Below are 72,089 nucleotides of genomic sequence, written 5' to 3' on the forward strand. Positions count from 1 at the left end.
AAACAAGCAAGCACCGGATGGTAGTTCTAAAATCGTTGAGGGCTAGTGAATGAACGTTAAGTGGCTTTAAAATACACAAGGTAGGTGAAATGCAATAAATTTAAAAGGCATAAAAAGGAGTAGGCGGCCGCCGTAGACGAGTGGATTTGTGCGTGGCTAACATTCGTTTACTACTGGTTCGAAAATCTGTGTAAAACAGCAACTACCTCAGCAGGCAGTGGAAATACTCCAAATGCATTAGTGTGTATGAAAATCTTTAAAAAAAAACTATACATATACAGGTCGTAGGCAGCATACAATTTTTGGTTCCTTCATTTGTGGAACAACGTCCAGGCGCACACCACAAATTGCAGTAGAAGCTCGGCCAAACCACGTATGTAGTTTTGTATAATAAAGAGTTGAACTAATTCATCAAGATAAACGTAGTGCCTGTATAAAGATTTACCGTTCTGAGTTGGTCATTCGAGCTAGAAACATACATACATACATATGTAATACCGTTAAAAGTGTACCGGGTGTTGGTAAATAGAAGACAGCACTTTTATTATGCATTCAAATTTATTGTACCTACTTCAAAGTAGACTCCTTGGAAAATAATAAACCTTTACTCTGCCTCAAGAAACCCCGCGTAATGCGTATCAATCGAGTCAATCTCGGCGCGTCGAGAAATTAATAACACGGTGCGACACTCAGGAATACGTGGGAGGTGACTTAATTTTTCTTGAAAAATATTACTAAAGGGGGATTTTTTAAGAGCTATAGGAAAGTTTTTCAAAAAAACACATGTACAATTCAGAAAAATGCATACAATTTTTATTTAAATGTCCATATAATTTAATGTTTGAATATTATTTCATGCAAATGTTGACCGCGACTGCGTTTCAAATGGTCCATCCCCTTAGTCCAGTTTTGGCAAACTCTTTTCAATGCTTCGGCCGGTATCTCACATACAAATGATTTTCTTCCAATGCGTTAATTGAAGCAGGCTTGTCTGAATGGGCATGTACTTTAACATAGCCCCACAAAAAATAATCTAAAGGCGTTATATTGCACGAGCTGGGTGGCCAATTGACAGGTCCCGAACGTGAAATAAAATGTTCACCGAACTCGCCTCTCAACAAGTCCATTGTTACGCGTGCTGTGTGGCATGTGGCACCGTTTTGCTGAAACCACATGTCATGCAAGTCAAGCTCTTGCATTTTGGGTAAAAAAAGTTGGATATCATTTCACGGTAGCGCTCAACATTCACAGTTACGTTACGATTCGCAGCATCTTTGAAGAAGTACAGTCCAATCATACCTCCAGCCCATAAACCGCACCAGACTGTTACTTTTCTGGTAGCTCTTGCAATTCTTCTGGCTGATCTTCACTCCAAAATCGACAATTCTGCTTATTTACGTACCCATTGATCCAAAAATGCGCTTCGTCGCTGAACACAATTTTTCGATAAAAAAGTGGATCTTAAACTTTCTTAACAGAACACGCATTTTTATAATAAAATTCAATGATTTGCAAGCGTTGTTTGTTTGTAAAACGATTCATGGTTAAATTATAGACCAAACTGAAGACGTTTGACAGTGAAACAAAACACGAAACGTGCGTCAGCTGTTTAAACCGACTGTTTAAAAAGATAATAGCTAAAAAATCACCCTTTATTTTGTGGCGAAACTAAATTCTAAATTTGAGAGGCGCGAAATTCTCGAATATTGCCTGTATTGTGAACTCAAAAACTTACTTATACTTATATACCTATGAAATGAGACTTTCAGCTATTAGTCCATAGATGTCGCTAGGATTATTTTAAGACCTTACCAAATGTCTTGTTTTTTTCGTCTGTCATCTGCCAACAATATTGAGTTCATTGTTTGTTACGTTTCATACAACAATGCATTTCTGTCGCTCTTAAAAATGTCGAATTTCGCGCCTTCACGCTACGATTTGCGGACATCGTGAAACCACTTGTGAAAGGCTGCTCTCGCAGATCAAAAGGAAGTTTTTTTTGCATCGAATCATTACGGGTGATGAAAAATGGGTGTATTTCTCCAATCCCAAGCGATCGTATGGTCCCAACGATTGTATGGTCCACCCGGCCACAAGCCAAAAACAACGGCCAAACCAAATCGCTTCGTCCGCAAGGCAATGTTGTTTGTTTTCTGGGATCAGCGTGGTACAATTTGGTACGAGCTGTTAAAACCAGGTGAAACAGTTGACGGTGCACGCTACCAACAACCGATTTGAACAGCGCTATACACCGAAAACGCCCAGAATATGCCAATCGGCGTCACAAAGTAATTTTTCTTGATGACAATGCACCGCCACATCGAAAAAGAGCAACCCGGGAATTGGTGGAGACGTTCGTACCAGCGGTTTCCAGGTGCATGCGGCTTACTCACCAGACTTGGCGCCCTCCGACTATCGTTTGTTTACATTGAAAAAAGTCTCATTTCATAGGTATATCCCGCAAACATCCACTGTAACAATTCCAGTTCTTTGGCGCTTTAGTGACATTAAGTCCATCATCTCCTTATTTGCGGAGAGACCTAAAGCAATCGAGTTTGGCTCCCTCGTTCATTGAAATTACAATTATAATTCGAGTTCGCTGCTTTAGCCTATTGCTTTCGTTCGATGAAAACAGATCTGGCAGTTTGTCAGCAAACGAATTCAAAAAAATCTTAAAATATAGGGTACCTCAGCTGGGCTTTCACAATAGATCTCTTTTGGTCGCAGTGCGCAGTGGTCCAATAATAATAATAATCATCAGCAAATACAGGGTGGGCCAAATAAGACCTACTAATATTAAACACAAATAACTTTTGCAATAATCATTTAATTTGGTTAATGTTTTTATACATTGAATATATTTTATGGAAATTATGTATGAAGTATTACATCACTCAAATGTCTACTATTTTTCTCGATACAAAGACGGTCTCTTTTTAACGCGTTTTCTATTACATCTCATAATGTTTCTGGTTGAAGTCTCAGTATTTCGTCTCGAATATTTTGCTTCAGCTGTCTCATAGTCTCTGGTTTATTAAGATACTCTTTGTCGTATAAATATCCCCATAAAAAGAAGTCGGGCGAAGTCAAATCTGGCGAACGAGGTGGCCAAGGGAAATCTGAATTTTTGGAAATCAGACGTTCGCCAAAAATTTCACGCAGCAGGTCCATAGTTTGTCTAGCAGTATGCGCAGTTGCTCCATCTTGTTGAAACCACAAATTAGGATACTGCTCCGCCATTGGCCGCAAAAAGTTTTCAATCAATGTTCTGTAAGAAGCTCCTGAAATCGATTCCGGCGTTTCATCCTCATTTTCGAAGAAATATGGACCGATAACTCTAGTGGCCATAACACCGCACCAAACAGTACATTTAGATGGGTGCAAGTGATGTTGGTGTGTTGCCCTTGGATTTTCAGAGCCCCACAATCTACAGTTTTGTTTGTTGACATAACCATTTAAATGGAAATGCGCTTCATCCGACATATGCCGATATTTACGCTGCGTTAAAACAATTGATCGTTGACTAGAATAGAAAAACTCGATAATTTTAAGCGTTGTGCTGTACTGTAGAGTTCCATAATAAATTTCCAACAATTCAATTATAACCTACAAAAAGAGAAAAATATGAACGAGACTGATTTAATAAAACACAAACGGTTAATTATTGTTCAATTTTTATTTTATCTCCTTCAAAGTAATCACCATTGGAGGCGATACACATATGCCAACGTTTTTTCCAATCATCATAGCATTTCTGGAAGGCCGATTTCGGTATGGATTTCAGTTCCTTCCTCGAATTCTCTTTTATGACTTCAATTGTCTCAAAATGTTTTCCACGGAGCGGCAACTTGAGCTTGGGAAACAGGAAAAAGTCACATGGAGCCATATCAGGCGAATACTGTGCTTGCGGAACGATATTAACATTATTTTTGTTCAAATAATCGCGAACAAGACGTGATGTGTGAGCTGGTGCATTATCGTGATGCAAGAACCATGACGTGTTGTCCCACAATTCCTTCCTTTTAAGACGAATGTTAACCGCGTTAACCGATTTTGCAATTTGTGCGACTTTCAAGCACAATTTCCTTTACTTTTCCGATGTTTTCGTCGTTTACTGATGTTGCTGAACGGCGTTCATGAGGCAAGTTTTCAACCGATGTACGGCCCTCTTTGAACGATTTGTACCACTGGAAAACACGTGCACGCGATAGAGCAGAGTCCCCATAGGTTGTCTGCAACATTTTTAAGGCGTCTGAAGCCGAAATTTTGTTGGAATAACAAAATTTCAAACAAATTCTTTGTTCAACTCGAATTTCCATCGTTAAATTCGAAAAACACACTCGAGCTTGACTTGTTTACAGTAGCACAGAAAACAAACTATGTGACATATCACGCTGAAATTTGGCATGTAAGCTTATAACAGTCCTACCAAAAAACAAAAAATTTATTTTTGCCATATGTCATCCGCGGACCGCTTTATTGATAAAGCCTCGTTCATATTTGAGCAGAAGGTATGTCAAAAAGTTATTTTTGCATTACATTAGTAGGCCTTATATGGCCCACCCTATATAAGCTATAAAAATTAACTGAAACTTGACCAGAAGCAACGAAAACGGGGACGAAAGTAAGCAGCAAACAAACCGAATTTTTACCGTCGGCAAATTGCCGAAAATTTTGCGAAAAATATATATCTAAAATGTGAACGCTGAACTAACGTAATCGCAAATCTTGTTTGATTTTTCTATAAAAGTCGCGAAAAAATCAAAAATGTGCGAGTACTATTTGATAAGATTTGATAACAAAGGCGAGGTGTTTGGTTTAATTTGGTTATTACAGGATTTTTTTTTTTTTTGTGGGTAAGGTAGAGTTCAATGTGCCTTCGCACTTGCAGCGACCGTCGTCTACTGTAACGAGTGGTGTGGCCACTAAAAAAAATATCTTCTTCTCTTCTGGGAAGACTCCCTTCCCAGTACTATTTTCTGCTCTCCTGTTCATCCTTGATTGACGTTACCCATGTCCCACAGCCATGCATTTATAGCTCAGTAAGAGTAGTCTGGGTTCTGATAGTTTCAGGTTGGCATAGAAAGCTCTGTTGGCTGCAACAAGTCGATCTTGGATGCAACTCCGACCACTGTAGTAATTTTTTAGTTGTACTCCCAGGTACTTGAGGCTCTCTACTCCTTCAAAAACGTACTAATAGTTATCGTTTTAGGCTTTCGCAATCTAATGATATGCAGCAAAAAAGTGCCGGAGGTGACTCGGCAAGTTAAGGTCCTATAAAATGCATGACTCAGTAGTATGCAATTTAATCAAGAAGTACTTAAGTACTTAAGTATTATGATGGTCTTGTTTGTATTGTTGACCGATTTATTACATAAAATAAGATTTGGGGTTCTATTTTAATTGCATTGCTATTAGTAAGAGGCGATTTGTTGCTGCGACGTAAAATATCAATTATACCCCCTTCATGGATTCATAGTGGTTCTCTGAGCCCAACGTCCTCAATAAATGTTAGTATTAATCCTATTTTATAGAGTTTTATTTCCTGCTCTGCTAAAATATGTTTACACAGGTGTTTGTGCCGCTTACGCATCAGTGTAGGCCAAGATCCCAGCACATTTTTGCCGGTTTCATTTTTCTCTCTATAGAACCTGAAAGCCTCACTGGAACATATTCCCAGGTTAGTAAGATGAAGATTCAATCTACAATGACAAATCGCTTTTGGTCAAAGCTACCAATCATTGATTTTGCTTGCGATGAATCCGGTACATTGCCCCAGTATGAACTTCTTTGTGTTTCCCCTACTTCCTGTATAAGAGCGGAGAAGTTACCCTTTTCTAGGCCACAAAATAGCTCTGAGCGTATGATGGGGAGGTTACCTATTATATACACAAAGTTCATAAAACTGCTTTCGGAAATGTCACCGTGATTTCTATCAGCAATAAATTATAATTTACCGACCAATGTAACAAAAGACATGCAGAGATAACAATCGCCAGAGAAGCAATCAATTGCTGGCCAAGAGTTCAGTAAAGTACCCATTAGGAAGTGAATATCCACCGATAGGCAAACGGCCAATATAATACGCGTTTTGGGGTTGCTCGAAATCACTGGGGAAGTGCTAATACTGATTTTTATACTGTGGGATGATGGAGCTGATGAACGATGGGTCAAATGTAAGCGGGTTCTGCACATATTAGTCTAGAGGTTACAATTTTCTTTAGTTTCTGATGATTTTTTTTTAAGTAAAACTTACAAGCACAGAAGTAAGCTCTTTTTGATTCGTAAATATATTTCAGAAACTGGTGTGCCACTGTCAGGGTTGGGCATAGTGCACTGAATAATTAATGCAATAAGCAGATAAACCGAAGATTTAGTGACAATAAAGCTCTAATTTTAACTTCTTTTCTTCTTCTTGATTGGCGCGATAACTTAAGCAATTTTGGCAGAGTTTAACAAAGACGTTAACCGTCGTTAGTTGGAAACACCCAGTGAAGCCAGGTCTTTATCCACTTGATTTTCCAACACAGAGAAGGCCTTTCTCTTCCTTTGTTACCACCAACTGGTATCGCATCGAATACTTTCAGAGCCGGAACGTTTGTATCCATCGGACGACATGACCCAGTTGTTGTTGTTGTTTTAACAGCAATAGAAATCCCCTAGAGGGAGAGCGGTGTTGGATGAGTAGGTTTTAAAGGGCATGTGAAAAGGTGGTTAGTGTCGCGCGGGGTATCTTCACATGCCGGACATATGTTTGGTATGTCGGGGTCAATTCTGGATAAGTAAGATTTTAACCTGCTACAGTATCCAGAACGTAATTGTGCCAGTTTTACGCGTGTCTCACGGGGAAGCTGGAGCTCTTCATCTGCAATAGATGGTGGTTGGACTCCGATTACGGCATTCTGTGAACGGGAGCTTAAGAAGGTGGTGACGGTCTCCCGGTGAATGTCGTTTATTTACTGTCTAAGCCCTGTCTGGTCCAATAGGTTTCTATCAGTTTTGTCCTGGATCTCGTCGGCATATTTTAAAAGTGTCTCCTGACGTGCCTAGGAGGTGGCTCTGGTTCAAGCAGGTGTCTGCAAGGGTGAAACCTACGACATGGCCCAGTCGACGTAGCCGCTGGATCTTTATTCCCTGCGCTATGTCTATATCGTCGTAAAGTTCATACAGCTCATTGTTCCATCGTCTGCGATACTCGCCGTCGCCTAAGTGCAAAGGTCTAAAAATCTTCCGAATCAAAATCTTTCTCTCAAACACTCCAAGGGACCCCTCAACGGATATTGTCAACGTCCAATACAATAGGAGCGGCATTACGAAAGCCTTGCAGAGTGTTCGTCGAGAGAGGACTTTACTATTCAATTGTCTGCTTAGTCTAAAGTAGCACTTGTTGGCAAGAGAGATTCTGCGTTGGATTTCAAGGCTGACATTGTTATCGGTGTTGATTCTGGTTCCTAAATAAACAAAGTCTTTTACAACCTCAAAATTATAACTGTCAACAGTGACGTGGGTGCCGATACGCGAGTGCGCCGACTGTTTGTTTGAAGACAGGAGGTACTTCGTTTTGTCCTCGTGCACCAACGGACCCATTCGGTTTGCTTCTTTATCCTGTTACGAAAAGGCAGAACTAATAGCGCGGTTGCTAAGGCCGATGATGTCAATATTATTGGCCTACGCCAGCAATTGTACGTTATTATAGAAATTTGTGCCTGAGCGCACGGTCTTTTCCAGCATCTGGTTAAAGAAGTCACGCGACTAGGAGTCACCTGGTCTGAAGACTCGTTTAGCGCTGCTGGTATGAACATGATTTTAGATTTCATTTTGCATAGCCATATTAGTTTTGCGGGGATACCATATTCAGACAGCGCGGCATATACGTAACTCCTTTGCAGCGTAAAATCGAGAAAATGAAGGTGTGTGTCGATTCTCCATTCATGGGTCTTTTCCGAGATTTGGCGTATTGTGAATATTTTGCGATTGTTGATTTTTCTTTTCTTATTCTTCTGCACCTTATCATAACTGCCATTAAATTAGTCTTGGTGCAATTTAGTGGTAGTGCAAAATGCCCATCCCTGGCCACCGTTCAGCAGTCACAAAACGCCAAGCCCATTTATAGCGGAAACTCGTTCTGCGTACGTTTGAATTATAAAATTTCGTATCAGTCTACGAAAATGAAATATTATTAATTCTCTAACTGATATACATATCACACAAGATTTAGTCATAATTAAAAAAAATTGGATTTGGTACATAGTTTGATAGCTCATTAAATTTAAGTGTAATGAAGTGCTTAGGTATTCGCGTTGAAGTTTGATGATTCTTTTCTTTCACGGCACTGCGTATTTTTTGCATAAAAAAACTGTAGATTTGCAAAGATAATGCGCTGCACCGTCCGGAAAATAATTATAAAAATTAACGGGACTGTCTAGCAACTTCAGACCTGCTTTTTAGTATATAATACTAAAATTTAATGGGCTCCAAAACTATCGCCCCGATTTTTTTTTTCAACTTTGATTAAACATTTTAAAATTGTGATGACAATTTGTCAAATTTTTCTAATTTTTGTATAAAATTAAAAATTTGGACTTACATATATGGACTACCAGAAAAAGTCAATTAATTTAATTATAAATTATAAATAAACCGTAAAAAGTGGTGCAAATGTTAAGAAGGTGCTAAATTTTTTCGAGGGCTGTAGGTGCGGCCAGCAAACCATTAAATACGCCACCAATCATAAATGTCTTATTAATAGGAATGAATAATGCAGCCATAACAAAATTAAAAGTTAAATATTCAATTACAAATACATATGCAGGCAAGTGCTGGCACCTGCGTGGAGTAGGGAGGTATTATCGCTTCTCAATGGCTTGGCCCCGCCTAATGGCAAAATGCATTAAACTTAATCCCCATAATTTGTATATAAATCAGTATCATAAATTTCGAATGAATCACAGAGCAATGTAACGTATGCGAACCGATAAAAATGCTGATGAAAGAGGAACGATAAGAGGTTTTTGTTGAAAAAAAAGAAAACAAAAATAGTTGACCTGATTGAGGGCAAATGAAATGAGTGAAATTATTTAGTAACTGTGTAGCTGCTTCCTCATATCAGAAAGTAAACATTTGAACAGGCATTAAAAAACCTAAAAAGGATAGAAAACTTTAACAGTGAGTAAAACCTTAAGTTATACATACACAATACATAGGCGTCTTCGATTCACCACTTCTCTACTCGCTATTTTAGGGCTCTGCTGGCTTGTGAAAAAATTTGTATGTGAAAGCAATAATAAATTTATCGAGCAAGATTCGTCACTGGCGAGTATGGTCATATCTGATACTCTCTTTTCTGATATTATGCAAGCCTTATTACACTGGGTTCCTGGCCATCGCGACATTGAGGGTAACTGTAGAGCCGTTGAACTAGCGAGACTCGGCACCAAATTGACCGATGAGTATATAGACAACGACATAGGAATACCCTTACAAACACGTAAGCTACTCATCCTTGAAGAAATCGTAAGGAAAGCAAACGAAAGATGGCGTGATGAAGCCAGCTGCAAAATCGCCTGTCAACTGTGGCCGACTCTAAATGCTAAACGCACAGAGTCTCTGCTAATCCAAAATTAACAAAGTCTTATCACACTGATTTCAGTCATAACGGGGCACTGCCTTATAGGTAGACACGCCCAAAGGATGGGTGTGCAAACACATGACTTCTGTAGAAGTTGTTTAGATAAGCCCGAGGAAAAGACAATCTCGCAACTACAGGGTTGCCAATATTCGACGGACCCATCTGGCAACCCTGTATCTTTTGACAGAGATGTCAGATCGCTTCATGATATACCGCGTTGGAAGCATCAGTCCAAGCAAATTTTTACCATGGAATAGTACACGCCACGCAAGCGCTCCCAAATTGCTGAAATTTACATTCAACAGAAGAAGTCAATTGTGAAAACTCAACGTGCGTATAAAAAATTAAATAATGTGAAAAGTGCGCCTTCTAAGAACACCATTAAACGTTTGTACGAAAGGTTTTCGACTGGTGATGCTCTTTCTAATCCACAGAGGCCAAATCAAAACCGACCAAGGCGATCGGATGAGAATATTGCTCTTACACGGGTCAGTGTTGAGACGTCGCCAAGGACATCCCAAAATCGCCGTTCTCAGCAGTTGGGCATTGCTCGGACCACTTTACAACGAATTATCCGCATTGATTTGCATTTATTCCCGTATACGATTCAATTGACGCAAAGATTGGAATGGGCCCAAAGAGTCATCGAAATCCGTCGGGCCCGTCGAATATGGGCAACCCTGTACTGTGCCACTGATCTGCTCTACGCATTTTTACTATTCTAGGTAAACTAAAATGCTTGAAAAGCACATACTAGTTTTAGAAGAGATAGGAACAAGTTCCCCACGCGGCATCAGAAAGGGCTATGAGTCTGAGTGTGTCCCACAGAACAACCGCTTCAACCTAATCTAACCTATTACACTGTGTTCAGACAGGGAAACCTTTGTTAGGCAACTCGTAAACTCTTGGTAGAGAGGTCTAGTTTGGTAAGGAGAGGGACAGCGAGTTGCTCGTGCTCGGTCAACATGCTTTGTGTTTTCGTTTTCTCTCAATGCTATTGTTGACTATAGGCCAAATACACAAACAAGTACAAGACGCTCTTTTAGCCGTGTCTTAACGTAGGCTATAATACTCATTAAGTATTTCCAAACAAATGCCATTTTGGGTAGCACTTTTCCAGTTATTTATACCAGTTACTTCAGCTATTCGCTACTCACTAACAGATAGCGAATCGAAGAGGCTATACTAATTTCGGTTAGATTGCACAAAATTTTATAAGCGAATCAATACATTTTCACTTGGATTGAAATCGAAATAGAAGTGCATAATTACATTACACGCTAAAATCAATTATTCCCCAAAATAAAACGGTTCCGGCAATTAACTCCGGTGTCAAAAAATATTACACATATCTCCGTGTTTTGAAAGTGTGCGTCGGAGTTTCACTTTCGAGAAGGTCAAAATTCCACTTCTTGCCAATCGGCAAAGGAAACCACGACATCAGATAGAGAGTTCCCGAGGAGAGAGAAAATATTTACGTGTAGCGGCAATTTGAAAGTTTACTTCTGAATTTTACGGGTGGTCAAAGTTTTCAATTTTTTGAACATTCTTTTGGTAAATCGGTTTAAGAAACTATGCGGTCCTTACATTTTATTTGTATTTGATGTGTTCAGCAGTTCTATAGAAAACACAATGTGGCACATCTTTGCAAAACATTTTAACTCTATTCTAACCCGTTTGCGGAAAAGTGTCATAAAAAAACATACAACTGAGGGTTATAGCGAATTAAAATGTACTATAAAAATATTTTTCAGAAAATTCTATACCTCTTAATAAACTAAAGTCCAACATTTAACTTACAGGGCTTGGCAGTCGAAGTATAACCAATTAAAAAGGCTATAAATTTAGTTTGGAAAATTACTTTTATTCAATTCAAAAATTCAATTAAAATTTTCAATTAAAAAACGTGTGAAAATAATACGAAATTAAGAATCAATTTACTTTTGCTCGATATGAGCACTTTTTGCCTTGACTATGGCCTTGAAACAGTCCAGAAATGAATCGCAAGCTGCCCGAACGTGACTTGCAGGTATTTTGACCCATTTGGGGACAATGGCCTTTTTCAGCGCCTCGAGACTGGTGAACCTTTTAGCTCGAACCTTGTTCTCCAAAATTATCCAAAGAGAATAATGCATCGGATTCGCGTCTGGTGAGTTTGAGAGCCATTGTGTGGATGATATGAAGAAGCCATTCTTGGTTCACTCGAGCTTTGCGAGACGCTGCCAAGTCCTGTTGAAACTTCCATGGTCTGCCACCGAAATGTTTCAAAGCAACCTGCAGAATACTTTCCCGTTAATATTTCGGGGGAAATCCCCATTTGTTCTCCCGCCCCTTTTAAAAAAAGGGGTATAAGGGGGGGGGGGGGGTAGAAGGGTGTATCCCCATCTTAAAACTGAAAACAAAACCTACCGGAGGCTTATAGTTTTTAAGTTATTTGAGTTTAAAAATTGTAAAATTGACCAAGAATCCTCCTATTTTGGTTACTACAACCAGCCGAAGTGCTGCCAGACATCGTATAAATAAACAATTTTAGAAGATAATAAATGACTAGAAATACAAAATTTTACAAATTATTTCTATATTATATACGTCTATTCATATATATATATATATATATATATATAGGTATATTTATGGATATATGTATATATTTATATACATATATATATTAATGCTTGATTTTCAGTAAAGTATGTTTGATTGTATGCATTTTGAATATAATATATGAAATATATATTTTTAATTCCAAATTTTCCCTATATTATGAATATATGATATATGTATATATATACATATATATATTTAAAAAAAAAACGAAAAAAAAGCGCCGCAGGCGAAAATTTGGAATAAAAAATCGCGCGATTAAATATATATAATAAATAATAAAATCGCGCGATTTTTAATTCCAAATTTTCACTATATTATACATATATATATTTAAAAAAAAAAGAAAAAAAAAGCGCCGCAGGCGAAAATTTGGAATAAAAAATCGCGCGATTTTTAATTGCAAATTTTCACTATATTATACATATATATTTAAAAAAAAAGAAAAAAAAAGCGCCGCAGGCGAAAATTTGGAATAAAAAATCGCGCGATTTTTAATTCCAAATTTTCCCTATATTATGAATATATTATATATATTCTTTTTTATATATTAAATATCTATATATAAAAAAGAATAATTAAAACATTTTGCGTAAAACTTTTTTCTGCGTAGGCGGCCTACGGCCGCACTTCAAAAAAATAACCCTTAATAGTGCAACACCGTCTCCGCTGCACATAGGAGTTTTACGTGAAGCGGAACTGTATTTCGAAAATCATATCGATATTGTATTTATATATATTTATGAACTCAATATATACACCTTAGAGGTTGTAAACCCCCATTCCTTCATTATTCTAACAGAAAAGAGTGTGTGGAAATTATGTTCCTATGTTGCTTCGTTTTCAATCGCATTCTATTATTTTTTTTTATTTTTTGCTTCTGGCAGCACTCCATTCAGCCATGCTTTTCAGTTATTGTAAATTTAGCTGGCATATTTGGAGTTAGCAACTTAAAAATGCAATATAAATGGTTAATTTGTGGTATAAATAAATAAAAAGAGTTAAAAACGTATGTGTATGTTAATATAGTTTCAATATTTATTAAAATAAATGTGATAAATGCACTTATTCTATCAAAATTTGGTGAAGATAAAAGACAAACTTTATCAACAAATAACTTAAAAACTATTATTAACAGAATAGTGTTGGTGCTAGTTTTAGCAAAATAAGCACGAAGTGAACATCTCCTGTGAATTTCATTGAAAAATTCGTAATATTTCTCTCAAAACAAGTGATGGGAGAACACATGGGGTCGGAGCCATATTTCGCATTTACCTTCACACTAGGCTCGATGAAAACGATTGGAGAGCGCCTATCTGCGGTTATAGCGGCCCAAACCATTACCTGTGGCGGGTGCTGCCTCCTGGTGTCCGATCGATGACTCAAATTTCTCGTCAGAAAACACAATGTTCGCTCCTTCTCTCTCTCAAGTCTAACTTGTTATTGCTTTGGTGTGAGATCATGCGCCTTTTGGATCTGGTAAGGCTTGACTTTCGGATAATTTTCCAGTATGCAGCGGATGTTACGGTGAGATATTTTCAGTTCTTACGCCATTTGATTGACACTTCGTCGGGGATTTCGCTCAAGTCGCTTCTTCACTTTTTAAACCATTTCACGTGATCTGCTGTCTTTTGATGACCACCTCCATGAGGTTTCCTGATGCATCCTTTTTGTTTGTATTTGGCCTAATCCTTCCTCCGATTTTCGGTGCGCTCGGTGTTTAATTTTGCTGTTTTCCCACAAATGGAGGGACATACAGTTTTAGGCAGACTCCGAGCGGCAGATGGTTGTTTTATGCCGAGCTTTTTTCATAGCAGAAATATACCCGGAGGCTGCCGAGAGACGACCGCCATTTAGAAATAACTTTTTCTATCACTTTGACGTTTCATGGACGGAAATTCGAACCTATGCCCCTCCGAATGGTAGTCGTGCACCAACTCATTCAGCTACGGTGACTACATGCGGCTACGCGATGGATAATTTTAGCAAAAAGTAGCGCAACGGACGACGAGATAAGGGCGACATTGATTGCCCTTTTCTGCTCCAAAGTATTAAGTTTCATACACCTTCAAGAATTCTCGTCATGCTTTTCTTTTTTATCTAAATAAGCTTAGTACGAATTGTGCTTGTACTGATGCTATTCAAGGAGCGCTTCATGGTATGAAGAGATCACCAATTCTAACTTTCTAGATTTCTCAGTTTCAAAAGAACGAATTATTTGTGCTATTGAAGGGGGGTGCCTGGTTTATAAGGCCAAAAAAATCATTTTTTTTCGTTTTAAGCGATTCCTAATATATTTCAGAATATTCACACAAAGTTACAGAGCCTAATTCTCAATATTTCCGTAGATACAAAGCCAAAGGTAGGCGAGCGTTAGGTAGTTACGCTGTGACCGGACAGCTATAGTACAAACTTTATCTTCTTTTCTCAACTTTTCATTTTTATGATTTCTTTGAATTGGCGTACATGAATGAAAAAAAATTATTGAACCTTTTAAAAAGATTCATAGTTTGTTCCCTTCAGTATTAAATTCTCTTTTATTTGAACTAACTAAATAGATAAAAAAAAATTTCAAGATTTTTATACCAATTTTATTCCATTTTGGAATTTCTCTCAGTTCTCATAGTTCATCTAGAATAAAAAATCATGATAATTAGAAATCCATTTGAATTTTTTGCTTTAGATAATAATTACGAGCTGTATCTTGTACGCCAGTTGGAAACTCCAGCGTTGCAGCGCTCTACTAATTTCTATGTTAAACACTTTTTTCAACTTATTTTAACCAGTACAAAAATTGTTTATACTTTTTAAATGTTCATTAAAAGATAGAAAAAACTTTGCAGTGCTAAATTAATTTTTTCCTTAAAAAAAAAATCGCAAAGAGATGCAATTTTTAGACCTCATAAACCAGGCTCCCCCCTGAACTCCCTTTGTTTAGTTGGTATTTTAGTTTAGTTGGACATAAGTTTGTAATTTAATTATATAATTTCAACATTCTTTAATTTTTACTAATCGATATGAAATCATGGTTTCTTGACTTTTTGAATAAAAAACAAACAAAAAAAACCTTCGTACAAACCAAGCGGCACAGAAGGGCGTTTGAAAACTGCAAAAGCTGCTCTTTTCGGCACGATTTTCTCTGCTGCGGAAGCCCAATGTTGGTGCAAGAAAAAAATGTCAGTTTGTTTTGACTAGATACACACACACATTTATTTATATGCACATGCACATGCACTATACATACATATGATACTTATCGGGAGGCAGCAACAGTAGTTGTGTGTATGAGTACATCGCCGTGGGAGCAGTTTGATAATGTTGCCTTTATTCGTTGCTTTGATATTTGTAAACCGCACATGCGTTTTGTTCTTTTTTTTTTGTTTTTTTTTTGGTTTTTTGTTTTTTGGAAATGTGACAAGCTTTTTACTACATTTTGCTCTTAACTATTGTCGTTACGCAATGCATGCCGCCTTCTATGTAATGTGGCAACCGTCCGTCGTTTGCCTGCGAAAATTCACATTTTATTTTAATATTCACAATTTCCTTCATCTCCCTTTACGGCATTATCGCAACTTCGCTTTACGTGGTGACATTTATTTTGTTGCTGTGTGGTTTTGCTCCCAGTGGTTTGTGGTGTCTAAAATGCCACAACAGTCAGTTTAAATGTAAAACTGGATAAGGAAAGCGTAAAAACGTTTTATTTATTTATTTTATTTATTTACATTTTTCGCAAAAATGCGGTCAGGCATTAAGTGTTTTCAATAACATATTTGCCAATTGAATTAGAGAAAAAAACTTAAATTAGCGCTTACAGAATGTAAGCTAAAATTAACAACCGCAGTGAAGTAACATTCGTGTACTAGAGAAGGGACAAAGAGGGAGCGGGGTAGAAAGATGTTTCTATAAATACATTAAGAGGCTCATTACTGCAGTTTTGAAGCATCATTCTATGTCGAGTGTTTTTTAAGAGCTCGATAGCTTAAAATGATAATACAAAACAGAAATATTGTCGGAATGATTTTTTTGTATTATAACCTGGTAGATAATTTCTTGATATTTATTTTTTGAATATGGTATCCGATTTATATCTGCCGCGCCTAAGAGTTGCATGGTCCATTCGATCGGCCCAAAAAATCGATTGTTAAGCGCGCTGAATGGCAAGTTGCGCCGTCTGTTGGAATCAAATGTCGATGATGTTTAGTTGACAAATTTTTTGGAAAATAACGTAGAAGATAGCTACTTATGTTCGTTAGAACTACACATGAAATACATTTGGAAAACTCTCTATGCATACAGCAGCAGTAGACTCCCGCACAAACTTACACAGTGCATATTACGAAAAAACGTGTTTTGGCTCAAACAACTCAATGACGCAGGTATGGAGTTCGGCATAAAGCTTAAAGAAAATATAGGTCAGTCCATAAGTTCGTGCGTTTAAATTATTTATTAATCAATAATATATTTTCCTTCATTATTTACAATGACTTTCCAACGTTTAGGCAAGTTTTAAATTCCCTGCTCAAAAAATTGTTTGTCCTTGGAGCCAAAATTCGTTTCGATATCCCTTTTTATAGCTTCTTTTGAGGAGTAGTTCTTGTTACTCATAGGTGATTGAAGTCCACGGAAAAGGTGATGATCACAAGGTGCAATATCCGGAGAGTATGGTGGATGCGGCATTAGCTCCCATCCGAGCTCGCTCAGCTTGTCTAATGTTTGCCTTGCGGTAAGAGGTCTTGCGTTGTCGTGGTGAAACAAAACTTTGCGTCTATTCACTAAAGACGGTCGATTTTTGTTAAGTACCTCATTCAGGTTTGATAGCTGATGGGAATAGTAACCAGCAGTTATCGTCTGGTTTGGTTCCAGAAGTTCATAATAAACAATACCGCCCATATCCCTCCAAATAGACAGGAGAGGAGAATCTTCTTGGTGTGAAAGCCATCTCTAGGGGTCGGTTCTGGTGTTTCATCTTTATCTAACCAATGGCGTTTGCGAACAGGATTATTGTAAAGGACCCATTTTAATCACCAGTAACGATACGGTGCAAAAAACTTTCATTTTTAAGCCATTGCAGCAGCTGAGATAACACATTCGCTCTCTGCTGAAGGTTGGCGACGGAAAGTCTATGCGGAACCCATTTTCCCAGCTTTGAAACCTTTCCCAACTGAACCAGGTGCCTGTGAACTGTCCCATGCGATGAATTTAACCTCTGAGCTATCATATCCACTGCCAAATTTGGCTCAGCTTCCACGAGTTCGAGCAAGGCGTCGGGGTTAAAGACTTCAGGACGACCAGTGCGCGGGACATCCTCCACGTCGCAGTTACCACTTCGGAATTTTGAAAACCACTTTTGCGCAGTCCTTACACTCACAGTATCCTCTCCGTAAACTGTGTTTATTTCTGCAACAGCAGTTGTTGCATTTTTACCACTTCTATAAAAAAAAAGAGGTTGTCTGTAAAGTCGGTTTACTGACGATAGTTTAACGTGACAACGTCATAAGAAAATACTGATGTAATGGTTGCATTTTTCAAAAGAAAATTTTAATTTTATTTCTTTGATAGATATTTTGTATGGATATAGAGAAGGAGGTAAATGGAATCGCAATGCATCAGACGTTAATAAGTCAACAACACTAAGAGACAACATCATCGATTTGACTTTTTCAAGACACATTACACTCGAAACACTCCCTTTCATTTACTACTTTTGTTATCAAATCATATCGTAGAGAATAGATTCGTACATTTGATATGTCCATATGATTTGTATGCATCTTTACATATAGATTTGTTCTTTTTGTTTGAAAATTGCGCGAAATTGTATATATGCATGTTTATGTATATGTATTGGCATAGGACATATGTATATTAGACTATGAAAATTGCACCAAAGTATATGTATGTATGCATGTTTATATACATACATATATTAGTATACAACATATCTTATAAGGTATGTGGTAAATATTACCAAACATTTTTTCCTTCATATATAATAATAAATTAATAATAAAAGCATTAAAACAACAGGTATTATTAACAACACGTGCTTCGGGCCATAGGCTAGATTTAAGTTACGGATACTTTAGCATTCTTAAAAACTTTGAGCTCATCCCCATGGTGCTGGATCGCTGTACACCCACGCTAGGTCCGAGTGGACCTTTTTCTACTCACATTCCCTCAAGGGATGAGTGGGCGGGGTGCAACATTTGGCGGCAAGGCATGGGAAACATGTTCACGGATGGCTCGAAATTGGACGGAAGGGTTGGTGGGGGAGTATTCTGTAAGGAGCCTCCCATCAAACTTAAATTTAGGCTCCCGGACCACTGTAGTGTTTCCCAAGCGGAGGTATCCGCAATTAAGGAAGCGGTGGACTGGTTGCTTACTGCGGTAATTACCGTTAAGGAAGTAAATATTTACTCCGATAGTCAATCGGCAATTAGGGCCTTGGGCTCGCTGTTTGTGCGTTCGAGATTGGTCGGGGAATGTCTGGCTTCTCTCACGATTGCATCCGAATACTTCGTCATCAGAATACTTCGTCATACTTCGTCGCGAAATGGGAGAATTGGGGTTCCCCTGAGAACCTGTGGTCTGCTCCTGGAAAGATGGGTCTCGAGTCAACTCAGCGAGCGCTGGGCTAATGCGCAAACGTGCAAGGTCGCGAGATCCTTCTGGCCTTGGGTAGATCGGGGACGCTCAAGGGAACTCCTAAGGCTAACAAAGCCCCAGCTCTCGAATTTGGTGGGCATCCTTACCGGACATTGTCCGTTAAGTGTTCATGTCGTGAGACTTGGGATTGCCTCAAGTCCGTTCTGCAGAAACTGTCTGGAGGACGAGGGGGAATCTCTCAACACCTTCTTCTCAGCTGCCCTGCTCTCGTCTGGCAAAGACTTAGACATCTGAGCTCTCACTTTTTCGCTACGCCAGCGGATATAGCCGGTGTAAATACCATAAATTTGGTGAAGTTCATCAGTAGCTTGTTGCGGCTAACTACGAACGCAAATGAGCCACCGTCGGCGTCGTCGTAAAATATATGGTCATCATCGTCTCTAATCCCAAGGCTCCTTCTTCCTTCCCTTCTCCTTTCTCCTCTCCCATGTATAGCACCACAACGGACGAATTTTTAATATTTGTCCAAGTGAGCCCTTAGCTAGGGTAGCCATTTAACCTAACCTAACCTAGCCTATCCGCGATTAAAATCACTTGTTGAATCAAAGAAAATATAAATAGTTCCGTTATATTCCACGAATAATTTTTTGTATGCAAAAATCGTTCAAAAATGAAATTATGGGTAAAATACGCACGAACTTATGGACTGACATCAAGACGCACACCACAAATAGGAGGAGCTCGGCCAAACACCCAAAAAGGGTGTACGCGCCAATTATATATATATGTATATAAGCTAATTAGCAGACCTTTACTCGGCTCTGAGCGAATTCGACAGAATCAGCTGATGGGCTGACGTGACTTGTGGTAACGAAGCGGTTTATGAAAAAACTAACTTAGTGTTAGTGATATACGAAAACAATAAACCAATGCAGCTTCATTGGCGTCTGAACAACGACTGATTGGACGAGTCTGTGAATACGTGTTTGAGCAGGGTGCTGATTTCTCCTGGCAATAAGATTGTGTTAGTGATATACGAAAACAAATCAACACACAAATTACTCATGCTGCTTCGTTGATATCTCAGTGTGTGAATACATCTGAAATGATCGTGCAGAATTTGACTGCCGACTGCACAAGTGATATGGCAGCCAAAGTTCCCCTCACAATTTTCTTTTTCACCATAGCTAAGTAGCCAAGGATGATAGATACCAGGTTTGCTCGTTAGGTATGGTAAAAAAAAGAATTTGAAGGGAACTTTGGATTCTACGTCATTCGTTTGTGTTTCACTAAGCTAAAGCTAAATTTTGTGGACGAATGACGTCGGCATATCTGTCAAGTTCGCTCAGATTCAAATAACGGTCTGCTAGGTAGTACACCTCTAAAAATCTTTGCACCATGCTAAATAGCAAACCTGGTAATCTACAATCCTTGTATTGAATATCATAAAAAATATTTGCGTGTCTCTTTAAACGAAGAAAATGAAGGCTTACTCAAAAAAAAAAAAAGAGTAGGTGGTAAGAGTTATGACCCGCCCTGTATTTGATATATGCGTTAGAACTCGTATTAATTAACGACTTTAAACAGTTTTAATTATAATTTTTCATCTTCTTAAATCAAAAACTATTATAGTTCATCAAAACTCTTAGTTAATGCATAGCAAATGAAAAGTCATAAATCAAAAACATAATTTCTAAAATATCTTAAATTTATTGCAGTTGCTCGCACCTAAAAATATCGCAAATCAGATGTAAAATCCCTATGAATATATGTAGCATGCGCATATATTGCAACATTGGAATAATCTGCCTTATAAAATATCAACGAACAGTAGTGCACACAACAAACAAAAAGTATGGATGCGAGTATAACTAAGGAAGCAAGTTTCAACCTGAGTCCCCCGTCCTTCATTTACTACACGGCGCCCACTCCGAACTCCATGAATGTGTCTCAATCGGTTTTGGAGCAACGAGCGCTTGGTAAACCAAACTTTTCGGCGTTACTAGCCACAGTCACAGATGCATCTACTCAAACGGAGCAAATGACCAACTCATCGGTTAATGAATTCGCACATTTTTATGATCTGATGCTATCCTGGCAAGGCATTTGTTTGGTCACGATCTTCTGTGGGCTGATCGTGATCACGGTGTTGGGCAACACGTTGGTCATCATGGCCATAATAACTACGCGTCGCCTGCGCACTGTGACGAACTGCTTCGTGATGAGCTTAGCAGTGGCTGATTTCCTGGTGGGAATATTTGTGATGCCGCCAGCGGTAGCCGTATATTTAGTGGGTAAGTGAAAGAAGTAAATGAAGCTTCTACCTACAAACATATTTTGAAATTTGGATGTCTTGTGAATATCTGGTTATTACTCGAAATATGTAGTTTTAGAAAATATTTTTAGAAAATTTTGATACTTTATTTTATCTATATTGAAATCAATATCTGTATTTAATTTACAATAAGCGACAAACCCATTGAATATCAACATTTTTACCAATTTCAAATATTTTCCGTCCCTTTTTGTTTTTTAAATGTTCATTATTTTTGTATAAAAGTATAGCTTATTTCCCAACAATAGCCATAAAAATCAAATTTTCAAATTCTATGCAAAAATTAGAAAAATGCCACACATTTTTCAACCCAATTGAACTGTTTGTAGTTAGCATTTCTACTTATACTGTGGGCAAAAAGTAAGGTGAATTTATTTGTCAAACTTCGCGGGATTAAAATTTTGCTCTAGTTATTTTTTTTCATGAGTTGGCAGCACTGTTAATAACATCTGGACCAACTTTCATGTGAATGTCATTATCAGTAATATATTTACGCTTGTGTTTACCAAACGACCAAGAGTGCATTTTTCGATTTTTACAATGTCTGATTTGATTGAGCAGAGAAGTGCCATCAAATTTTGTTTGCGGAATGAAATTTCGGCTGCGGAAACGTTTAGCATGTTGCAGAAGGCATTTGGTGATTCGACCATGTCCCAGAAAAATGTTTATAAGTGGTACAAAGACTTCAAAGAGGGTCGAGAACGTGTTGATGACTTGGAGCTCTCCGGACCACCATCGACGTCAACAGATGACCAACACTCCAATAAAGTGAAGGAGTTAGTGCTCAAAAATCGTCGGTTGACTGTTAAAGACCTTACTGATATGATCGGAATATCAGAAGGATCTGTGAAAACCATTTTGAAAGACCATTTGGGCCTACGAAAAGTCAAATCTCGTTTGGTACCGAAAACTCTCAATTTCTTGGAAAAAAGTCGTCCCGTTGATGTGTGTGAAACAATGCTTTCAGACTAGCAGGACAAGCTCAAATGCATCATTACGGGAGATGAGACTTGGATTTGTGCTTACGACCCTGAAACAACCGACCAATCAAGCGAATATCGTGCTAAAGGCGAGGCCAGACCGAAAAGAGCACGTCAAAGTCGTTCAAAAATAAAGGTCATGATGACAGTTTTTTTCGATTTTCGTGGTGTGGTGCACTATGAATTCCTTCCACCTGGCCAAGCTGTTAATAAGGAATATTATTTAAGCGTTATGCGTCGTTTACGTGAAGCAATTCGTCTAAAAAGATCAGAATTATGGGCCAACAACTTTTGGTTTTTGCATCACGATAATGCACCGTCTCACACTGCACTCGTCCTTCGTAACCATTTCGCCAAAAATTCCACGCATATCGTTCCGCAACCACCGTATTCGCCTGATTTGGCTCCGTGTGACTACTGGCTATTCCCAAAACTCAAGAGACCACTACCGGAAATGGACTATTTGGCATGTTTCGGGGATTGGAAAACTCGTTGGCATAAGTGTATTTCATCGAGAGGGGATTATTTTGAAGGGGATGAAATTGATTTATAAGAATAAATAAAGATTTTTCATTTTACAACCAAATTCACCTTACTTTTTGCCCACATAGTACAAGTAGATAGATTTTTAGTATGCCGTGTGAAGTTCCTAAAAATTTCCATTTCGCATTTCTATAATTTTTCTTCCAAATAATTTTCTCCTAGAACGAATATACGAAATTTTGTTTTATATGCAGAAAATGCGCAACACCGTCAGCATGTTTTTTTCAGAAAGCAAATCAAAGTAGTCGAAATTCCATTGTATCGTTTTTCCCGGACTGTATGTATAAGTACTCTTTGATCAGAAAGTACCGAGAATGTTTAAATAAAACAAAACAGAGTTTCAGGCAAATTTATTTTATCTCCTTAAAAATATGACCCGTCTGAAGCAGCACACATGTGCCAACGTTTAACCCAGTCCTCCATGCACCCCTGGTAGGCCGACGAAGGGATGGCCTTCAGCTCCTTCGTCGCATTCTCTTTGATCTCCTCTATCGACTGAAATCTCCCTGCATGAAGTGGTAACTTCAATTTGGGAAACAAAAAGAAGTCGCACGGGGCCATATCAGGTGAACACGGTGTTTGCACGGTATTTACTCGGTGTTTGGTCAAATAATCCAGCACAATCTGGAATCGGTGTGATGGCGCGTTATCATCATGCAAAATCCTAGAATTGTTTGCCCACATTTCCGGCCGTTTACGACGTATAGCATCTCTCAAACGCTTCAAAACGGATAAATAATATTCTTTATTGACTGTCTGGCCCGATGGAAGGTACTCATGGTACTATGCCTTGGCAGTCGAAGAAACCAATCAACATCACATTCCCAGTACTTTTTGATCGTAGGGCATGTACGGTATTTGAGTACAGCTTGAGAGTAAAACTAATTAGCTTTTGTTTTGAACAAAATTTAACTTATCTATAAAATCATTCTACAAAATTTTCATTAGCTGCAATAATCTCCTCGATCCGAGTGCGGAAACGATTGCATGCCCGAATCAAATGATCCTTATTCATATTGACTATAACGGCATTAATTGTAGCCTTCAGAGAAGAAATGGTGCTATAAGGATGCTTATTGGTTTCACGCACAATCGTTTTCATTCTTCTTACATAGTAATCCAGGTGATTAAAGTCTGGGGCGTTAGGCGGCCATGAGCTCGGTGTTTTATGTCGTCATCGCTTTGTGTGAAGGAGCGGTGTCCTGCTGAAAGATGTATGTGCTGTCCATGGGTACACTATCAATCCAGGGTTTTACTACTACTGTTCCTAGAACCTCGATATACTAATGAAGCAGAATTCACTCGAAATCCTTGAGTAAAAAAGTGTGGTGGCATGACATGTCCTTTGCTGCTCACAACACCTAAAATCATAAAATGGGCTGGAAACTTCGTGACAATAGGAACCTCTGTAGGATTCGAACTTAGCCATATGTCTTTCTGGTCATTTCTGCAGTTGGTATTTTAATCTTGGTCAAAGTTTTTTTTTAAGAAAAAACCATAACATATCAGGCGCTTCAGGGTATTTAATTCTGTTTGGAAGATGTTTTGATTAGATAACTCGCAGTTCACGTGTTTGCTCTGACAGAATTCAGATCTTCAAGGACAACTCGACGGATAAGACCCTCAGAAACATTAAGTTCCCTCGCGAGGCCCTCATTGATTTCGAAGGGTCCTCGGCAATGATCGCTTGTTCTTACGGAATAAATTCTACAGATCGGAAAGTGTCAGTGGACATTGCCCGTGTTTTTTATGTTTTGCAACAGATTCCGCACTATCGTCTGATGATTCCAATTCACGGCGAATTTTATGAACGAATAAATGGTCACACTTAAGAAAATTAGAGATCTGTAAATCGGTGTGATTTGCACATCTTGCGACGATAACTGCATTTCTCTTCGTGTCTTGAGTTCAGCAGTAGTTCTCCATGGCTTACCTGATGCTTTTCGGAAGTTATAGCCACAAATATGAATGTCCTCAACTACCGTATGCACCCTGCACCTTATTTCTACCAGCATACTAAATTCTCTCTGGTTGAATATCAATCGATTAAGTAGCCTTAGAGCTGTATAATTTAGTTTCTATATCCTAATGTTGAAGTGAGTGTAAGCAATAAAAAATAATAATCACTTTTGCCAATTTATCACATTAATTATCGCATCCTGACAAAGCAAGAAATCATTGATAAATGTGTGCATGCATGTATGTACATCTGTGCTCATAATAATAGCAGAACGACATGTTGCGAAGATTTGACAACTTTTATTATTTATTTTTTATATTAGAACAAAAACCATATAATTGAAGTTTAACATATTTTAAAAAGTACAAAAAAAAAATCAATAAATTTTGATCAAAATTTTTAAGCTTTTAATCAGGAATTTTAGAAAAATTTCGAGTTGGAATTTGGTGCAAATTTAACCATATTTTTAATTTTTTTAATATGATTTATAGACAGCAAAAAACATCAACTCAAACCGTCGAATATTCTATAAAAATTACAAAAAAAATTGCAATTTAAAAAGTTTTCATCAAAATTTCAAAGCTTTTAATCAGAAATTTCAGAAAATTTTGAGTGCGTCATTTTATACCCCATTGGAATTTGCCAAATTTTTGCCATTTTTTTAATTTGGTATTTTTATTTAATGTATGTAGTTTATATTACAACAAACTTAAACGGTCAAATATTCTAAATAAATTAAACACAACAACAAATTTTCTTCAAAACTCCAAACTTTTTAATAAGAATTTTTAGAAAAATTTCGATTATGGAATTTTATAGTCCATTGATTTTCAGTATAAAACTGTGTAGGTTTAAATTTTTGCATACAAAAAAATGTCGAGTAATCGTTGTACGGAGAAAATGCGCAGAACCGCCAGAAAAAAAACGTATCAAAAACCAACGCGAATTTTGAGCCACTTGCACTGGCACAGTAAAGTTTAAAAATTAAATAGGATACACAACAACGGCCTCTGTAGTCTAGCGTAAATGCACTAGCCTGCCATCCCAGAGGTTGTGGGTTCGAATCCCAGGTACAGTACGGTCCTCACACTTTTACAAACTTACCTACTTTCTAGTTTCTATAAAAAAAGTGCGTGTAGCGTAGTACACTTAACAGAAGTGAAACTTTCAAGGCAGACAAAGAAAGAGGGAGAGACCCAAGAGAGAATGAGAGAGAGAGAGAGAGAGAGAGACAGAAAGAATATATATCTAAATAAATTCCCAACATTTGCAGAGAATACAAATAGCCAAATTTACAAAGAACGGAGAAGGGTTGAGCGGTGTAGGTAACGCCGGACACAAACCGTGGCAACAACGCGCACTACTCCGAGCGTTTATCACCCGCACAAACGCAGCGATTCCAGGACCGCAGCAACGGCACAAATTACCGCAAGGCAATACCAATAAATCCGACGCCGGAATGGATAGCACTTTATAGTAAGCACAAGCACTAGCCAGGAAACGGAAATAAGCGCCAAAAAGTAGGCACCACAAAAAACAAAAACGCCAAAAATATTAGAGCCAAAAAACAACCCAAATGGTAGGCACCAAGGAAATATAACGCCAAAAAGTAGGCATCAAACATACATATATTTCCTACAAGTTTGCACCAACAAACAAGCGCCAAAAAGTAGGCAGTGTTATTTCTCACTAGAAATTAGCTCAAGGAAAAACTCAGGAAAAAAGCATAAAGTGTGTCTAAGATATAGTTATATTATATAAGGTATAGCTCTCACTCTCTTCTTTTCCTCTATATTATAACTTTTTTCTCTCTTGCGGAACGAAAATGCCCAAAACGTTGCATGACCTTGAAATTTTACTCTCCATTCTCGCTCGTCCATCGACGCCTAAGAAGTTTCACTTTAAAATAAAACAAAAATTAACTGCTCAACCCCAACAACCTTATCCTTCCAATCCTTACTCCCACACAAAAAGTCAGCGCATTGCTTGCATTGTGGCTGCTAAAACAAGCAAAAAAATATAGAAAAAACACAGTTACACATTGCCTCAGTGGCGCCAGCAATAGGAAGCGGGCAATCGCGGTAATAGCGCAGACACACCAAATTTAGCGAAGTCCTCAACCATCTGTGCGATCCTTCTGGCAGAAAAATCTGACACACAGATGGCGCTTCCAGAAGTAAGAAGGCGTTGTTCCTAAGCAACGACAGGTGGACATTCCCACTACTTAGAACTGGTAGCGGCAGGCTAATCACCTACCCTGTCAGAAATCAAATAGATGAACGAAACCAACGCAATACTGAGTCTTGTCGAGGCCCTACGCTGCCGAGTGGAGTGAACAAGGAAAAAAACACACAACTGCATACCTATGATTCTTGGAAAGCTATGACTAAAAATTTACAAACTTTGCTGGATATTTGTTGAATATTTGTAAATATTGTATAAAGTTTGATACTTGAGTTATTTTATATAAAAATATAAAAAAAAAATTATCAGAATTTTGCAATATGCCTCGCTGCTATTATTTTGAGCACATGTGTCCACGCAAAGAAATCAAAATTTTTACTTTTGTGAATACCAAAATGCGGTACTATTAATATTTTCTTGCGGAAACATTTAAATAGCCACATACTAGGTTCTCACACACGCATGCATACATACATACACACATACTATATTATGCATAAATATTGTAGAGAGTATTTTGACACCATCAAAAAGTATTAAACAGCTTGGCGACGCTATTCAAAGACGCACGAGTATTTCACAAGCTTTTGTGCGGTGGTCAAGCAAGCGTCTCTTTGGCATTAAATACCATATGGACCGAATACATAAAAACGGAATGACTGGAGAAATTTAGCCACAAATAAAATGTGGCTTAAGTAAATTATTGCGATTATTCTTTCATTTGTCATATTTTCTTATCATATATATACTGACCTACATACACATGTGCACACACGCGCTCATGCATGGAAAGTTTCTAGGGCAAATAAAATATTACGATATTTTTATAACCAACTCATAACAGTATGAGGTGCAATTTATTGATTTTCATTTACTTGACTAGTATTCGGTTCGTCCTGCATTCGAAATCTATAAAACATCAAATGATGCAGGAATGTCAAGGTAGAGGTAGGTAAGTAGGTGGGGTAGCTGTCGCAATGACACACTAAGACCTTTCGTGGGTCCATTGTGATGCCACTGGAACCTATCCTTCCCCTATGGGTTCCTTTTCAAACCATCCGGTAGCTTTAATAAACGAGCAAAGCTTCGTTAGTTTTAGATGCGCTATGTCCGCTACATCAATTAAAAATGCCATGTCCAGAGTGCGGAGCCTCCTTGTCGCTAAGCTTTCAGACTCACATAAAAGGTGTCTGACTGTTTCCTCTTCTTCTGTATTAAGACAGCTTCTACCGAAATCGACCTATGGGAGTCCTTACCTTATAGCGTGGCTGCCTATCAGACAATGACCAGTTAATACCCCTATCATTTTTCTTATATGTATGTACTTTCTCTCCTCAAACTTAACAAGCTGTTCCATTTCGGCCATGACTGTCTGCTTAGTTCGCATTATGAGAGGTTTTGCCAACTTGCATTTACCTTATTGATGGATTCCCTAACTATCAGTAGTTTACAAGTGGCTATAGGCATGTGTAGCAGCGTTTTATCCACTTGGAGGTCGAGCGTTGTACCGGTTCGAGCAAGTTCATCTGCTTCTTCCCTGCTATATTCCTGTGGCCTGGCACCCAAATATGGTGTACTTTCTAGTGTTTTGATACGTCATTTAGAAGTTCATAACATTCTATGACTGTTTTCTACGAGTGTGTTTTAGATTCTGGCTCTTTTATTGCTGCTTGACTGTCCGAGTATAGGAAGACTTCATTTGTGCATAATACTCTGGCTTTTATTACCGTAAGTCCCTCTTTTATGGCAATGACTTCCGCCTGAAATACACTGCAATGATCAGGTAGGCGAAATGATTGGCTAACTCTGAGTTTATCGGAGTAAACCCCTCCACCTACTCCGTTGTCTAGTTTTGGTCCATCTGTATAGATGTTTATATCATTTTCCTTAACAATAAGCCCATTATCCCATTCCTCTTTGGAAGGAAATACTGTGACGAAGGTTTTATTTAAGTTGATATCCTTGGTCCTTGGGAATGTCAAACTTCCGCCTGTATTTACATCTATCTTTGCAATACTAGAAATAACAGGCTGGACAATTAGCAAAAGCTGGCGAGTAATTAAAATCAAAGGCTTCAGTGACAGTCAAGCTGCTCTAAAAACCTTAAAAACCGCCGGCACCGTTTCAAAAATTTTTCAGGAATGAAAGTTGAAGCTAAGCTCTGCTGCAAGGTAGAATGAGCTTGAACATATACTCGTATAAGTGGTGCGACACTGTGCTGTTCAAGGCAACGAACTGGCTGATGAATTAGCAAACACCGGTTCCTTGGAGTGTCCAACTGAACAGGACTCAATTTCAGCACCAAGCACAACGGGAGAAAAGTTGGGTACATCAAGGCTCTTAGTAGTAAAATTCATGATAAACCTTAGTGCAGTATTACAAAGCCACCAAGTCTTTTCTTCTCAGACAGAGGGTTAGTGAATTACGAGCTCTTACCTATATGTAGTACCTATTACATGCACACTTCATAGGTTCGACATATGGTCACCATGGGCATCATCAACGATCTATTGTGTACCTCTTGTTTGGCGGATTTTCTCTGCCACTGCCCGAGTTTTTCCTGGCTTAAATGCTAAATTTTTGGATCAACTATATCTCTTTTCCTCGACAAACTGCTAAGATTTATAAAAAATCTGGGATTTTTGCTGAGTAGTAATGAATACTGCCGTATCCGAATGGTTTGGTGCGTGACTACCATTCGGAAGTGCTCAGGTCGAATCTCCATACAAGAATCACCAAAATGATAGAAAAAGTGTGCACCACAAATTGAAGGAGGAGCTCGGCCAAAAACCTAATACAGGATGTAAGTAAGAGTCAATTATATACTTAACGGGCGATCAATTTAGAGGCATCAGATTTTCAATTGAAACAAAACAACCAAAATTCAAATTGCTTGGGAAATTTTTATTATTTTTGTGTAGAACTATTCATGCCATTTATTTTTTAAAGATAAACCCCTTTAAATATTGGCCGCAACTGCTCCGTACTTCGACCAAACACAAATTTTAAAGACACGCTGGAGGACGCCAGTCGGTATCTCGTAAATATCTTTAGTAATGTTGGCTTTCAATGCCTCAATTCAAGCTGGTTTTTCCACAAAGCAGTGAGACTTTACATAGCCCCATAAATAAAAGTCCAAGGGTGTGATATCACACGATCTTGGTGGCCAATTACTGGTCCGAGACGAGAGATAAATTGCTCACCGAAACGACGAGGCAGTAAATCCATTGTTTCACGGGGTGTGTTACAAGTAGCACCGTCTGGTTGGAACCTTGTTGGGATGTTGTGGAGAACACGGCCTTCAATTTCTGGCATCAAATTGTCGTTTATCATGGCGCGAAAGCGTTCGCCATTCAGTGCTACAATGGTGCCAGTCACGTCTTTGAAGAAACATGGGCCGATGATTCCTCCAGCCCATCGACCCCATCAAACGGTTGTTTTCAGTGGAGTAATGGCTGTTGGTTGGTTTTTGAATGTCTTCGGGTTGCTCTTCAGCCCAAATATTAATATTTTTCGTATTGACATAGCCGTTAAACCAAAAAAGGGCTTCATCGAGCGCGCGATGAACACTTTTCACAGGACGTCGATTTTCGTAATACACTGCTGGTCTTAGGTTAGACGCACCATCGTTATTTTTAAACAAAATCAATTATTTATTATCATGCTTGTTCTAATTGTCCAAAATGCTTTTCTTATCAAAGTGCGAATCTTGTTCGAAAAAAAAAATGCTGACAGCTGGTTGATTTGCGAAAAAATAACTGTACATTCGGAGATTATAGAAATTTCTATGGCAATCACACGTGTTTTCGGTTGGTCATTGAATTAGACGCAGCTTAAATTTCTTCGTATTGCGTGGACAAGCGTAAACTTTCGTATTGAAAAAATATCAAAAATAAACAAATAAAGTGTTTTCGAGCTACATTTGAAGAAAAAAATGGGAAAAGCTGCTATTATGAGCTTATTGGAACGTCAAAAAGTAGACTTTCTTCACTCGCAAGGACTGTCCAATCGGAACATTGACAAACAAATAAATCGCAGCTCCAGAACTGTTGACAGATATTTGAAGGATCCAGAGGCATATGGAAATAACTTCAAAGGGAAAAAAAGGCACTATCAAAACAAGCAGTACGCCAAATTGTTAGAATCGCTTCGAACTCGTCTAAATCTGCTGCTAAGATCAAGGAATTGGCCGGAGTAAAAGCAAGCCTATCAACTGTTCAGCGTACGATCAGAAATGCAGAACACCTGAAGCGTCTAAAAATCAAGAAAAAAACCCCTTTGAATGCAATACGCAAAGAAAACCGGCTTCAATTCGCGAAAGAATACCTGACGTGGACTGTCCAATCTGACACTCGACTAAATGATTGGCGTTCAGTTGTATTTACTGATGAAAAACGTTTTAGATGGCCCTGATGGATTTCAATATTATTATCACGATTTGCGGAAAGATGAGCTATATTTAAGTCGCCACCATAGCCGAGAAGGGGGAATAATGGTGTGGGGTGCTATCACGTTTTATGGAACAATTGACTTGATTTTTATCGAACAAAAGATGAACGGCGATCGCTTCAAAACATTGTTGGAGTCCGTATTTCCAAAATTAAAAGATCTCTTTGTACCAATTCCGTGGATTTTTCAACAAGACAATGCTCCTATTCATTACTCTCGAGTAGTAAAATCTTTTATTTCGAGTCAAAACGTTAATATCATGGCCCCCATATTGTCCAGATCTTAACGTAATTGAAAATGTTTGGGGCTGGCTAACACGGAAGGTATACGAAGGAGGAAAGCAATACGAAGATAAGGAAACATTAACTGCAGATATTAAACGTGCTTGGAGCGAGATTTCCTTGAACTACATAGATTCCTTGTATCATTCTATAAAGGACCGGATTTATGAAGTTATTACTAACAAAGGAGGCAGTACTCACTACTGAAATTATTATTATTTTTTTATTTCAAATAAATCAAATAGTAATTTAAGCTAAAATCCAAATACTTTTCTTATAAAAATTAAAAAGCCAAAGTGCGTCTATTCTAATGGCCAAGAAAAATTCGTTTTATTTTGAGTAGCTTTAAGAAAATGTTTGAAAAACACAATTTTGTTAAATATGTATAATCATTTGAATATTATATTTAAAGTACCATTAAATAAGAAATGTTTCTGCATATCAACTTCTTTTCTATCGTCCTTTAATAAATAAATATGAAGCAAAGTTGTATGCAACTAAACGTGCGTCTAACCTAAGACCAGCAGTGTACAGTTGTACGATTTGTAAACGTTGTTGTTGGACGTAAGTCTTTACATGATGAAATGCCAGTGAATACTGAAAAAATTAATGTATTTTGTTTGACAGTAGTAACGCGTGATATCTCAAAACAACCCTATTTGAAAAGGTACCGCCAATCTGATCACCTTTTATATATAATGAATACCCACCCTATCTGTACCTGCCCATAATTTTAAGTCCTATCACTTTGGCTTAAGAGCAATGTGCAGTGCCTGAATGCTTGCATATATTTCCGGCCATCCACAATTTCAATCCATTCCATTTCATTTCTCAGCGGAGAGAGATGAATATAATTAGTCATTAGATGGTTGATGGTCGGTATTATTACAGGACACAGCCCATCGGGACAGCATATGACCACCATTGGAATCATTGAGGACCCAATGTGCCTGTCGTGCTTGGAGGAGGCGGATAGTATAAAGCATTGTGGGTGTGCCGCCTTTGCTAGAGCAATTCTACGAGTTTTGGGTTCCGATGCCTTGAGAATGAGGAATATTCGTTCTCTAAAACTGGAGGATACTTACAGATTTACCAAAGAATCTGGAAAGTTCTCACAGGACTAACTACCTCTGTCTCTGTCTCTATTCTTTCCTATCTCTTTCTCTGATACTTTTCTCCTTTTCTCCTTTACTATCTACCCTCTTTCCAGAGCTCTAACTACAATAGGCTTTTTAGCCAGAGTGTTTTAGGTGCCACCAAATCTCTTGGTGCTTCTTGGCTCGACCAATTCAAATTTCAGACAGTTTTCCAAGTTGTCCGTAAGTTTACTTCGATTCTCTATGCTTTCGGCCCTTATCGCTTCGGTTTATTATCACTTTTTAAATACATCCTAGCACCATTCGGTATTCATCGCTTTTAACCGCTTCTTTCTTGTTGAATACGTCATAAAATACACTTTTATACTTTTCAGGCTCTTGGCGCCTTGGCTGGATCCTTTGTGACATTTGGATATCCCTCGACATATTGCTTTGTACCGCGTCCATACTCAGCCTGTGCGCCATCAGCATAGACAGGTGAGTCGGCCCATTTCCACATTTGATCAACAATTCAATTCACTCGCTGAATGCAATAATTCGTAACATTTGTTTGCTGAGTGCACCCACAGTGGCTCTAATTAATTTGTGCTTTCTTCGCAGGTACCTGGCTGTAACAAAACCACTAAAGTACTCACACCAGCGTCGTTCAAAACGCCTGGCCCTGCTGATGATTCTTATTGTCTGGCTTTTGGCATTGGCTATCACCTGCCCGCCAATGCTCGGCTGGTAAGTTATTGGCAGTTGGTGCGCTCGAATATATTGTAAAAATTCATTAGGTAGACGAGTGCACGCGTAGCATAGCACACACATACGATATGTATGTGTAGTAGTAGTACCTGTGTTTGGTGGCGGTGGGAAATGATTGGGAACGCATCAATGAAATTGCCAATTACGCTTGCCTTTCAGCCAAATTGAAAACTAATTTCTGATATTCGTATAATTTTTTCATTTCGCCACAGGTATGAGCCAGGGCGACGTGACCGAGACGAATGCCGTTACAATCAAAATAAAGGATACGTTATCTACTCCGCCAGTGGCTCTTTCTTCCTGCCAATGATCGTGATGATTTATGTGTATGTGCGTATCTCCTGCGTCATCGCGTCGAGGCATGACAAGATGACCCACACCAGCGTGCACAGTAAGGTAAACCAATAAACAAATTGTCTGCATAAAAAACCACTCATAGTTAGTTTCAATGTTGTAATATTGTAATTGAAGACAAATGAATGCAGTAGAACTTGGCTTATGGAATGTATAGCGAAAACTTTGCATTTTCGTGCCTGTCCAGCAAGGCATATTGAGCTGGTAGTAGCGGTAGAGCATAAACAACAAAAGCAATATATTTTGTTGTTGTTGTAGCAGCATAAACGTCCCCATACATATACGGGGAGATCTGCTGATGTGGCAGTCCTTGGTCGGATATAAATCCGGGTCGCTCCGGTTACGTAGAACCGACTCTCGTGGGGACGCAATGCATTTTCTGCTTACTTTTGTTCCCTAGGACTAGGATATAATAAAATTTGAAAATTTAGAGACCAAATCAAATTCAGAGAAAAAATAAAATCAGCTGCTCTGCTGATCTGCTGGTATTACCTGGTCAATGTGCTTTCCCGTCTACTTTTTTATTTAACTCCATATGAAATTAATTTTGTTCGGACTTTGAATATACAGGGTGTCCGGCAGCAGAATTAGGAATTAAAAGCTAAATTAAAAAATAATCACCAAAGACAAAAGTTTATTTCAAAAACTATTACAAAGAAGACAATCCCGGATGCAAAATTATTTTTTGATTATTTTCGCTAAAGAGAAAGATGTGATTGCATCGCGTTCAAGTCCGTAAAAAGAAGTAGGCCTGGACCGGACATAGGCTTAGAAAATCAGCGCAGGAAATACCAACGATGGCCTTAGAGTATACCACTCATGCTTACAGTCGCAGAGAACGACGCTAAGGATCCTGGTGACGCAGCCTTCACGAGGAATTATTCAGCAAAATGTCGCCTGGAGGCAAGCTAAACAAACAAGCAACGATAGAAGAAAGTGGAAATCCCTGACTTTGTCACTGTGCGCCTCATAATCGGCGCTTAAGCAAGCAATAATTTCTTCTAAATGTGCATCATTACGTCGGATACACTACACTCTTGGAATCTGGGCTCCATGCTCCATGCCACTTGCTGAAGAAGTGATGTCGGAATACCCTTAGCCTCGTGAACTATATTTCGTTTTGGTATTGAGATGATTGGTGGGTTTGTTTCATAGACTTTACTTTGAGGTACCCCACAGAAAAAAGTCCATAGGGGTAAGATCGGACGACCTGGGTGGCCAGGATATGTCAACGGAACGGCTATCAGTTTGTTAGGGAAGAAATAAAGCAGTATTGCCATGGTATCTCTAGTCCTGGGCGGCGTGGTGTCATCTTGCTGAAACCATGTATGTGCACTGACGGAAGGATGTTCTCTTATTATTAGCGGAAAATAATAGTTCAGCAAGCGCTGATAGTAGACACCGAGTCCACAGAAATTGCTTGTTCTAGATGATTTTCAAAAATATGATTCAATTATTCCACTGCTTGACGATGCACACTAAATCACCACTCCGTCACTTTGGGATTGGAAAGTGGCTGTTGAGTTTTGATGGTTTATTGTGGGTTTTGTCCTTTATAGAACTTTCTACACCTTTGATTGGCGCGATAACCGCTTACGCGATGTTGGTCGAGTTTAACAAAGCGCGCCAGTCGTTTCTTTCTCCACCCGATCTTTTCAACGCAGATGAGATCTTCCTCTTCTTCTGCTACCACCAGATCATCTTTCTTCCGCAAATTTTTTCTCTCAAGCAGTCCAATTCACATCTCATCGGATATTATTATCGTCCAAGCTTCTGCACCACACGTTAGGACGGGCATGTCGAGCAATAACGTGACTTATAACGGAATTTTTGCTTATTTACACTTCCATTTACATGAAAACCCTACAAAACCTTTCCAACATTATCTCGCTACAACAAAATGTCACAAATTTTAAGGGTTAGACCTAAGTGCTTCAATTTTGAAGGAGTGAAGTCTAAAATCTTTTCTCGATATTTCAAGTTTCACTTGTAGCGACGAGTTCAATATTTTCATTTGCTCACGACGTCCGACTGAGCCCCGACCTTGGGCTGTTTGCTCGGAGCCTTCGCACCCATGAACTAATCAAAGCTCCACTTGGGTCATCAATTAACACGTTCCCGCCGGCGCTGTTATTCATGGTCTTCGCCCACAGACGGCAATGTTTTTAAACATTAAAAGTCTTTTCGCTCTATCGGAAGCGATTGCAGGTCATAAAACGAAATTTTTTCATAAGGGTAGACGTTTATGGCATCTCATCTCATAGGTACCGTTTAATAAAGTACCATTGGTGGTACACGCTGCCTCATGAAGCAATCTTGTGCGAGCCACCGGTGGTACGCGCCGGCGTGAACGTGTTAAAGTCTAACACACGCAACATTGGTCTTGAAATTGGCTTCGATTGCGAAAGCAGGTTGATCAACTGTCCACTGCGACCTCGTATCTAAATAATCCGCACGCATATCTAAGCTAACGCGGTCCCTTCACAGCTCGTATGCACAGCGGTTAGGGAGAAGCTTTACATTTAAAACCTAATTCTGCCACCGGACACCCTGTATATATGTACATATTTTTTTATTACAATATATATTAATGTTTTTTCTTACCTTTACTCTGACAGCGCTATCGACGCTACACAACCACCGATTCCAACAATTATGCGGAACATCATTTCTTGGAGCTGGCGTGCGAGAACAACGCCAGCGCGCGTAGATTCTCTAATCAAACTATCGTCAATGATCTGAACGAAGTCGTAATGCCTGATGTAGAGAACGGTCGTCCGCTTCTCAGTGTAGCGGCAGCGAATGGTGGTGGCAAAGGCAATATTTGCAATTTGACACGACCAGTGTCATGGAAATCGCCACCAGCTGCTATGTATAAATTTTCTTCCAATGCCAAGCGTCACCAATACGCCCGTTCATGTCCGCCTGGCTCGATAGCACAACTCCAGGCGCGCGGTTCGCAACCACAACAGCAACAACTAAAATCATTGGCCAACTGTATAATTTCGCTGCGAAAGGAGCACAAAACTACACAAACATTGAGCATTGTGGTGGGCGGCTTCATCGCTTGTTGGCTGCCATTCTTCATTTACTACCTGAGTACGCCGTTTCTGGAGCAACATCAGGTCAGCCGGACCCTAACAAATGTGCTCACCTGGCTGGGTTGGCTCAACAGCGCTATAAATCCTTTCATTTATGCATTTTACAGCATCGATTTCCGTGTGGCTTTCTGGCGACTCATCTGCCGACGTTTCTGTAGCAATACCCTGCGACCGCGAACGCCTACAACCACAACATCAACGCGGCTGTAGTCATCGTGTACCTTGAAAATGTAGCACACGAGCGCAAATGGAAAAAGAGATGCATCGGTAGCTGGCTCAGATGTGCACTCGTACACACACCCATGCATACGTGAAGCTTTGCGCGGTCATTAGCGTAGAAATGAATCGAACATAACTTAATCTCCACCTGCAAATGCAGGATGTATGTATGTATGTGTTTACATAGGTGTAGATGTTTGAATATGCTCTTATATTAGTGTCTGTGAGTTGGAAACTTTGCGCCTACAAGAGAGACTTTGCACTCACTAATAAATCTGGCGTAACAACTTTCTATTTTTGTTGCTTTGCATTTAAATATCGAATTTTAATATTAGCTCAATTTTTAAGTATTGCCCTATGAATTTACTTACACGCATACATACATAGGCATTCATAAGTATATAGAAAGCATTTTCATTAATGAACTTGCATTGCTCGTGCATCCATAATATTTAACACTCTATAATAAGGAAATATGTGTGAATTGTTCTTAAAAGTAATTAAACTTAATAAATACTGTGTATTTACATCGATCAAAGGCAGAAATTTGTATAAACAACCTAAAGTATAAGTATATATGTATTTTTTGTCGAGGCGTGAGGTCAATGTATATTAAAATAATTAATATATTTAACTTTAGTATTTATGTATTTATAACCAAGGCCCAAAGCAAAATAAAAGTATATTTAATCCCACAAGCAAGAAATGATTGAATTTATTTGAAAAACGAAAAGCGGTTATTTAAAGACATATACAGGGTGTCTGGTGGAAGAATTATAATTTAAGTTTTAAATTAAATTATCCCATCAAACAAGAAATAATTGAATTCATTTGAAGACGGAAAGCAGGCTGGTTGGTTGGTTGGTTAGAGTAGTGATTCATCCAGAATCCAACTAGCGCTTCCGCACCATTTTGTTGCCACACCCTCGTTACCAAATTGTTTAACAGTTATTTACAGCAAAACTATATCCAGTCTGTGCGGTTTAGGAACCTTATTAGGTTGTTGACGTCTAAGCCAGACAGCTTGTAGAGACTCTCGAACAGCGGTTTGCCCAGGATTAACATTCTGTCCTTCCATAGGGCAGGGCATTCACAGAGAAAATGAAAGATTGTTTCTTTTTCCTCTGGTTGTTTACAACTATGACAGTGTGTGTTGTGAGGGATGCCCATTTTAGCGGCTTGTTCTCCGATAGACCAGAAGCCAGTTATGACTGCCGTAAGTCTACAGGTGTCCCGTCGTTTCATGTTTATTAGTGTCGACGATTGCTTGAGGTTGTAGGTGGGCCATAACGTTCTGCTGATTTTGCATTTCGTCTGGTCTCTCCATCTACAATCTGCAATTCGAAGGTGTTTTAGGGAAATTGCATTCTTGACCGCACCTAGTGGAGTGAATACTGGTACTGCAAGAGCGCTATTCATGGCAGATCGCCCTCTTGCCAGTTCATCAGCTTTTTCGTTACCTTCTATGTTCCGGTGTCCCGGGACCCAAATTAAGGTTACTCTATGGTTTTCACTCAAGTTGGTGAGGCTATTCCTACCTATCTCCACCACTTTAGAGGTTGGTATAGTCGCGTCCAGCGCCTGGATTGCAGCTTGGCTATCCGAAAGAATAGCGATATTGCCCTTAAAAGAGAAATCTGCGATTAGTAACCTACAGGCTTCCCCAATTGCTAGTACTTCCGCTTGGAAGACGCTACTGGTATTAGGGAGACGCACAGATTTTTCAATTCCAAGTCTCTGAGAATGTATACCAGCTCCGACACCACAATCCATTTTACTGCCATCTGAATAGACTGTCGTATCGAAGTTGTTTAGAGAGAATCCCTTATTCCATTCTTTTTTAGATGGAAAGAGAGTGGCAAAATTCCTATTGAACGTTACCATCGGGACGATGTAGTCAGTCCTCACCGAGGTTAACTGAGTTCGTCGCAATAATAGACTAGCGTGACCATAAGTTTTTTCTTTCCAAATGCACGCATGGTTGCCGTCTTCTTTATATGTAGGTCTATTGGAATAACGTGTGTCAGTGCATTGAGAGCCTCTCTAGGACATGATCTGATTGCACCGACCGTTATTGCACGGAAAGCAGTCACTAAATTAAACTACCTTAATTCGTGTGCAACGGCTTTTCGTATATTTTGTTCACATTACAATATTCGACGTTTAGGTGATGCCCTAAGTTAAGATTTGACTCGTTCATGGGTGCGAAGGCTCTGAGTAACAAGTTCCGTAACAAACAGCTCACGGCCGGGTCCAACCGGACATCGAGAACAAAAGAAAATATTGAGCTCGTGATTACAGGTTTGCATGATAATCCGGGTCAGTCCATGCGCAAGAGAGCGGCTGCACTGAAACGTCTAATAACTATTGTGTATGAATTATTAAGGAAGGATCTTAGATTTCACTGCTAAAAAAAATCTAAAATTCAAATCGATCCTAACCCTTACAAATTATGAGATTTTATTGGAGCGACTTCGTACGGTAAACATTTGATTTTGGACCGATGAAGCCTATTTGAATTTAATTGGAAGTGTAAATAAGCAAAGTTGTTGTTATAGATCAGGGTTAAAGACAGAGCCTACTATTACAGCACCAACTGCCACTTCAATGTCGCAAAGTAACGCAGTGACGGTTTGGGGTGCATTGTGAAGCAGATTAAATTCTTGTAAAAATCGTCGAGGGCAAGCAGTTTCTATGAACGGTGTCTATTATCGGCGCATGCTGAACGATTATTATCCGCCAATAATAAGAGAACATTCTGCCGTCAGTGCACATACATGGTTTCAGCAAGATGACGCCACGCCGCCCAGGACTAGAGATACCATGGCGATACTGCGTGGTATCTTCCCTAACAAACTGATAAGCCATTCTGTTGACATATCCTGGCCACCCAGGTCGTCCGATCTTACCCCTATGGACTTTTTTCTGCGGGGGTACCTCAAAGTAAGTCTACGAAACAAACCAACCAACCATCTCAATGCTAAAAGGAAATATAGTTCACGAGGAAATTTCAAGGGCATTCCGACATCACTTCTTCAGCAAGTGGCATGGAGCACGGAGGCCAGATTCCAAGAGTGTATCCGACGTAATGGTCTACATTCAGATGAAATCATTGTTTGCTTAAGCACCAATTATGGGGGCATAGTGCCAAAGACAATGATTTCCACTTTCTTCTATCGTTGGCTATTTGCTTAGCTTGCCCCCTCGTGAGGGCTGCGTCGCTGGAATTATTTGGGTCATCCTCTGTGCCTGTAACTTTTACGGTTTCACTCTAAGGCTATCGCTGATATTTCTTGCGCTGCTTTCCGAAGCGTATTTCCGATCCAGGGACACTTCACCTTATGGATTTATGAATAATGATCCCGATCTGAATGCATCGTCTCTTTAGAGCAAATAAATACAAAAAAATTAAATCGCTTTCTTAATTTTGCTTGTAATTCCTAATTCAGCTACCGCACACGCTGTATGTACTAATAGAATTTATTCGATAACAATGGGTGACTATCGAACTAGATCGATATTATAGAAATTTGCGGCAGATAGTGCCTACGACGAGGTATTCAGCCCTATCATAGAATTCGACGTAGACTGTTTTTGGTAGAAACTAAGAAATTGTAATCATACAATTCGAATAGCTCCGAACGTGATACTGTAGTAGCCCTTCCGGTTGTAGTAATGGAATTTTTGTTTAGTGGGTGAAATAATTTTTATATGCGTCCCATCCACACACAAAATGATGTCGGGAAATCTATATTTTTGATACAATTCCATCTTGTTTTACCATTTTTCATTGGCACTCATGTCAAGATTTATGGTACCTGCTGAGGGCACAATCGTGTTTGTAGTGGCGCCAATACGACCTTATATCTAAATGTAGGCTGCCCTATTGGCACGTCGAAATCTTTGCCAACTCCATGCTGATAGCCTCCCTCCACAAGAAACCGTAAAACAGAGGATAGTCGGAGAACTGGAGTTTTGGACGACGACCTTGCTGAGCTCGCGCTGTCTTCAATAAATCTCAAAACGTATGTAAATGCAGCTTAATTTAACCGGTAATTTTTGATAAACCTGTTTTAAAGCGTATTTAAGTAAACTTTTTGTTTAACAAAAAGGCAAGCACTTACATTGGTTTGCCCATATCGAGATGGTTGCTTACATTTCTCAATATTTTTCGCTCAATTCTGAGACTCCGTTTGCTTCTCTCACTTTCCTCCTCCATTAACACAATCGCACATATTAATGAATACATTTTAATTTAAAAATTCAGCCCAAAAACTTAAAGATTTTTTGCTAAATGTTTTGTTTACATTGAGGAGAGCTGTTGTCGAAATATCAGAATCTGACATTTGAGTTTGACAGCACTTTTTCGTGTTCACATGGAGTCCACGACTACAATTTTTTCCTATTCGTAGTAGACATTCGCATTCGAGGGTTTTCTACGACGGATTCTATGTTCGGGCTGATTACTTCGAAGAATATCTTTCTTTTAGCATACAGCCAGTCTTCTCTATGCGCGGTGCAGTCTCGCACAATAAAAACAAGAAATAAATTTGGGCTAAAAGGGATTGCCTACCTGTCGTGGTGTGGGTATGCCATTTGACCAAAAATAAAAATTCTGGAATGTGGCTTATATGCCCAATAATGTGCAAATCTATCCAGAATCATCGATATTTGCAGCTTAGCAACAACAGTTTCACTGCGTCTAAGTTCATAAGCTAATTTTACGCATCGGCTGATAAGCCAGTGAGTGACAACTTAGGGGTAAATTTGAGAGTGGAGTGATAGATTTACAAAGTTTGCTCTTTAACTATAGTTAAGAAAGGAAACTTGAGGGGAACTTTGTCAAACACTTCGCTTGGGAGATTCGGCAGCCGAGTTCTGCACGATCATTTCGCATGATTCACACACTCAGTCGACACCAAATCAGTAATTCTTCAGACGGCAACGAAGTGTCATTGGTTGATTTTTTTCACATATCACCAACACAGTCTTAGTTTGCTTGTACATACATTCCAAGTGACGTCAGTCTATCAGTTGATTATGTCAATTTCGCTCAGAGCCGAAAATGCCCTTTGGATAACAGTCGTGTGATTACTGGCATTTTGGGCTGCGAACGAAGATACGGGGCTAAATAAGACCAACCAATGTGAAATACAAAAAGCTTCTTTTTTCTAATATAGTTAAATCACTTAAAAATTAAATTAAATAATTACTAGTATGTAACCCCCGAAAATCGGGTGGGCTTTTTTCCCACGGAAAGTAAACAGCATATGTGACACTTTTATATATTAAAAGTTATGATGATTAGAAAAGTGTATATTTTTATTCATATGTAATCACCTATTTTTTTGAGAATGGTAACACAAATGACATGTCAAATGTGTTCATAATTTACTTAAAGGTTTGACATTTACGAAATGGGACGCTATACGCTTGAACAAAATTGGGAAATATTGAAAATCTATTTCCAAAGTGGTGAGTCTTCTTCTTCTTTTCTGATGAAACTCATTTTCACATCGGTGGCTACGTCAATAAGCAAAATTGTCAAATTTGGGGGTCAGAAAATCCACACTGAAAATCCAATTACTGTAGAGAAGGAAATGCATCCACAACGAGTCACTGTTTGGTGCGGTTTTTGGTCTTTTTTTTCGAAAATGAGCGAGGAGCCGCGGTTACAGTAAATGGCGAGCGTTACCGTGACATGCTCAACGAGGATGAAGAGGATGACATGGACGACATTTAATTTCAACAGGATGGTGCAACTTGTCACACTGCCAAAGTTACACTCGAACTTTTGGCTACCGTTTTTGAAAACCGAATAATCAGCCGAAATTCTGATATCAATTGGGCGCCTCGGATTAAGCCCGTTGGACTATTTTTTGTGGGGAGCCGTTAAGGGCAAATGCTATGCGAACCATCCAGAGACGATTGATGCTTTAAAACACGAAATCGAAGTTGCCGTTCATGAAATTGGAGCCCAAACAATCGAAAATGTGCTTAAAAATTGGGTTGATCGAATGGCCTACTGTAAAGCCAGTCGTGGCAGTCATTTGAACGATTTTATTTTTCATTCATAAATGACAATGTTCAATCTTCAAAATAAAAAAAGTTTGAAAAAATGTTGATTAGTGTTTTTTTTATAACCGATTCAAAAAGCAAATTTTACATGGCCCACCCTATATATACATATACATATATGTATAATATCATTTAACTAAACAAATTTCAGGCTATAGTGGACTTTGTGTAAAAGTAATTCTGATTCGTATTATCTACACGAATACTGGATGTCTTTCCCTTTTGCAACTCTTGTGGATCACACCGACACCAAAGGGTTTCTTTTGCGCAAGATGGAAGAGATAGATGATTTCATGAGCCGTCATGGAATTAAGATAGCTGCGATCAAAGAGACAAAACTGCACGCTAACTCCTCCCTGATCACCAGGGATGGCTACAACGTGCACAGAAAGGATCGCGAGCGAGTCAACGGTGGAGGCCTAGCGTTCATAGTCCACCTTACAGTGAAATATCGTCTCATCGATGAAGGCATCGTCCGCAGGATAGACCTATTGGTAGTAGCTGACTTCAATGCGCATTACGATTTTTGGCAATCAAGCCTACCAAATGATCGTAGGGGACATCAATTGGCAGAGCAGATAGATGACTCGACATTCAGCACAGTAAACGACGACTACCCCACCAGGGTAGTGGGCAATCGCAGCAGCTCGCCTGACATTACAATTGCTAGCGCTAGTCTGATAAATAGCATAACCTCGCGACCTATGCTATTGCTTGCTTCAGACCACTTGCCCATTATCATTTCGATCGAGAGACCTGCCGACTTGGTTTGCGCGGATCTCCGGTCATACATTAGGTTAGGTTAGGTTGCGGTGGCAGTCGGTCCGTATGACCAACTCACTTAGACCTCACAAGTCCGTTGTGATACCACTGTGCGACACGGGAACCTTGTTTATTTACTTTCGTGAAACCATTTTGAGGCTCTTATGAAGCGCAGGATTGGTCTAATCCCCGCGCCAGATAGTTCTGTAAGAGAATTGAAAAAGTGTTTACCTAGACAACCTGCTCTGATTTTAGCTAAGGCTGGACAATTGCAAAGGAAGTGCTCTACTGTTTCTTCCTCCTCCTCATCTCTGCAGCTTCTACAATATTCATGGGAGAATAGTCTCAAGGAATGCCTTCCAAATAGCCAGTGGCCGGTGACACAAGCCACGACCTTCGAGATATCTTATCTTCAGAGGCTAAGCAATTCTTTTGTTCTTTTCTTGTTTATTTGCGGCCATAGTAGCCTGGCTGTTACGCATGTCTCTTCATCTTCCCATGACCTATTGGCCTCTTGGATAATGTTGTTTTTTACTATTAATTTATTCGTGGCGAAAGGTATTCCAATGGTACTTTTATCACTGAGCAGTTGAAGAGCAGTACCTTTTCTGGCTAGCTCATCAGCTTTACAGTTTCCCTCAATATCTCTGTGCCCCGGAACCCAAATAAGGCTGACCTTGAATACGACGCTAATATCATTTAGGGCTGCTCGGCATTCCTGTGCAACCTTTGATCTTAGTATAGCCGCTTTCATTGATTTAATAGCCGCTTGGCTGATGATGCAATCTGTGTAATAGCGAGAAAGATACCCCTAAACGTCTTGGCAGATGAAATGTTTCGGCTCTATAACAGACAGGGAACGCGGCCCACACCTGGGGAAAAAGCAACGTAGCGACTGCTGACAATAGGCCGGTGGCAGCAGCGGTGGGATGAGTCACAAAGCGGACGTTGGACCTACAAACTCATACCACATGTTGATGAGTGGTTAATGAGAAAACATGGAGATACCGACTATCACCTTTCGCAGCTGCTCGTCGGACAAGGCTGTTTTCAGGAATACCTGCACCATTTTAAGCTCGCAGACAGCCCTTTCTGTCCAAACTGCCCGAATACAGACGAAAACGCGACACGTTTTATTGCGACCGCTTTAGAGAGAAACGAGCTATCCTGGAGCAAGCCCTGGGCCATCAGCCGTCCTCCAGCACCCTATGTGCGCAACCAGCGGTAAATGGGAGGTAGCGCAAACGTTCGCAGGTAAGATTATGACGCGACTTCGCCATATTGACTGGGAACGGAAAGCGTTTCAGCAACAGAAAAGGCGGACAGTCTCTGACGAACCGACAATAAGCACAGACGTTTGAGTGAAACACTCAATACAGTATCGCACAGAAGACAAGACGGTAGTGAGTTAAGATAACACTACTGCAAGCTTTCCGATGGCTCCTTTACTTTGGACCACCTATAAACATAGTGGGAGTAATTGAGACTATCGACGGTGTATAGCCTTCATACGCCTACAGGCGAGGAACCTGGACGCGGGTACCTGTTGTGTCTTCGGAGATAAGCGCGGCTCTACCCAGAAGTTTTACTTTTGTGGTCCCAGAGCGTAGAACTAGCCGTGGTGGAGGATTGTTATAGTATTAGTGGGAGCGTGCCCCACATAGCATTGGTGTGACGGCACGTTTGAGATGCTTCTGACATTTTGATTTCAACCTCCTTAAAAACAAAAAAAAAAAAAAACAAAAAAAAAAAAAAAAAAAAAATAGCCGCTTGGCTATTCGAGAATATGTTTATAGTCGTTTTTGTTACGACATGCAAATTTAGGTAGGTAGCCACATCTCTTACAGCTAGAACCTCTGCCTGATAGATGCTGCAGTAGTCTGGTAGTCGAACGGATAGTTCCCGTCCTAATTCTTTCGAAAATACTCCATAGCCAACTTTATCGTCTAGCTTGGAGCCATCTGTATAAAAATTTAATTCCCCCCTTCTCCATCGCCTTGGTGTTTGCCACTCCCTTCTTGACGGTATACTTGTCTTGAAGAGCTTGTCGAAGGTAAGTCTAGGAGTAGAATAGTCTATTTCTTGTTTGTGACTGTTCAGAGTGTGCAAAATACAGGCGTGGCCAAACTGCCCTTCTTTCCATAGCGCCATACTTTTGAGTCTAAGCGCCGAGACGCGGCCACGTTTTTCCCTACGAGATTTAGTGCAGGCAAATTGATTAGCACTTCTAGCGCTTTATTTGGGGTAGTCCTTAAAGCACCAGAGATGCATAAAAGAGCTGTTCTGTGGACCTTACTCATGATTTTAGCGTAACTCGCCTTTAGAGTAGATGGCCACCATACAAGTATTCCATATATAATATTAAGATTGGTCTAACTACCGAAGTATATAGCCAATGAGCCGGTCATACATTAACTTTAACAAAGCTAATTGGGCCAGATTCGCGGAATTTACCGAGGACACCTTCGCCGCTCTCCCCATCTCCACCGATGTGCGTGTAATCTTAGCACAATTACGTTCTGGATACTGTAGCAGGTTAAACTCCCATCTATCCAGAATTGACGTCGACATACTAAACATACATATGTCCGGCATGTGAAGGCACCCCGAACGACACTAACGACATTTTCACATGCCCTTTAAAACCCACTCATTAACACCCCTCTCCCTCTGAACCCAACGTGTCGAAACAGCAATTTTTCTGTACCTACCGTTAGACGAAGACGACCGGTGATTACACTACACTGACACTACAACAACAAGCACTTTCTTTTGTGACAATATTTTGCCCTCGCCGTTTTAGTTTTTAAAAAACATGGCAACGGTTTTATTTTGAAAGAAATACTTTATGTGCACAACGATAAATGTTCTTTTGCATGAATGCTATTTTCTGCGTTGTTTTTCAGCATTAATGCCATGCGACATCTGCCGATTAATAATTTTTATCCCTGAGATTATTTTTGCATTGCATTTCTTATCATTCTGCACCTCTTTAAACATGACATTTATGTGTGAATATACTAGGAATATATTCATTGGAAAAATTTACAATGTACGGCATGACGACAATAGCCATGCACACTCACACATACATACACGCATACGTGCATTAAAAGTGTCCATAGTGGCACACCTTCGACGTTTCAGGCCATGCCAGCAAATAGCATTTCACTGCTGGCAGCTGCTCTTGCTAGACCCAAGCATCTATGTATGTATGAATGTATGTATGCGCATTCTTATTTGTGCAAATGTGCGTATGTGTGCATGTATGTGTGCATGCATAGCATACGCCATTTTTCACAGGTCAAATAAACATTACGCTGTCCTTAAACATCATTTTTCTTTCAACTCAAATCATTTTTACATTATGGCGTACACGTCTACGAATGCCGTTGTGGCACATGCAACATGTCGCTAAGTATCATACATACAGCTACACACACACATACACATTTCATCGTCGGAATGTTTTCAGCACATCGGCACTGAATTTCTTTTTGACTACGAACAGCACAAATATTTGCATAGAAAGGCGGTTGCGCTGAAGAATTTAAGTGAGCTAAAGTTTGTATAAAATCTCAAATATTCCTTTTAAGAGTGAAAAGTGTGGAAAAGTACTATTTAAATTTGACTTTGTTTATTTTGGTGGGATAGCATTTCCACCCTTTACATACATTCATTTATTATGCAAATTTCCAATTCATAGCTTTGTGAAATGGAAATTTTATCAAAACTAAGACCAAGCAAAATGTTAAAGTCCAAGTAGAATCCATGTCATTTACCTGAGCAGCAGACAGTCACACACACATACGCATCACTATGAGGTTTGTTTGTTTTTGAACTCCATTGAGTTGACGGCAATGTGATGTCAACAACGTCAACTCAATTTATTAAAGTAATTAATTCTATTAAGTTGCTAAATGCCAAGTACAACCAGCCAGTCTGCCAACCAGCCAGCCAACGCAGAGGTGGCACAGAAAATTGCACATAAATCATATGCACGTTGGTATTGGAGGACCGAAACTATTGGTAGTAGAAACCACCGATTGTGACCGATAACTTTTGGCACACTATCGATAGTTTAAATCTGGAATAAATAGTAAGCGGAAATAGTAGATATTACACATGCAGCCACCCATTTCTACTTTATACCCATATTCTTATGTTTCGGCCGCAACTAAGGCCAGAAATTCCTTGAGAATTCCATTGACGTTGGTGAGGTACAAAATTATTTCATCATACAGGGTCCGGTACTCAAAGTGTAACCAACTTCAGACTGCTCGCGCAGCTGATGCACGGCCATCAACTGTCTGTTACTTGGCTAAATGACAGTCCAGAGTATTGTTTACAAGCGCGCGGAAGCATTTTGCCGAAAGTAAACGCGAAAAAAGAAAATCAGTAATGGATTGCAAAGTATATATCTTTAAAACTGCTGAATACTGTTAGTGTTTTTCAGGCGGAAGTGTTTGCGACCCGGCAGGCATGTTGAATGCTTAGGGAATGTGGAAGCGAGGGAGATATCAACTTTTCTTCCCATAGTCAAGCTGTGATCAAGGCTTTGACGACGCCATGGTGCACATCCAAACTGGTCAATTCCTGTAAGGGGAGATCAAATCTCTTGGGTGTACAGGTAACATTTCTCTGATCTGGATTTTAGAACATAGGAACATAGAGGGAAATGAAATTTCTGATGAGTCTGGCAGAAAGAGGTCGACTGAATAGAACTAATCGCAGAGGTCTTCTACCCAGACATCGCCTCCCCTTGACCGTTATTAAAGGGCAATTGCACAACTTATTTCTCAGGAAAGCACAGATCAGATGGAGCTCCATTTCTTCATGTGCTATTTCGAAAACCCTTTGTCATTAGTACAAAAGACGCAGGACGCAGATAGTCTTGGGCACTCCACGCCATTAAATTTCCAAACTCGTCGCTGTTTTTACCGGTCACTGGACGTTCACGCGGGAAAGGTGGGCCTACCATTTAAGCCCCATTGCAGAAGCTGTGGGGACCTTTCAGAGAAGGAGACTGTTGAGCAGTGCCTCTGAAAATGTTCCGGCTTGTCAGTCAGAAGATTAGGTCATTCGGTGCTCCTTTCTTCGACGGCCTGGTGCAGAGCGCCAACCTAAATTCCATCAATCTTCTCCACTACATCAACAGCTCTCGCTGGCTGTAGAAATTTGCCGCTTGGAGGTCTCATAAGGGTATTAAAACGGCACTTTAGTAGTACTTGGAGAGTGCCAGTCTTATACTTCAACCATTTCACCTACCTACCTGACTTATCTGCATGTTTTTAAAAGTTTTAAATCGTTTGCTGAGTACTGCGAAGTTATTTTTTAATTTTATCTTGAACTTAAATCTCTGCATGAAAAGTTAGCAACACTACATCTGCTCGATTCGCCATTTTCTTTCCGTCTTGTCCTTTCAAGACAAAATTAAAAAATTTAGAGTTTAGTATTAAAAGTACATTTTGACTAAATCGGATAGATACATAGATAGATGCGGGTACTATATGCCAGCAAAAAATTACAAAATTATCCACGGCTTCGCAGTTATCAAAGGTTATCGATAGTCCTAATGGTGTAATCGATAATTTCAAACCTCTTATGATTGTTCAGCGTTCTAATGATCGCATATTCGCATACATACATTTACGTACGTATGGCCAGACAGCGAACCATCTGCTGTGCCCAAGCCTCAGCTTTTCCGTAAACGATGCTGCGGTGACAGCAAACAAGCATGAACGCTTACTGCAAGCACTTTCACACACACAAACGCACATAGAGCACTGTTGCTCCGTAATACTTCATACTGTCGTCTCCTAAAGTAAATTCACAATCTCTGCGCAGAGCCCTAAGATTTGAGAAATTGTATGCCAAAAAAAATTTATGTACCCGGAATTTCAGACCTCTTTGAATGCATTCCATGTCATTTGAATAAAGTAACCTAGAAAATTTTAATTTTAGGTGACTCATCTTAGTGACAGTTATTAAAAACCCCTAAAAGCCCATCAAAAAATACTCTCTAGGGATATAAAAATTGCGGTTTGTGGTGGTTGTTGGTACTGTTAGTTCTTAAGTTTTGAAACGCTGCGTTTATATCAGCTTTGTTAAGGTTTGATAAAGTGGCTCTAGAATTCCAGGCATTTACTTTAATATGGGCAATGCCAATCCCATTTCCCAACATTTTTAATTGATCGCATTTGCCTTGTAAAAGTTTTTTATCTTCATTAATAAGAAATGTGGTAGTAAAGTCCTCTCTCGGCAAACAACACTTTAACAGGATCTCATCATGCCCGTCCTATAGTATGGCGCAGAAGTTAGGACGACGACAATATCCGATGAGGCGTCCCTTGTGGAATTTGAGAGAAAGATTCTGCGGAAGATTTTTGCACCTTTGCACTTTGGCAACGGCAAGTATCGTAGGCGATAGAAAAATGAGCTTTACGACGTCATAGACATAGTCCGGCGAATAAAGATCCAGTGGTTTCGTTGGCTGGGATATATCGTCCGAATGGATGCAAATGCTTCGGCTCTGAAAGTAGAAGGAAAAGAAGACCTCCTCTGCGTTGAACAGATCAGGTGGAGAAGTACTTGGTTTTACATGGTGTGTCCAACTGGCGCTGGTTAGCACGAAAAAGAAACGGCGAGAGCGCTTTTTTAAACTCGGGCAAAATCGCGTAAGCGGTTATCGCGCCAATCAAGAAGAAGAAACACTTTCTTCCGGATGTTCTTATTGTTAGTCCCGCGTCTATATCGAAGTCCCAACCTATATTGAAGTGTCCGACTAGTAAATTTAGCTCAGTTTGATTACAAAAAGGTTTAATTTTGCTACAACGTACGAGCTGTTTGTTTTTGCTTCCTAGAATTTTACGCGGCCTGCCTTGAGTTTCAGCATTTGGTACGTAATGAATACCATTTTTCTTTTGAACATTTCATTAATTCTGTTATTGCTATTGCTGGCTGAATCCATTGCCTGTAGTGCTGGTGGAAACACCCAAATTATATTCTGAACAAGGTTGCGGAAACTTTAAGTAAGATGCCAAGGATTACCATCGCTGCGAACCACATTACAAGAGATAAGCAGCAAGCGGCTTCAAATAGATATTTAATAAACCCGCAAGAATAAGCGCATAACGCAGTTTATTTGAGGAACCTTAAAGTTTCCTGAACTTTGCCCATATAAGAATCCAAATGGATGTCATCTTTTATTTATTATTTCGTGCCCTCTTTAAATTAATAACGTCTACGGTATTCATCATATTTTCAGAATACTGGACATACTCACAGGGGGCAAGTTGCTTTAATGAGTGACTGTAAATAACACAAAATAGCCACGACGCGCACAAGAATGGATAAAAAACTAAGAATATATATGCACACACACATATACATGTATATAAATGTATGTGTGTATATGTATATGAAGGTAGTCGTTGACGCAGACGAGGGCAGGCACTTCGACCGCACAATAGCAAAGAGCATGGCCCCATAAAACAGCATTGGATGTCGTAGCAGCTGCTTGTAGCTGACTATGCACACATGTGTGTGTGTGAGTGTGTGTTTTTGTAAGTGCGCTTGCAGTATTTCGCTTTAAAAAGGATGTACAAGCAGTAATTAGTTTATTCTGTTAAGACTGGGATATTGGATTAAACGCTCGTATAGTATAAAAAATAAAAATAACTACTTCCAAAGAACTCATTTTATGCACACTCGCATATTTATGTACAAATATGAATTTATTTGTGTTTCTACAGTGACTCACAGCTTATTTGATGCAGGTAATACTGTTTTGGAAAAAAGAAAATGACTCGATGTTTATTAAATTGAATAAAAAACAAATGTATACGACTTGTAATGAGATATGTATGTACTGTTTAGCACTGCAGAAAAAACAATAACAAAAACAAAGCTTGCTGAAAAAATATAGAAACAATTCGTTTTCTCATCAAAATACATATGCTCACAGCTTAATATAGGGTGGGCCATGTAAAATTTGCTTTTTGAATCGGCAATAAAAAAAAACGAATCTATATTTTTTTAAACTTTTTTTTATTTTGAAGATTGAACATTGTCATTTATGAATGAAAAATAAAATCGTTCAAATGACTGCCACGACTGGCTTTACAGTAGGCCATACGATCAACCCAATTTTAAGCATATTTTCGATTGTTTGGGCTCCAATTTCATGAATGGCAACTTCGATTTCGTGTTTTAAAGCATCAATCGTCTCTGGATGGTTCGCATAGCATTTGTCCTTAACGGCTCCCACAAAAAATAGTCCAACGGGCTTAAATCACAGCTCCGAGGCGGCCAATGGATATCGGAATTTTGGCTGATTATTCGGTTTTCAAAAACGGTAGCCAAAAGTTCGAGTGTAACTTTGGCAGTGTGACAAGTTGCACCGTCCTGTTGAAACCAAATGTCGTCCATGTCATCCGCGGCTCCTCGCTCATTTTCGAAAAAAAATGGCCCGATGATGCCACCTCGTTGTGGATGCATTTGCTTCTCTACAGTAATTGGATTTTCAGTGCGGATTTTCTGAGCCCCAAATCCGACAATTTTGCTTATTAACGTAGCCACCGATGTGAAAATCAGAAAAGAAGAAGAAGACTCACCTCTTTGGAAATAGGTTTTCAATATTTCCCAATTTTGTTCAAGCGTATAGCGTCCCATTTCGTAAATGCCAAACCTTTAAGTAAATTAACAACACATTTGACATGCCATTTGTGTTACCATTTTGAAAAAAATAGGTGGTTCAAAAAGCAAACGCTATATGGCCCACTTTGACATTATAAAGAGGGTAAAAGCCAACGAAAAAATTTCAGAAATGGTTGCTATTAGTTCCTCAGCTATCCAGCACATTATAGAAAGGATTCGCCACGAAAACAGGATAAAAGATAAGGGCAGTTCTGCGCCAAATAAGATATTTAATGATGCAGATAAGACGTGGATTGTTCGCAAAGTTAAAGAAAACCCCGATTTAAGTGCTCCATTATTGCGGGTCACGTAGTTATACGTTTTTATAGATGGGTGGTAGAATAAGGGAAATAAGGATATACGGGTTATTAATGTTTGTTGTTACCCTTTCTCATACCTAGTATTACGATGTATAAACATATACAAATCAAAATAATAACGGTAAATTGTGTTTAACAGTAAACATCATACGAGCAAATTTAAAAGCAATTCATTTCAAAACAACTCTTATTTCAGTTTTAGTTAAGTGGCGTAATTCACAGTATACAGAAAGTAGCTTTATTTATTATAATAACGATAGAGAATACATTCTAAGATAAGAAAATAAAAGTTAAAAAAAGAAATCAGAGCCTTTTTAAATTTATACTGATTTTTAATAACAATAAAATTCGCGCACATTTTTCAATAAATTACACGGTCCAGCCGTAATGCACTGGCACAAAACGCCCGACCACAATGTGTTAACGAACGAAGTCGAAAAATACTTAGGCAAGATCTTTAACCCTGAAACTGTGCATAGAGTTCTGCGCGAAGAAAATTTTCATGGAAGGCCGCCCGAAATAAGCCGCTGATTAATGCTCGTAATAGAAAATAAAGAATAGAGTTTTGCAGACAACATTTGAACAAAGACATTTCGTTCTGAGAGTCCGTTGTTTTTGCAGATGAAAGCAAATTTAACATTTTCAGATCTGACGGGAAGTCCTGCGTTTGAAGAAAACCAAGCACCGCGCTTCACCCATGTAATTTGCGCTCTGCAGTTAAACACGGCGGGGGCAGTGTGATGGTATGCGATTGCATGTCCTATTCAGGCGGCGGAAATTTAACATACATCGAAGGAAGTATGAATTAAGAGATGTATCTGGATCTGCTAAAAGATAATTTAGTACAAAGTGCAGATAAAATGGGCATTAGGGATTCCTTTAGGTTCTACCAAGAAAACGATCCCAGGTATTGTAAAAATTTGGCTTATCTGGAACTGCCTACTTGTAGTACAGACACCTACACAGAGCCAGATCTCAACGTTATTGAGAATTTGTGATCAGTGCTGGAAAATAAAATAGGAAACCACAATATTTCTAATGCTTCTGATCTGAAAGGGACACTACAGGAAGAATGGAATAAAATTAGTTCCGATTATACAGCAAAACCTGTGAAATCTATGAATTAAGATTAAAGCTGTTCTGCATCAAAAGGAATACCCCACTAAGTATTAGCCGTGATCATGAAATCGAAATATTAATGTGTTTATGTTTTTTGAATACTTTTAATTTAGTGCATCATTTAAGCTGTGACCTCAAAACTGTAACTGAATTATTTTAATTTGCCATATCTTTTTTATGAAGAAACATTTTTTGTTATTAAATAAAATATGTTATTTAACAAAAAAAAAAATATAAGATTTTTTTCTGAAATGGAAATACCATAAAATATATTTGATATTTCAATAATTTTTTTTTGGCTGCATCAAATAAGCTGTGAGTCACTGTAGCTAAATTGAATTTCGCTTTGTTAGTTACTACGAGTATTAATTATTAGATTGGGAAGAAAGTAGTTTTTGAATTTTAATAACAGATATATTTATTAAGTTTTTTGCGCAGGAAATCTGTAAGTGCATGTTTTTTCTTTTGAGATTTTTTGCCTGCGCAAATATGGGCGCATAATCATACCCAAGTTAAAGCCGGCTCTAATTAAGTTCAGTGAAAGCGTTCATCTTAGTTTGAATCAGCTTTGTTGCTTGAAGACCTCTCTAAGATTAGAGTGAAGAGAAACTGTCACTACAGCTGCCGTTAATGAAACAAAATTTCCCAAATTAATGAAAATCAATTTCTGCGTGAACAGCGTTTAAGTTGTGGCTTTGATTAAATAAAGATAAAAGTGTGCATAGGTACAAATTCCAAGGAATTGAAAGAGACTTCGACCTTATAAATGGCACACGATTATTAAAATGCCAAAAATATATTAGGAACAATTTTATCCATTCCATTTACTGAAACGAAAGAGGCTAGACAATAGCCACTAGGGCGGGTCGATTTAAAAATCGCTCATTGCTCTGCGAAAATCGTATTCTAGGGATCAAAATAAGAAACTTTGCCGAAGGAACCATACCTCTAAAACGAATTCTGATGCCCCCCAATTTGGGTCGAACTTTTAATGCCTTTTGTGGGGAGGCAAAAAAATCGCCCATTGCTCTGTGAAAATCATATTCTAGGGATCAAAATAAGAAACTTTGCCGAAGGAACCATACCTCTAAAACGAATTCTGATGTCCCCCAATTTGGGTCGAACTTTTAATGCCTTTTGTGGGGAGGCAAAAAAATCGCCCATTGCTCTGTGAAAATCATATTCTAGGGATCAAAATAAGAAACTTTGCCGAAGGAACCATACCTCTAAAACGAATTCTGATGTCCCCCAATTTGGGTCGAACTTTTGGGTAGGGGCACTTTGACCCATTTAGAGTGCTCCAATCGAGTCCAAATGTATGACCGACCCCCACTAACTTTGAACGGCCGATCCACCCATGCTAGTGGCACACCCCCTGGAACTCCCCTGGGGGGTTCCCCATACAATCATTTCAAAATATCACAATTTTTGGCCTTTACATGAGGAAAGAAACTAAAAAGTTCGACCCAAATGGGGGGACATCAGAATTCGTTTTAGAGGTATGGTTCCTTCGGCAAAGTTTCTTATTTTGATCCCTAGAATATGATTTTCACAGAGCAATGAGCGATTTTTTTGCCTCCCCACAAATCGACCCGGCCTAATAGCCACTGAACCAAAGTATTTTAGAAATAATTATTTTAAAAATTATATACACATAAACACCGTGAATTCTATAAAAAAATATTTTAATTTTTAAATGCTTTTCTCATTCCGCATTTCTCGACATGTCCCAAGCCTTTGAACCCGTTCGGCATGACGGATTGCTATGCAAAATAAAGGACACTCTACTCATAAATTATTACACTTTTATCAAATCCTACCTCAAAGACCGACATTTCTTTGTTAAACTAAACGAAGAACATTCTGAACTCTGTGAAAGTTTAGCTGCTGTACCCCAGAGCAGTATAATGGGCATAATCCTGTACTTGCTCTACACCCACGATTTACCAATCACTGAGGAGACTATCGTCGGTACTTTCGCAGATGACACCGACTGATGCTGCTATCGACATTTAAGGCAATACGTGGCCGGTTTTAAACTATGCTGCGCCTATCTGGTCCATTTTTTCGCAGTGGACGAAGCTGCAAACTTGTCAAAACACTGGACTGAAGGACTGCTACAGTATGCCTTTTGATATCCCCACTTCAACATCTACACGACGAGGCCCATATGTTCCCTGTAAAGGAGCATAATAAACTGCTCAGCAAGCAGTTCCTGTTAGGGTGTTACCGCAACTCTCATCCATGCAGACAGCTGCTTGAGCCCAAGCCGCTTCCCAGGCACGACAGGAGGCACCTTCGACACCACCAGACCGACAATTACTGGATCGGACAGTGTACAGACAGAAAATTAACGACATTCATTGGGAGACTCTTACCACTTTCTTAAGCTCCTGACCCCCCAATGCCGTCATCGGAGTCCAACCACCACCCATTGCAGGCGAAGAGCTCTAACTTCCCCGAGAGTCCCGCCAACCTTGGCACAATTACGTTCTGTAGCAGGTTGAACTCTTACTTATCCAGATTTGACCCCGACATACTAAACATATATCCGGCATGTGAAGGCACCCCGCACGACACTAACCACCTGTTCACATGCCACATTAAACCCACTCATCTAACACCCCTCTCCCTCTGGACCCAACCTATCGAAACAGCAAGTTTCCTGGGCCTACCGTTAGATGACCGGTGATTCACACTACACTGGCAGGGCAAAATTAACTGTTACAACAACAACATGAAACCGCTGTTCTCGCAATTGTTTCCAACCCTCAAAAGGCTTCAGTTAAACTCCAAAGAGGACTTGATACGAGGGGTGCCTTTTATATGTCGGGATTTGGCAACCCTGGTGTTGCAATCTGGCAACTGACAGCTGTATCTCAAAGTTTGACATTTTTTGGCTTTTACTTACTCAGAACGTTTTGAAATACCAGCGCTATTTGTGTTGTTTACAGTAACTTAAAAGATTCATCTCAGTCCAAAAATGGAATTAAATCGTGAACATTTTCGTGCGATTATTTTTTACAACTTTCGACGTGGATTAACTCAGCAACATTGTATGGATGAACTTAATTCATTTTTTGGCGATGAAGCTCCATCAAGGACCAGTGTTTATCGATGGTATGGTGAACTCAATCGTGGTCGTAGTTCACTCCAAGACGAATTTCGTGAAGGTCGTCCAAAATCAGTTGTTGTTCCAAAAGCCATTGATGCTGCGCGCGAAGTGATATTGCAAGATCGTCATGTGACCTATCGTGAGATTGAGACAATCTTAGGCATTAGTGGGACCAGAATACATTCAATATCGCATAAACATTTGACTGTCAAAAAAATTTGTTCGCGTTGGATCCCACACAATTTGTTAATCGCTCAAAAAAAGGCTCGTGTCGATTGGTCGAAGGAAATGCTCAAAAATACAATCGCAGGGCTTCGAAACACGTCTATGACATCGTGACAGATGATGAATCATGGATTTACGTGTATGAGCCCGAAAGTAAACAGCAGTCGACTGTATGGGTGTTTCAAGATGAGCCAAATCCAACAAAAGTGTTAGCGCATGAAGCACTTCCAAGGAAATGGTCGCCTGTTTTTTCGGAAAAACTGGACACGTCGCGACCGTACCACTAGAACAACGCAGAACAGTAAATTCTGAGTGGTACACAACCATTTGTTTGCCAGTTGTCTTTCAAGAAATTAGGAAAACCAATCGCCAAAGACGGATCACTCTTCACCAGGACAATGCGAGCTCTCACACATCGGCTCAAACAACTGCATTTTTGAGCGCCCAAAACATCGAATTAATGGGTCATCCGCCGTATAGTCCTGACTTGGCACCTTGGCACCGAATGACTTTTTTTTATTCCCGTACGTAAAAAACAAACTGAAAGGTCAACGTTTTTCGACACCTGAAGAAGCGGTTGCGGCATTCAGAATGCATGTTTTGGAGGTACCTCATTCAGAGTGGCAATAGCGCTTCGACAATTGGTTCAAACGCATGCAAAAGTGTATAGATCTTTGTGGAGAATATTTTGAAAAACAATAAAGTGATTTTCGATGGTTAAAATTTGTTTTTGTTCTCCAATCCCGACATATAAAAGGCACCCCTCGTATTTTAACTCAATGGATAAAAAATTGGAGAATAAAATCCAATGAGGCAAAGTCAGTTCAAGTAAAATTTAGACTCAATCGAAGCATTTGCCCCCCGTGAAACTCTATAATGCAATCGTACCCAAAATAATGTTGCGAAATATCTCGGTATGCACCGCGACAACAAGCTAACATGGAAAATGAATATTTTCACTAAACGTAAGGCACTTGGAATCAAACTCCGGTATCTATACTGGTTATATATATATATTATATATAATTGGCGCGTACACCCTTTTTGGGTGTTTGGCCGAGCTCCTCCTCCTATTTGTGGTGTGCGTATTGATGTTGTTCCACAAATGGAGGGATCTACAGTTTCAAGCCGACTCCGAACGGCAAATATTTTTATGAGGAGCCTTTTCATGGCAGAAATGCACTCGGAGGCTTGCCATTGCCTGCCGAGGGGCGACCGCTATTAGAAAAATGGTTTTTTCATAATTTGGTGTTTCACCGAGATTCGAATCGACGTTCTCTCTGTGAATTGCGAATGGTAGTCACGCACCAACCCATTCGGCTACGGCGGCCGTCTATACTGGTTACTTAATCGAAATTCGCATGTTTCTCTCAAAAACCAGCTCTGCAGCTAACTCCGACATCGAAATACTTCAAAGATTCTTTTCAAAAACCCTCAGAATGAGGCAGTCCTAATTCCATGAAAATTGTCCTAACAGCCTAAATTTATGATATGAATTCGCTTTAAATGGAAATATCTACGCGCTTTTCCGCAAATAGAAGTCATTTTAGATAAATTATTTACTTGGCATTTCGCAAAATTATTCAAATAGAAATTAGCATATTTAAAGAGCACACGCACACATACGCATAAATACAATTCAATGTTGTTTATCTGCATTTTAATGGAGAAATGAAAACAATTTAGCAATTCCTCTAATTTTATTCACAATGTGGCCATATTAAACAAATACTAATATCTATCCTCATTTGCATGTGTGTGTATGTGTGTGAGTGCATGACCGTCAGGGAAATTCATCATTCCAAATCAAGACACTTTCGCTGAATTCAATTCCAATAAAAAAATTTTTTTCATGTAAAGGATTTGTACGAAAAAAAGTTGTCAGAAGTCAGCTTTGCCAAAATTACTAAAAGAAAGAAGTCTATGCCATCTTGAATGTGGCGTACTGGCTAATTGAGAAAAAGTGGCGGGGTAGCAGTATTGGAATTTGTAGTGACAGTCAAACTGCACTGAAAGCCCTTGCTAACCCACGCTGCTCTTCGAAATTAGTCGGTGAATGTAAGACAAAACTGAACAGTGTTGCAAAACACAACAAGGTTCGGCTTATTTGGGTGCCTGGACATTGTGGTATTACAGGAACGAGCTAGCTGATAAACTGGCTAATGAAGGCTCTGAAAGTAGGCCACTAGGCCCTGAACCCTTTCTGGGTGTGAATTCTGCATCGATTTAACTATGGATTGACGACTTCATGAGGTCTACCCATAGAGGACGTTGGTCTGGATTGAATTCGTGCAGAGTAGCCAAGTGCTTTGTGAAAGAACCAAACAGGAAAGTAGCGACTTTTCTTCTAAAACTCGGCTGAAAGGACCTGAGAGTAATGATGAGTGTAATCACAGGGTACAACGCCTGTGGTTAGCATATGGCTGCCATGGGGGTCGTCGACGGTCCGATGTGCCTATCCTGTCTTGAGGATAACGATACTGCAGAGCATTTTCTCTGTAGCCGTCCGGCGTTTTCCAGAATAACATTTAGAATATTGGGTGGCGATATACTGAGTATGAATAAAGTTCATACTATTCCTCTTCCGGATCTCTTAAGATTCATCAAAGAATCCAAGAGATTTGTAGAAGAGTGACCTCAAAATAAGTTTTCCGTCTTAGCACCCACATTTTATCTTTCCAATCTCTATTATTTCTACTGAAATCTATCCGGGTGTAGTAGAATGGTTCCTGTCTGAGTGCTTGGACTTGTCCAACCCTTAACAAATCTAAGCTACCAAAACTTATGCAAAATTTTAAAACCTTTGAAACACTTTATGCTCCTGTATGTCCATACAAAAGGTAGGGCAAAATTAATCATCCAATTTTGTTTTTGAACGACTTTTTTACTGAATAAAATAAGGAAAACTATTTTTGATTGATCAAAATCTTTATTTTGATCTCTACGCGCTCCATTACTTGTCTGTTTGTATGCAGCAGCTGCCGACGTACGACGCCATTTGAAAATTACCGAATTTGAATACCGAAAAAAGTGGCTTCGCTAGTAAGTATAACCCCCGTGGAGACCTATTCCAAGGTAAAGTGGCTCTTACAAGGTAAAGTGTCTAATTCGTTCAGAACTGAAACAGGGAGACCGATTCTAGATTATGTAATTAAGTATGTTAAGCCATCTGAAACTATTATATATTCACCAAAACTTCCCAAATAAAGGGTGGTTATAGTCAAGTTCTTTTCTGCATTTCATTTAATATTTTTCAATTTCATACTAACTTAATTTGAATCATGGAAAGATTCACAATCGAGCAACGCGTTAAAGTTATTCAGGCTTGTTATGAAAACGGGCGTTCAAATTAAAAATGCATATCGCGCACTTCATCTTCAGTGATGAGGCACATTTTCACCTCAGTGGATTCGTCAATAAGCAGAATTGCCGCATTTGGGCGAATGATAATTTGGCGGATTGCCGAAAAATTAATGCACCCACAAAGAGTGACTGTTTGGTGCGGTTTATGGGCCGGCGGCATCATTGGGCCGGCCAGGCAGTTACTGTGAATAGTGTTCGCTATCGTGAGATGATAATGAACTTTTTATGACCCGAATTGAAAGATATGGATGTGGATGATATGTGGTTTCAACAGGACGGTGCCACTTGTCACACAGCTAACGAAACAATGGCTCTTTTGCGTGAAAAATTTGATGGCCGAATATTTTCACGTCGCGGCGATGTCAATTAGCCGACAAGATCATGTGATTTGACACCGTCGGACTTCTTTCTTTAGGGTTATTTGAAAGAAGAGGTCTACGTCGATAAGCCAGCAAGAATTCAAAAGCTAAAGGATGAGATAATTCGGTACATTAACGGCATAGAGCCTCAGTTATGCCTCAGCGGCATCGAAAATTTAGACCATCGGATGGAGGTGTGCCGTCGAGGCCGCGGCGGCCATTTGACCGATATTTTGTTCCATACGTAATTGTGCCATACCAATATTATCATAATAAAGAGAAATGACAATAATTTCTTAAAACAATTGTATTTTATTCAAAATCAACACCGGCCTTTGAAACTTAACCACCCTTTATATTTCTTTGCTAATGACCTGGTCGTTCTCTCGAGTAATATGAATGTTCTAAATGAAGTATTCCAAGCACTCCAAATAAAAGCAAACTTCTTTGAATTAAAGGAAATACCTCCCAAGACTTAACACGTTGAGAAAAGCGCCAGATCTTAGATTTGGCGATCATGAATTTAAAAGCGTGAATGAAATTAAATAGCTGGGACTGCTGCTCAGTAAAACAGATGATAGAACGATTACTATCCAAGGCCGGGCAGGATGCAAACAGGGCATATTTTGTCTACGTTAAACTCTTTAAACTGAACGCTTGAAACTGTAGGCCCCACCATTTATGGCACAACATCAAAACGCACACCACAAAGAGGAGGAGGAGCTCGGCCAAATACCCAAAAAGGGTGTACGCGCCAATTATATATATATATATATATAAACTCTTAAAAAACAAGCTCTTCAGTAGAAGAACGAAAATCAAAATATATAAAACACTGATTCGACCAATGGCAAGATGTGGACATGTGGACACTGAAAGCAGATGTAATTACTCAATTAAGCGTATTGGAAAAAAGAATACTGAGTCCAGTGCGAGAAAAAATGGTCTCAGATATAATAACGAGCCACAGGAATTCTTAAAAGGCGAAAACGTCGTGCGGTTTGTTGAATCGCAGCGCATCCGATGATTAGGATACTGAATGCCAAATGAAATAAAGCCTCGCAAAGTTTTGAATCCACGCACGTATGGTGAAAAAAGGGCGCCCACGGAAAAGATGTTTAGACGACTTTAAGGACGATATCTAAGAAGCATAAGAGTGACGTAACTACCGTAGTACGACTACAAGGATAATATAGTATATCAGATTTGTTCGTTAGGTATGGTGAAAAGACAATTTTGAGGGGAACTTTGGATCCTACGTCATTCGTTTTGTGTCTCACTAAGCTCAAGCTAAATTTTGTGAGCACTTAAAATTTATGTAAGATAATCTTATCTGGTAAAGCGAATGTTTAGAGGCCTTAAAGTCGAAACGATTTTAACCTATTCTCAAACTTCAAATGGGTAAGAACCTCACCTTTCTGGATATGAAGGTTGAGGCTATGAAATAATGTGCCCAGTGGGCCACTTTTGGCAAGTAGAACAGTCGTTGTGGGATGAATCGAACGTAATGTTACGGTGCCTAAATTTCACTAAGCTAAAACTGAATTTTGTGAAACGTATGACGTAGGCATATCTCTCAAATTCGCTCAGAGCCGAATAATGGTCTGCTAGGTAATACACCTCTAAAAATAGTTTCACCATAGTGAACTATGGACTGAGATGCATGGAAAAAACTTGTGGAGAAAGCTAAGGCTCACACCAAGCTGTAGTGCTATGCGTGATGAAGATTACTCAGTTGAGTGACTCTGATTTATCAAGTGAAACACATAACTTTGCGTGATTTCGAAAATTTGCTAAAATGCTAATGATACTTCACCTCAGTTCAGAGTTTCTCTCAGGGTACTCAACATAAATTCGCACTGTACCGAACTGTTATGTTTTTCAGCGATACAAAATAATTTGGTAATTCATGCTGAACGCTGTTAAGCAAAATAAAAACAATTTAATTGCTCATTTATTAAAAGAGCTAACAAAGGATGACAAATATTTATGCGACAACATTGGCAATCGCAATTATGGTAATATTAAATAACTTCAATGTGAGCAATTAAAAATAAATTATTGAATAATCAAAACAATACGAATTTTGGCTTTTTGTAAATTTCTTTTTAATTTTGCATATTCAATACAAATTTTACTTCGGCTACTACAAGTTGAAGTCCAAAATAAATAAGACTGCGTTAAAATAGAAACGGCAGGAGTTTTGTTCTAATAACTTCGAGTTTATTTATTCAAAATGGTCCCCTATGGCCTCGATACACTGTTTCGCGAGACCTAAAAGCTTTTCGAAAGAGTGTTTCAGGTCCTTCGGGATGTCGGTACAAGCCTTTTGGATGGCCTCTACGGACACAAAACGTTTTCCTTTCATGGCCAAATGTAATTTTCCGAATAGGTAGAAGTCACAGGGAGCCATATCAGGCGAATACGGTAAGTGATTGATGGTTAAAATGCGATTTCTAGTCAAAAAATCAGTCACCAGAGTGGATCGATGAGTTGGTGCATTATCTTACAATAAGCGCCAGCTTCCTCCTTCGCGGTATTCAGGGCGAATACGACAAATGCGAAGCAGCAAACGCTTCAAAACGTCAAGATGGAAAATTGAATTGACGGTTTGGCTCGTTGGCACGAACTCCTTGTGGGCAATTTACTTGGAATCGTAAAACCAAATGAGCATCGATTTGATTTTTAACTGCTCCAAACGCGATTTTTTAGGTGGTGGCTCGTCTTGGGTCTTCCATTCGGCTCTCTGACGCTCAGTTTAAGGTTCATGTTGAAAGCACCACGTTTTATCACCAGTTACAAGGTTGTAAAGCAAGTTCTCGTCTTTTCTCGCCTCTTTAATGAGGCCTTTCGAATGTTGAATTCTGAGCAATTTTTGATCCTCAGTTAACTTGTGTGGAATGAAACGTGCACAGACCTTTCGTAAACCCAAACGATCAGTTAAAATGCGATAAATCGATGTTTTGGAGATATTCAACTCCGGTTTTATGAATTTCAACGATGATTTCGGTTCATTTCTGATAAATTTACGAACAATTTCGATGAAGTTGTTGGTGATTACTGATGTTGGGCGGCCCGTATGTTCATTGTCATTTATGCCCTCACAACTATCTCTGACACATGAAACCAATCATGAACTCTGGCACGAGATGGATTCCCGATTCCATCGTCATAAACACTTTTCATCTATTCAAATGTTTCTGTAAACGTTCTACCGATTTAAAAAAAAAACTTGATATTAACTCTTTTTTCGAAACTCGTTTTTGTACCGATGACACAAACATACTGACACTTTAGTCGCAATAACTTCGCTTCCACTGAACCGAATGTCACCAAGACTTCACTGGAAGTCAGCTAGGGATGTTACTTCCATCACGCTAACTCATTAAAAGGATGGCGCCATCAAAAACATTTTTATGACGCCAGTCTTGTTTGTTTTGGACTTCACCTTGTATGTTTTTATAAAATATAAATAATTCAAATGAATAGAAAAAAACAATCAAAATATCTAGGTGGTATAATTTTTTCGCGGGCCTTATATGTATGTAAGTTAATTTCGAGCAGAAATGCCATTTAATTTCCTCTTCGTAATTGCGTTTGGCACATACATTTTATAAATAGTTAAAATTTTTCTCCATTTGCTTTTAAATGCATACTGTCTGAACGTTTTATTGTATGACGAAAACCCAAAAGAAAACATGAAGATTTTTCAACACACATTCCCCTAAATATGTCATTCGTCGTACACCTTCAGCGTGCAATATGCCATGTGGCATGCAACAAGCACTAATAGGACACCTTCATTTATCTTTCGGAGCGCAAACATTTGTTGTCGTAGTTGTTAGACTGTTCTAGTAAAAGCATTCATCTATTTTTTCATATTTACTACGGAATTTAGCCCATCAGCAGCATTTGTGTCCATGTGTACTTACATATACAAAAGTAAATATCCGTTTCTAGCGGAGCAGTAATAAATTTTTGTGGACAAGTCCAATTATTTGCAAACAGCGATTCATCAAATTTCCAACACACGTCGAGCGTGTAATATTGCAATCTGCTGAATGAATTTCATGCCCTAACTAGCAATTGATTACTTCACGATTATTGCAGAGAATCACATAGGCCTACCCCAGCAGAAGAGTGCCATCTGGCAGACGTTGCCTCGGTTATTATAATGGAAAACCATACTTTTGTTGAGTTTGTCAATTCTTTAGTTTTGCTCGCAAATTACAATAAAGAGAAATATATATACATATGTACTACTGTGGGCAAAAAGTAAGGTGAATTTATTTGTCAAACTTCGCGGGATTAAAATTTCGCTCTAGCTATTTTTTTCATGAGTTGGCAGCACTGTTAATAACATCTGGGCCAACTTTCATGTGAATGTCATTATCAGTAATAAATTTACGCTTGTGTTTACCAAACGACCAAGAGTGCATTTTTCGATTTTTACAATGTCTGATTTGATTGAGCAGAGAAGTGTCATCATATTTTGTTTGCGGAATGAAATTTCGGCTGCGGAAACGTTTAGCATGTTGCAAAAGGCATTTGGTGATTTGACCATCAAAGAGGGTCGACAATGTGTTGATGACTTGGAGCGCTCCGGACGACCATCGACGTCAACAACCAACACGCCAATAAAGTGAAGGAGTTAGTGCTCAAAAATCGTCGGTTGACTGTTAAAGACCTTACTGATATGATCGGAATATCAGAAGGATCTGTGAAAACCATTTTGAAAGACCATTTGGGCCTACGAAAAGTCAAATCTCGTTTGGTACCAAAAACTCTCAATTTCTTGGAAAAAAGTCGTCGTGTTGATGTGTGTGAAACAATGCTTTCAGACTATCAGGACAAGCTCAAATGCATCATTACGGGAGATAAGACTTGGATTTATGCTTGCGACCCTGAAACAACCGACCAATCAAGCGAATATCGTGCTAAAGGCGAGGCCAGACCGAAAAGAGCACGTCAAAGTCGTTCAAAAATAAAGGTCATGATGACAGTTTTTTTCGATTTTCGTGGTGTGGTGCACTATGAATTCCTTCCACCTGGCCAAGCTGTTAATAAGGAATATTATTTGAGCGTTATGCGTCGTTTACGTGAAGCAATTCGTCTAAAAAGATCAGAATTATGGGCCAACAACTCTTGGTTTTTGCATCACGATAATGCACCGTCTCACACTGCACTCGTTCTTCGTGACCATTTCGCCAAAAATTCCACGCATATCGATCCGCAACCACCGTATTCGCCTGATTTGGCTCCGTGTGACTTCTGGCTATTCCCAAAACTCAAGAGACCACTCCGGGGAACGCGTTTCGAGTCGATTGAGGAGATAAAAGCTGAATCGAAGAAGGTGCTGATGGCTATACCGGAAATGGACTATTTGACATGTTTCGGGGATTGGAAAAGTGTATTTCATCGAGGATTATTTTGAAGGGGATGAAATTGATTTACAAGAATAAATAAAGATTTTTCATTTTACAACCAAATTCACTTTACTTTTTGCCCACAGTATGTAAAAAAATACACTTATGCCAACGATTTTTGCAATCCCCGAAATACTTATTACTTGACTTGTTAAGAGGTGTGGGATTATGAATTGAAACAAAAGATATGCCTGTTAGGCAAATGAGCGATTTTTAATCGGTAGATAGTTTTACGCATTGATAATAGTGAGTCGGAGTGATTGTAACTCGTGTGCATTTAGATAGAATGAAATTTGGCACTTCCAATTTGTATATAATAATAATCCATTCTTTTCGAAGGTAGCTTTAGTAAATATTGCCAAGTTAAACTATTCTTACAACTAAATTTACAAATATGGGCTTAAAAGCTAATAGTGAGAACCTAAATGTAAATTGTTGTTGTTATGTAACGAAGAGAAAGAGATTAGTTTAGATAATGTTATTAAAGAAAAGATAAGAAGAGAGATATGAGAATATAAATAGGAGAGGTAAGGAGAGAAAGAGTAAGGAAATGTGTGTTGTTGGAAGTGGGAGCATGGGCATTGGACTATATGGAACCAATGCAGAAGTAAAATATTGAGCGGACTTCGCTGCTAAAGGTACGATTCAAGAGTACAAGAAAACACAAAGTAATTGGTTTTTTATTTTTATATTTATTGCTAAAGTTACTAAAGCTTACCTCACTCCTTCAAATACAAATTCAAACTACTATAAAACTAAGGTAAAGCCTGAGAAACTTGTAACATAAAAAGCGAAAAGTATGTAAATTATAAAAACGGATCATTGTGTGCACAATTATATAGTGAGAGAACCGATCAAAGAGAGAAATATATTAGAGCGAAAAGAGGATTACATGACTCAAGGCGAATCTCTTCAAGGTGATAGCAGTAGTATTTCGAAGGCGAATCGGTTGAATAAAGAAAACCACTAACGGACATAAACGAAAACGCAAAAAAAAGGCATCGAGTAACTCGTTTAAATTGTTCGTAGTATTATTATTAATGAAACTTTGCTCTGATTTATTATTTACTAGTTTTAACTCGCGGCCCCGCTCGCGTAGGAGTAGTTTTGAGGGATTTAGGATATGTATATAAAAGAATTACAAATAAATAATTTTATAGAAAATAATTTTTTATTAATAACCATAATATTACAATACCCGGCATCCGTTGCTATGCCTCGTTGAATAAAATTAAAACAACCAATCAGAAAAATATCAAGCAAAATTATTTTTATTAGTTTTCTATCTAAAACCGTTTTTGAACTCTGCATTTGGGTCATAGTTGAACAGCTTATGCGGATTATGAAGTCTAGAGTGTGCTATAAATAGTGGGAAATAGAAAAAACTAAGATTTTTTAGATCAAATTTAGGCAAATATTCGATTATTAGTGACGAATGAGAGTGGTGGCGCGGCCTGGGGGCTGTGAGAAGGAAGTTCCATCATAAAAACATGCCTATAACCTTCATTGAGTGAAAATATGAATGTATAAAAATTTTTACGTCATTTGGTGTTGTCGTTTCGTAGTGATGCGCGGACAACGTACAAACATTCACCTTTATAGTATAGGTTCGTGTGCTATGAGAGAGGAGTAAAGTTGGAGCTTGTGATTGGCAACGATGGAGGATATGGAACAGCGTCCGGCAACCAATGCTTCCTTTACACCACAGGTAATAATATCTGAAAGTCTACGGTAATCCCACCATAACTTCCCGTTTTCCGTCCAACAAGTTTTGCTCTGCATCAAACATGAGAGTACTTGAAAAATATTATCCATTCTTCCTTTCATTCTTTTCGCGCATATTAAGTATTTATCCAAAATAATATTTCCACTTATTTTTGTTTGTTTAGATTTAATTTAAATGTCCGGAACACCTTTATGCCACCTTGCATATAACAACGTAAACAGTGAAATATGTGAACAAAGTACAGATTTTTGACGTAAGTGCTCAAAGTGAATTTATCAGCGGTTCTACTGATATCACCTTATAAAGAAAAACTTTTTTAGCTTTTATTTTACTAAATTCTGTATATAACAGTTTTAAATTTTGCCATATTTATTTGTGAACTCAGCTATTATGTTTATATCGATGGTTTTCGAGAAAAGCGACACAACTCAAAATTAAGTCAAATTCGGAGTTTTGCCGTTAAAAGCAAAAATCAACTCCAGAGTTTATATATTTTTATCTGGAAAAGCGTCATAAGCGAATCTTGAAGCAATTCTGAGAAATGGCGTTAGTATCGTTTTTGTCAGGTGATCGAATTGGCGCGTCAATTATCTAGAAAACTGACCCACCTCAGTATTTTGTATTTTTGAATTATGTCACTTTTCTCGAAAACCATCGATATTTACTTATGTAAAGAAATTAAAATTGTCAGAGGGGACTAACCGCTCGCGCATATTATAAAGCTTTAACACATTGACTGCCAAGGCACTTTCAGCAAATAAGATGCTCTGGGGCCACAGCATTTTTTTTTTTTAATCTCATCAGAGACGTCAAAATTGGAATTTAGGGTAGTGCTGGTAATATTTTCTGCTTAGAAACAGGCAGTTTTTAACTAATTAGTATGTCACACACATATGTTCGACGTGGCGCCTACCGACTTTTTTTAACTCAGGGCCATGGCGGACATATATGCACGACAAAAACATTGGCTAAACATCAAAATACATCGTCGTCATACAAGCTCTACTTCGTTTTGCAAAAACAAAACAATTGGGAGTATGTTGTTTTTGCAAACAAACACCAAACAACGTTATATGACGACAATGTATTTTGATGTTTGAATCCGTTATTTTTGCAAACAGAAACAAATCAAAGCTTATTACATGCTCAGTAAACAAGAAGACTTGATTGCGTTATATTGGTTGATAATATTTGTGTTACGGAATGTCGAAAAGAAAATTTTTATCAGATACTGAGTTAGAAAAAATACTCGCAATTCCAGAAAGTGAAGAAGATGAAGATTATAGCTCTGATGACTCTGTAAAGGATCCTATGTATAATCCTACTGCATACTCTTCGGAAAGTGAAGAAGATGAGGAAGTCATAAATAATATAGAAGAAGTTCTTGAAAGCCTAGCACTAGAAGAGAATAGGGAAGAAAGCGGTGAAGAACAAGAAAATCGGGTCGCAGGTGAACCCCAAATTATAAATGCTGTCTGGTCTGAATACGAAGGTCGTCATAAAACATTTACTTTTTCGGGAAAATCAGGCCTACAAGTAGATGTCCCACAAAGTGTCACCCCATTTGATGTTTTTCGTTTGTTTATTGACAATGAAATAATCAACCTCATCGTATTAGAAACAAATAGATACGCTGAGCAACAACTGATTGCAAAAGAATTGAAACGCGAAAGACGAATGAAAAAATGAACTCCAACTAATAGCGATGAAATGAAAAAGTTCGTGGGACTTGTATTATGGATGGGTCTTGTTCAATGTGGTAGTATTCCATCATACTGGTCTACAAGTGAAATTTATAAGAACAATGTAGCGCCCAAGGTAATGCCACGGAACCGTTTTGAGTTAATACTAGCAAATATACACTTCGCCAACAATGAAACCATTCCAAACGGGGATAGGACTGGAAAAGTTCAACCACTTATAGATATGTTGCAAAAAAAATACCAAGAAACTTTATACCCAGCTGAGGATTTTGTAATTGATGAGACTCTTGTGCCTCGGAGGGGTCGCTTAGTATTTCGACAGTATATTCCAAACCAAGCCCATAAGTATGGCGTAAAATTATTCAAGGTATATTCTACAGAAGGATATACATGGGCAAGTAAGATTTACTCAGGAAAGTCAGAGGTTTACGCAAGAAATCTTGGCCTGGGACGATCAGTTTGCGAAGAACTTTCGTAGGACTTACTAAATCAAGGTAGAACACTGTTGACAATTTCTATACAAGCTATGAGTTGGCACTTTCCTTTTTACGAAAAAATACACACGTTCGTTGTGGGTACACTAAGAGCAAACAAAAAATATATGCCCAAAGAAGTGTTTGATGGCAAATTGGAAAAAGGTCAGGTAATTCATAGAGAAGAGCAAAATGGAATTGTGGTACTGAAATGGCGCGATGCTCGTGATGTACCGATTCTGTCAACAAAACACAGTCCAATAATGGTAAAAGAAGCTCAAGATAATGGCGAACAAGCATTAGCTTCTGACCTTGACCAACCATCAACCAGTAACACCTCTGGCTCAAAGCGTCGCTTGGCGAAGAAGAATACGAAAAAGCCAATAGCCATACTTGCTTACAACAAAGGAAAAGCAGGGATTGATTTATCAGACCAGAACTGTTCTTATGCTACTACTTTGAGGAAGGGCGTGAAGTGGTATCGCAAACTGGGTATAGAATATCTGCTTGAACTATCAGTAGTAAATGCTTTTGTAGTGTACGAGAAAGCTACGAAAAAAAATAATGCACAAATACGATGGTTTAGAGAACAAATTACTTCATCACTTTTAAATTTGCAGAAGCCAGAATAACATATGAAGCCAAAATCAGGCAATATTCATATTTTAAAAATAAAACTAAGTGCAAGTAATACAAAATTACGTCGAACATGTACTTTATGTTATTCCAGAATAAAACAAATGGAAGGAAGGGAGATCGCCAGAAAGAAGGCTAAAAGAGTATACACGTATTGCCCGAATTGTCCCCAAGAGCCATTCATGTGCTTAGAATGTTTTGGGAATCACCACAAACAAGTTTAATGGGTTCATTTGTATAACTTCTTTGTAAAAGTAATATGTAAAAATATTTTTGTTACTGCAATAAAATGAATTTAATTTTTTTCTCAAAACCAATTTTTTCCAATTGTTTTTTGAGCTGCGCCGAAGCCCCTATAACAGAAATTTCATGGGAAGCCATATATTTTATTATTGCAATAAAATTATATTTATCGTCAATCGTTGATGTGTGACATGACGAGAGAGAATAATAGTCGTGTCAGACATATGTGTCCGACGTGGCGTAAACCGCATAGTACAGTGTCATACATATATGGCCGACGTGGCAGTCAATGTGTTAAAAATCAAAATGCTCACTTATTGTTTTTCGAACTAAAAAAATCGATATTCCAATAACTAAAAAATACAAACTTAGTACAGATGTTCTTTTACGGAAAGAATTTTCCAATTACTAAATGCCACCACAGCAAGCCCAACCACACAAGGCACTATACATACAATGATTGACATGATAGTGAATGGTTTATATACTAATAAAATGTGCCAGCAACTACAACGACCTACCATTCACAACACAAACAATAAATATTGCTTTAGTTCAAAATATTATTAAATTTTTATTTCCGAATAACTGCAGCTAAGCCATGCAAGTTCGAAGCCGAGCATAAATATTTTCTTAAAAAAACATTTTACTTGATGCATTCAGCTTGCTGAGCAGCTTACAATAAAGAAAGTATAATAAAATGACTACTCCGTAGATTACAATAAAAATAACCTCGCTCCTCCTTCTCACACAATC

At 38.9% G+C, this 72,089-nt stretch overlaps 1 protein-coding gene across 1 annotated transcript; it reads left to right on the forward strand.

Annotated features, from left to right (window-relative positions):
- Positions 1 to 20,693: 20,693 nt before the first annotated feature.
- On the forward strand, positions 20,694 to 37,612 carry LOC129244282 (probable G-protein coupled receptor No18). The gene is made up of 5 exons (XM_054881927.1): positions 20,694 to 21,132; positions 33,042 to 33,144; positions 33,268 to 33,393; positions 33,627 to 33,810; positions 36,387 to 37,612. The coding sequence occupies exons 1-5, from the start codon at positions 20,694 to 20,696 to the stop codon at positions 37,077 to 37,079; spliced, it is 1,545 nt and encodes a 514-aa protein (XP_054737902.1). The 3' UTR covers positions 37,080 to 37,612.
- The last annotated feature ends 34,477 nt before the right edge of the window (positions 37,613 to 72,089 follow it).

Source organism: Anastrepha obliqua, chromosome 1 (assembly GCF_027943255.1).
Source record: "Anastrepha obliqua isolate idAnaObli1 chromosome 1, idAnaObli1_1.0, whole genome shotgun sequence".
In the NCBI taxonomy this organism is placed as follows: domain Eukaryota; kingdom Metazoa; phylum Arthropoda; class Insecta; order Diptera; family Tephritidae; genus Anastrepha; species Anastrepha obliqua.

Coding starts and splice junctions, on each gene's coding strand:
- LOC129244282 (XM_054881927.1), top strand. CDS start 20,694: ATGGATGCGAGTATAACTAAGGAAGCAAGTTTCAACCTGAGTCCCCCG. Junction 33,145..33,267: donor TGCGCCATCAGCATAGACAG/GTGAGTCGGCCC, acceptor CTTTCTTCGCAG/GTACCTGGCTGTAACAAAAC. Junction 33,394..33,626: donor TGCCCGCCAATGCTCGGCTG/GTAAGTTATTGG, acceptor ATTTCGCCACAG/GTATGAGCCAGGGCGACGTG.